We start from the raw sequence: 72,089 nt of genomic DNA, 5'->3' as shown, positions 1-72,089 counted from the left end.
TACATTGCTTCAGCTGTCAGTTCAGAAACTGGAAAAAGGCCTCTGGGTTTTTATCATGCATGAATTCAATTTCTCAGACAATGGGGAAAGCCAGACTTGCTCATTACTTCTGGAATATGTGTACCATATGATGGTTATGAAGTGTTAGGACAAACTGTGTGGGGAGGAGGGTCAGGAGAAGTGGCGAGAGGATAAAGTTTCACTGTGAGTCTGCACTGGGGCTCGGCACAATCACTCTCTTTGAACTTTCCTGAGACCAAGGACTGTGGTAGGCTAGTAGCAATTAGTGTTTCTAAAGGCCAGGAGAGAGCAGAGCTGTGTACCTCACCAGCCAATGGAGATGGCCCAGCTCAGTGGGTAGTACAGATTGCATTCTTGCCACAGGGGTAGTAGTGACAATGGTCTCACCGCACACCTTGCAGCTCCTGAAACGGGCACAAAGCCACAGGAGTAGCTGGTTAGCACGCCTCCACACCATCCCCTGTGCCTTAAATGCACAATATACCATAGCCTTTAACTGGAAAGGAAATAATTTTGGTTATAAAACAAAATTCCTAGCAGAAATCATTTCGTTTTGGGTCCAAAGCACCTTATCACAGACTTTTTGATGTGGACAGCTGGTAAGATCTTGAGTTGGGATATTTTGCTGTTTGTGCTGTTTTGTCACTGCTGTGTGGTTGTGGACAGTTAGGCGACGTCTATGAGGAAAATTGTGTGCCCAGTTTTGCAGTTAGTGTTTACTTTCAAGTCAACGAGTGACTCTCTTGAGTAAGGCTTTGCGGAGCCTTTCTAGTGAATTACGCTTCAACACAGTTCTTCTTTGAGCATTATCAGTCCAGATCCCCACTCTTGGGATGCATCTTTGCCCTGCAGCAAGGCCCAGGACCCTCCGGAAAGCTTTGACCATCAGGGGCAACGTAGACTTGTTTAATTCTCTAACTGCTGGTATTCAGAAACTGTGGTAATGAGTGCAGTTCAAGAATGAGAATGCACTGGAATATAGCAGCTTTCCTGGACAACATAGAAAGGTACTAACTGTGTTGCTGTGAGCTGGTTAAAACACACCAGCACTGAGTCCCTGCCAGTCTCATAATACAAAATATCAGGTTCCTACATAAGCAGTAGGACAGTTTTGTGAACTGGTGTATATGTAAAAGAGTTAATCTTTGTCTTCACTGGCTAAAGAAACTAGTTAGCATCTTTTTAGACCACAGTGTTTAAACATCATTCACTAGATAGGTATTAACATAGTTTCCCTAGACAAGACGCGATAAATCAATCCCCGATAGATCGATCGCTACCCGCTGATCCGGTGGGTAGTCTGGACGTACCCTCTGAGTATACTTTTCCAACAAGTTGTGCACCCACTTTATAGTAGGCTCATTTAGGTTCTATTTCTCTAGTTTATTTATGAGAAGGTCATGTGAGAGAGTATCAAAAGCCTTATTAAAGTTGAAATAGATCACATCTACTATTTCCCCTCATCCACACGGATTGTTATTCTGTTGAAGAAGGATATTAGGTTGGTATGACATGATTTGTTCTTGTCAAATGCATGTTGACTGTTACTTATCACCTTATTTTCTTCTAGGTGTTTACAAATTGGTTGTTTGATTATTTGCTCCATTATCTTTCCAGGTACTGAAGTTAAGTTCACTGGTCTGTAATTCCTGGGGTTGTCTTTAATCCCCTTTTTATAGATAGGTACTATATTTGCTCTTTTCCAGTCCTCTGGGATCTCTCCTGTCTTCCACATATTCTCAAAGGTAATCACTAATGTCTCAGAGATCTCTTCAACCCGTACTTTAAGTATTCTAGGATGTATTTCATCAGGCCCTGCCGACTTGAAGACAAGTAACTTGTCTAAGTAATTCTTAACTTATATATGTATATATTCCAGTAGGTGCATTTGTAATTTACTTCACTTTGAGGACCGTTTACATTGTCAGAGTGGTGTAAAGAGGCCTTGGAGTAAATAAGGATCTGTCCCTCCATCATTATCATGCAACATAAATCCCATGACTTAATTATTTCCCCAAGTTTGCTAATATAGTCACTCCTGGCCTAAAATAGTTTCATTCTGCCTCACACTATCAAAGCAAGCAGGGTTGTCACTTTCTGTACTTTGCACTCAGGGACAAACTCATTCCAGTGAGAGATGGAACGTTATAATTTGTGATGTCTTTGTTGTGGCACAAAATCAGCCCTGAAGATATTTCAGGACTGTTCTAATGCCTTGCCTGACATAGGACATTCATGTCCAAGGTGGGACTGTTATTTGAAATACAGTGGGACTGGTGGCCACTTTATATGATAGAGCCACCCTAAAATCTGTGGGAGTTACAGGGCTAAAGCCCAACACACTCTTTGAATATCTACCCTGAAATATCAAAATCATGCAGCTGAATTACAGACTTTACAAATAGAAGATTGTAATGGAAATGCTAAATACCCACCCACACAATTAAATATAAGGTTAAAATATTGTGACTAATTTGTATGCTACTTTGGGCCCTCTGAGTGGCTATATAGCTATTTCACACATAATATAACCTTGTAATGTGTAGATCCCAGAGACTGAGAGACTCCAGTCCTTCTCACATAGAAATCATGGCTGTATATTGATTTATTAATTGCTGCTGCCAGGACTCATGACTTTGTCTAAACCAGCAAAAGTAATATCTCGATATGCCAGTGGAATCAATGGGTTAATAACTCGGAGAAAAGATTATTAAATTTCTTTATTTAGGCAAGCAGAGGTACAAAGGCCTTTTGCAACAATCGATTCATTTGATTAAAAGGAGACAGAAAAGCTTCTGAGCCCAAGCTGGCATGAATTCTCTTCATTCTATAAAAAGTACTAGTTGTGCCACACAAAAGTTCTTTTGGAAAATACACTGGTTGGCAAAGGGACAGACTAGATGATTAACAGATTGTTTCCAGCTCCAATTTCTAGGATTCCTTTTAAGGAACCACGCAGGCCATTCCCCCCGCCCCGCCCCGATGCTTATTTAGTGGCCATATCCTGTGAAAGACTTTTTTTCTAGATTTCCTTTCTTTAGTATTGCTGATTACTATGGGGTAGAGCTAGACTATGACTTGGACCAGGGGTGGGCAAACTACAGCCTGCAGGCTGTATCAAGACCCCTCTGAGCACTGGTGGCTCTAGGTTAGTGTTGGAGGGTGTGCATGCTGTACTTGCAGTAAGAGCTCCTCCTGAACATTGTGAAAGCCAGAGCCATGCTGTGTGTTGGCAGTGGGACTGAGTGCAGAGGTGCCTCACTCCAGCAGCAGTGCCAGAGACATTGCTGCTGACACCACTACTGCTGATGTGGTGCTCCATTGCAGTCTCACTCCCACGGCGGCTCTGGGCTTTAATAGCTACAAACTGGCCGATCATGGGAAAGGGAGCAAGAAAGAGACTGAGAGTGACCACTTCCTGTTACTGACAGCTGTGCTACATGCTCTCATTAGTGCCAAAGTCGTCAGTTCCTCTTCTGGAGTAAATTCTCATAACTCCATGGAAAGCAATGGAGCTAGGACAATTTGCACCATCTGGGGCTCTGCCCCAGTATATCTGTCCAATCTATCTAATCATTTACCCCATCCTTGTCACTGTACTAGGATTGCTGGGTCTCTCATTGCCTGAGGCTGGAACCAAACTTTAGGGCTTTAGCTTTTTCAGATGTTATCTACTAAGCCCTTCATTGAAGAGCTGTTTTCCTGGAACTAATGTGAGTGTTCTGTTTTTTAATTAGACCAGCATGATCCCATCACATGGGTGGCAGGTTTGTAGAAATGTTGGAGGTGCCCAGAACCCACCCCTGCCCAAACTCCGCCCCCCGCAAAACTCCGCGTCCCACCTGCCCAAGGCTCTGGGAGGGAGTTTGGGTGGGGGAGGAGATCTGGGGGGCAGGAGGGGTGCAGGCGCTGGGAGGGAGTTTGGGGATAGGAGGGGGTGTGGAGGGAGGGGATGCAGGGGTGGGGCTGGGTTTGGGGTGGGGCTGTGGATGAGAGGTTTGGAGTGTGGGAGGGGGCTCAGGGCTATGGCAGAGGGGTGGGGTGTGGGGTGAGGGCTGTGGGTGGGGCTGGGGATGAGGGGTTCATGATGCAGGAGGGGGCTCAGAGTTGGGGCAGGCGGTTAGGGTGCAGGAGTATGAGGGCTCTGGCTGGGGCTGAGGTGTTTGGGGTGTGGGAGAAGCTCAGGGTGAGAGGAAGAGTGTGGGGGGTGAGGGCTCTGTCTGGGGCAGGGGATGAGGGGTTTGGGGTGTTGGAGAGGCTCAGGGCTAGAGCAGAGGGTTAGGGTGCGGCGGAATGAGGGCTCTGTCTGGGACGGGGATAAGGTGTTTGGGGTGTGGGAGGGGCTCAGGGCTAAGGCAGAGCATTGGGGTGCGGGGGGGGGATGAGGGCTCTGGCTGGGGCTGGAGATGAGAGGTTTGGGGTGCTGGAGGAGGCTCAGGGCTAAGGCAGAGTGTTGGAGTACAGGGGGATGAGGGATCTGGCTGGGACTGGGGATAAGGTGTTTGGGGTGCTGGAGGGGCTCAGGGCTCAGGCAGAGGGTTGAGGGTGGGGTGGGGGGGTGAAAGCTCTGACGGGGCTCTGGGGTGGGGCAGGGCTGGGGATGAGTTTGGGGTGCAGACAAGCTGCTCTGGGACAGGGGCAAGAGAGGAGGACTCCCCCCAGCCCTTTCCCTGCCAGCAGCAGCGAGCTCTGGGGGAGGAGCCCCCCTTCCCTGCCCCCCCAGCAGCACACTCACCCCCACCACTATCACTGCACGTGTTCCTAGGGCCCCTCTCAGTTCCAGGAATCTCCCTCGCCTCCCCCATGGTGGGTGCCGGGGGATGCTGTGTGCGCCTCCTCCCTGCTGTTGCCCCTGACTGTAGCCTCACTGGGCATGGGGGATGGGGCTGCCTCCTTGCCCAGCATGGGGCAGGAGTAGTGACTGTGGGCGAGGGGGGGGGGGGGAGGAGGCTGTGCTGCTGGAGGGGGTCCCGCTGGAAAAGGGAAGGGTTTGAGGTGGAAGGGCAGGCTCAGAGTTAGTCTGCCCTGGCAGTTGATATGGGGGGCACTAGGATCCTGAGGCAGCATGGAGCTGCACGGAAGAGGCAGGGACGTGCACGGGGCCAGCAAGGGGAGGCCGGGAGACACTCGGGGGAGGCACGGGGGGGAGCAGGTGGGGCCGGGAGGAAGACCCGGCCCCAAACATTGGTGGAGCTGGGCCGATGGGCTCTGAATATTGCTGGTGACCGGGCACCACATGGGTATATAACTCACCGCCCATGATCCCATGCATTTCCATGCACGTGGGTTTGTACAGATATCTTTGTTTTTTGACTTGCACCTCCTGTCACTGCATCCTCACTTTCCCTTTCAGTTTGGGCTATGATCAACCCCCCAGATTCAATGGGGAAATGACATGTCTGACCTGTTATCACATCAGCTTGCAAAGTTCCACTGTTTTTTGTTCAAAACCATAAACCGGCCCAGGTTTGCTCCATTCTGAACCTAGATAGACATGAAAGATTTGAAAGCCTCAGGGAATGTTTTGATTGGCTCAGTTCAGGTCACTTGAGCTCAAAAAGGATATTGGAGAGAAAGACATGGGTTTCAGACATGGGTGATGAGAATGATTAGAGGCATGGATAGACTTATGTAGAAAGAGACTGGAAAAGATTTAGGCCTGGTCTACACTACGATTTTAGGTCGAATTTAGCAGCGTTACCTCGATTTAAGCCTGGACCCGTCCACACAACGAAGCCCTTTTTTCGACTTAAAGGGCTCTTTAAATCGATTTCTTTACTCCACTTCTGACGAGGGGATTAGCACTGAAATCGGCCTTGCCGGGTTGAATTTGGGGTAGTGTGGATGCAATTTGACGGTATTGGCCTCCGGGAGCTATCCCAGAGTGTTCCATTGTGACCGCTCTGGACAGCGCTCTCAACTCAGATGCACTGGCCAGGTAGACAGGAAAAGGCCTGCAAACTTTTGAATTTCATTTCCTGTTTGGACAGCGTGGTGAGCTGATCAGCACAGGTGACCATGCAGAGCTCATCAGCATGATGTGCACATTGCCGGGTCAGTTTCTTGTTTTGATCCACTCCATCTATCTTTTACATCTTAGGCTGGCAGCAGACGGTGCAGTATGACTGATAGCCATCATCATCTCCTGGGTGCTCAGCAGAAGATGCTGCATTACGATTGCTAGCCATCATCATCTCCTGGCTGCTCGCCAGAAGTTGGTGCAGGACGATGGCTAGCCATCGTCATCTCCTGGGTGCTCGGCAGAAGATGGGAATGACCTGGCTGAGTCACTCCCATGTCTGCCCAGGCACCCTTGACCGACCTCACTGAGGTCCGCTAAAAGAGCACCCAGGAGTACGATGACAATGGCTATCAATCATAATGCACTGTTTGCTGCCAAAAGGCAATGAGCTGCTGCTGTGTAGCAATGCAGTCCCACATCTGGACCCAGGAGATGTACCCAGATGTACCCAGGAGATGTACGGTGACGGTGAGCTGAGCGGCTTCATGCTTGCCGTGGTATGGTGTCTGCTCAGGTAAAGCAGGAAAAAAGGTGCGAAACGATTGTCTGCCATTGCTTTCAGGGAGGGGATGGAGGGAGAGGGGGGCCTGACGACATGTACCCAGAACCACCCGCGACACTGTTTTTGCCCCATCAGGCATTGGGATCTCAACCCAGAATTCCAATGGACAGCGGAGACTGCCAAACTGTGGGATAGCTACCCACAATGCAACATTCTGGAAGTCAACGCTAGCCTCGATACTGTGGATGCAGTCCGTCAACTTAATGCACTCAGAGCATTTTGTGTGGGGACACACACAATTGACTGTATAAAAACGATTTCTAAAAAACTTACTTCTATAAATTCAACCTAATTTTGTAGTGTAGCCATACCTTTAGATTCTGTTTGAGTCCTCTGGTGTAATAGGTCTGTAGGTCTATGGAGGCTATTCCAGCCATGAGGCAGCAGAAGCCTCTTAACTGGCCCCACTGCTGTTTTTTGGCTTGAGAGAGGATCCTTGCATCTTCTGCAGAGACCCCTAGTCCCCAGCCTTTCTATCTGGCTGGGCACTCAGTAGATGCCTGACTGAGCCTGAGATGCAGTCTCATCTCTAATTTTATACACTAGGAAGGCTGCAATAGCTTTTACTTCTTCAGTCTCTTACAGGTAATCCTGTATTTAATGCATCTTGTAGTATTTTGCAGATGTCCATTAGACCTAATGGGTTCCAGTTCATCTGATTTCAACCTCACCCATTTCAAGAGGAAACTTGCATTAAGTATCAATGGTGCAATAATGGTCAACCAGTAAGATAAGGTTATTCCAAGATTCCCAGACGTACTGAAATAACACAATGTTAGATTTTTATTATATTGCAGGTTGGTTGGAACTGTCATGCTTTCATAACTTCATCTGCTACTTGAAGGGCCCAGGGTAACATGAGGGAAGGAGTTGGTAAGACAGGAATGTTCAGATTTGGTGCTCATATATTAAAGGAATGAGAATAATACTTTGCATTAACTGTGCTAGCACTTTTCATCTGAAGGTCTCAAAGCCCTTCACAGCATTAATCAATGTCAGAGCACTTGTGAGATAGGAAAGTATTATTAGTTAATTATTATAACTATTTTACAGATGGCTAAACAGAGAGTGATTTGGTCAAGGTCTCACAGTATGTTGGGAGCAGGGTTGGAATAAAACAAAGTAGCCTGATACTCCTCACATTCTCATCGGTGTACATCTCTGGTAATGCCATTGAAATTATTAGGGTTACGCCAGTGTAAAACTGGTGTAAGTAAGAGGAGAATACAGACCCAAGAGTTTTTATTCCTAGGCCATGTCTACAGACCAGAAGTCATAGGCTATGTATTTTTTCTAATTCTCCCAATTGCTCTAGCACCAGTGCGGCTCCCCCAGTGCTAGAAGCAATGGATGCCCCAGTGTAGATCAGATGCCAGTGCTTTTACAACCAGGAGCTGCTCAGAAACTGAAAAAAATCTTAAGTGTACACAGGACCCAGTTATGTCCTCCAGCTAAGAGTGACTGGGACTGATTCACCTCTGGCACCAATGTAAGTTGGGCGTGACCCCATCGACATCAATAAAGTTACACTGGTGTAAATGAGAGGAGAATGAGTCCCATTCATTCCGCCTCTAAACCCCAATCCTGCCCAGGACTTCCATTTCTGTGTGTATGCTACATTTATTAAAGCCACTTTGCATTCCAGGCACATGCAGATGCTTTTAGTATCAACTAATTGCTACCAGTTAGCAGAGTCAGTAGAGGGGAATAGGGTCATTAAACCACATATTGTTGGGCTGGCAGTTGAGGCTCTGGGACAATAAAAAAAAATGGCATTGTACTGCCACTGCTCCAATAAGAGATGACAAATGAACTCACAAAAAAGCAAACAAGAAATATTTATTCTTCCTCTAATCAGTTCATTTTTGTGGAGGAAAGTCTTTCTATCCACAGCTCATTTTAACACTCCTCAAACCCCTCCCCTTCACAGGGCCTGATCCAAAGCCCATTGAAGTACATGGAAAGATTCCCATTGACTTCACTGGCTTTGGATCAGAGCCCTAAAGTACTAGTCATGTTCAGAATATGCCCATTGCAATGGATGTTTTGGTTGCATTCTATTGTAGCAAATTACAGTATTTGGGGATCTACTGCACCTTTAACTGCCTTACCTGCAGTCTGCCCACTAATGCATGTTTTCTAGCTCTGCAAACTCCTGAACAGCTTCAGACAGCTGCCATTTTAAAAAAGAAACCAGCCTCACACAAAAAATGTTTCATCCTTTCCCCAAATATGGAATTTTCTCCCCCAAATTAAAATGGTCTCCCATCCAGGATGGGCAATATTCAGACTAGGACAGGATTAAGAGCTGACATCGTGTGACCTCGCAGAGTGAAAAATGGAAGCTTTATACATTTGGAAAATGGCTATTCCCAGTTTCCCAAAGAGACACAAAGCACCGGAAGGTCCTGAGATATCAGACTTTGAAGTCAAGACATCTTTACACAGAGAAAAGCTTTTTTGTTACTTTTGGAGGTTTTTAAATATGTTGTAGTGTCATAGAATTTAAGGCTAGAAGGGACTGTCAGATCAGCTAGTCTGACCACTACCAACACCCAGCATACTAAACTCAGCCACTGATATTAGCCTGAAGTATTACAGCACAAGGTCCCCACAATGGCAAGGAAATGATTACGTGAATCCTGGTGAGTGACCTGTACCCACACACTACAGAGGAAGGCAACCCACCCGCAAGTATCACTGCTAATCTGACCTGGTGGGAGAGGAGGTGTGATCTGTTAGCCCCTGAGCATGGGATCAAGACCCAGCCAGCCAAGCACCTGAAAGAGAGAATGCTCGGTGCCACCTCAGAGCCCTGGCCCATCTCGTCCAATGTCCCGTCTCTGGATGTGGACATCCTTGATGCTACAGAGGATGGAGATTAAAAAAAAGAAAAACAATACATTGGGGGGAGGGAGGGTGGATTCCTTCCTGACCCCTGCTGAAATCCTGAACCATGAGCTTTTAGGCACATAAGACATAAACCAGAAGTGAGTCCCAGGGCTGCTGAGACCTGCCCCATACCACTTATATGTTTCCTTTTACTCTGATCCCCTGTATAGTTAGACTCATGGTAACAAAGGAATCTGACCACAAGGGGAAGTTTACAAGAAATAGTCCCAGTAGAATTTTTAAACTGACATATAAATACAGTGGAACGGTGTGGCATTAAGATTTCACTGGCGTTCGTTTGAGATAACGTTATTTCATGGTGATAAAGCCTTCATCTTACACCACAATATTGGGCACTCCTGTATTCCAACATGTATGTAAATCAACCTCATATAGATCTAATACGAAACTGAGTTGAGGACAGTATCCTAACAACAAGCTGCAGTCTCTCCAGGACTTTTTCCTGATCGGCCATCTAGACCAGTGTTTCCCAAACTTGGGACACTTTGTGCAGGGAAAGCCCCTGGCGGGCTGGGCCGGTTTGTTTACCTGCCGCATCTGCAGGTTCGGCCGATCGTGGCTCCCACTGGCCGCGGTTCGCTGCTCCAGGCCAATGAGAGCTGCTGGAAGCAGTGGCCAGTACATTCCCTCGGCCCCGCGCCACTTCCAGCAGCTCCCATTGGCCTGGAGCAGCGAACCGCGGCCAGTGGGAGCCGCGATTTGCCGAACCTGCAGATGCGGCAGGTAAACAAACCGGCCCAGCCTGCCAGGGGCTTTCCCTGCACAAGCAGTGTCCCAAGTTTGGGAAACACTGATCTAGACAGTAGGACAGTCATCAAGCTTCCATTTAACAAAGACTAAAACAAAGCTCAGCATAACACGTGCAATAGAAGTCAAAATATGATCACAAATGACTGAGGCTGTAGCCATTTCTGAGCAGTGAATGGTGAGGTGACAGCTGTAGCCAAATACCCATTTATACTGCCTGTGTATCAGTCTTTGAGAAACAGTGAAGGGATAGCTTTAATGCTGGGAGGTCAGGAGTTACCACGTTAGTTCTACCTCCATTCCATCCTAACCCCTAGCATCAAAAAAATCCTGGAGCTCCGCCACTTCTAACAGCTGGTATTTCACTAAAGGAGCATTAGATCCTGATAGACTTAAACACTGAGACAGTGGCAGCCTAAAGATCCTGGCCCTTGGTCTGACTGATATGTGTCTGAGGGTTCCCCTGGTAGTAGAGTGCTGGGGAAGTGGCTCCAACCTCATTTGCCGATCCCTGGGATGGGGGCAAACCCAGGGAGCCAAGATGGCTGGCCAGTTCCTAGATGCTTGAATAGCCTCTTAGTGGCCATTGCCAGCTAGTGTAAGGTGCTCTAAGTAAGTTACACCCCAGCACCAAGCCAACAACCCCAGCATTGTGTGGGGGGGGGGGCAGGGGGGGGGAAGCTCAAAGCCCACCGGTGCTGGGTCAGGCACAGAAGGCATGCTTCTGAGGACCTGGCCCAGTGTTACCAAACTAACAACTCAATCTGTTCCCCATGGAAGTCAATAGCAAAATGCCCAGTGGGGCATTGACTCTCAGTGGGAGCAGGATCACGTCTGAGGCTTTTGGAGCCTGATCCAGCGCGCATTGAAACCAGTGGAACTCATTCCATCAACTTCAACAGGCTTTCCACCAGGCACTTGAACGGTAGTCTAAAGTGGGGGGAGCTACACTGCTGTAGATGAGAAAAGAATCAGGACCTTCATATATAATGCCACCAGAGCCTTCTAGACAGGCCACGTTTAACAATAGAGTTGCACCATTGTGTCTGTAGTGTTGTAGTGCCAAGTTTCCTTTCTTTTAATTTTGATACATTTTCAATGAAAATACTGGTCTACCAGATTTTTTTAAAATATGTATTGTCTCTTTGGCCTAAGTGTTAGCCTATATTTGAGGCCCTGCTGCGTTGTTCTGTTAGGACAAGACATTTATTATCCGAGTCACGTATTTCTTTGGTACAATCCTGTTTGTTTACAAAGAATGCACACAGAGTCCCGTTCCCCTGAGCAAAGTAGGAACAAACACCGACAGGCAACTTCCTTGCTCAGTGATCCCCAAGCCTGCCTTGCCAGCCAGTCCTGTGCCCCAAGGAGCTGTCCTGCTCTGCTCGCTTGCCAGCCACGCTCATACCTCTCTCTCAGGCTTTCTGACTGCTTTTGTCTCTGCTACCCACACGAACACATCTGCAAACAATCAGTGTCTCAGACCCTGCATTTGCAAGCTGCCCAGGAACACTCTCTGATTCCTCCTGAGTTATTTCTTGTGCAGGCTTTCTTAGGTGGCCCAGTGCCTTGGGCAATGGCTTCAGCTATCTTATGCCATAAACAATGGTCTCCAAACCTTTGACCTCGTGCCCCGCCTTACTCCTGTCTGCACCCCCCTGGAGCAGGGGCTGGGCTGGGCTGTGGCTGTGGCGGGAACGCAGACTGGAGTGAGGGTGCTGAGGCTAGGGCCACAGCTGCGGGCACGGGCAGGGCCAGGGATGAAGCCTCGGGCGGAGGGAGGGGGAGGCGGGCAGGAGGATGGGGCCAGGAGCGGAGCTGGGAGGTTGCTCCCTCCCTGTCCCCCATGGGGGTTGGCCCAGGCCCCAGCAACACCCCCTCCAAAATGTTTTTGAGTCCTGGAGGGGGGCAATTGGGGGACCTCTGCCATCAGAGATTCAACTGCTTCTTCCATTTGGTCTGAATGAAGGGTGGCTTGCACATCAGCTTTAATGTGATCTGTGATGGCCTATAGCTCAAAGACACATTTGAAGGCAGCCACTAACGCCTTTCAGCATAACAGCATTAGTTTCAGTCTGCTCTGGGCTGCTCAGCCCAGACATTGGGCCTTCCAGACTTTTATCCACGAAGCTGCTGCTTTTAATTTTATCTTCTTATTAAAAGAGCTAAATCAGAGAATATTTACTGTTCCCTCGCTAATTACGTTTTTTACTTCAGAAAGCAGAGTTAAAAGCACAGGTGATAAGCTACCGCAATTTGCATTTCTGCTTTTTCATATGAAAACGAAAACTCAGTTCCTGGTAGTGGAGTTGGACCAGAGTTAATGTTCCTCACACCACATTTACTCTTGTTAAACTTATTATCTATTTCAATTAAAAAGAAAAACTTAAAACTGGTAAGGACACAGGAAAAAAATCCACTATTGAATCCACTGGGATACTAGCAGTGATTTTTGCTATGGACAGTCAGTCATAACTCACAGGTTTATTGCATACTACAAACATTTGTTCCAATGCAGGCTACCAGTTCACATTCCCTTGAGTGCCGGGGGGTCCCAATTTTGCACCAACTGGACTCAATGACAAAACTCTCATTGACATTAATGATAGCAAGATCAGGCTGCAGATCAAGCAATCAACTTGTTCTTTTGCAGTTAAAAAAATGGAAAACTCATCAGAAAGTGAAATGCTTTAGCTGAATTAACAAATGTAGCAAGTTTTCTACATTCATACACCTTAAAAATATATTGCAGAATTGCTGCTGTCCTTGACTCATTCTGGAAGAGGTGAATGCAAGCGACTGACTGCCCCATCTCACATTAAGCTTCTCTGCAGGTAACGTGTCTGTAATTGTTTTAGGTGAATCTCTGGGTGAATGCTAATGTTTAATACCTTGCACTGTTTGCCTACACCCGCCTGTTAAGACATACCGTGATTCACCAATTTAACACAGAGAAACAATCCACAACCTTCTGTGTTCACATAGCCCTTTGTGAGAAAGAGGCGGTTTGGGCTACTGCCATGTTCTCATTTTTGGGGGGAAAAAAGGCAGTTAATGGCTAATAAGCATGCACAACAATATGATTGCAGTTGCATGGCAACGAAAACAGACAGCAGAGTATGAGAGCGCTGCAAAGAAACACATGAGAGTGTGAGCACACATTCGGGTACAGAGAGAGGTCTCCCTGCTGGATTAATGTGACTGCTTTGTTAATGTCTTTGATAACCAGGTGCATGTAGGAATGTAGTTTCAATGTTAGTACTAATCATTTAGGCTGGACTGTTATGCTTTTAATAAGAACAGATTTAAATTTTTTTTATTAAAGCTGATGTTAAAAAAAAATTATATAATACATAGGTTGGGAAAAAAGAGTGTCTGTACATCTGGGTATAGTGCTTAGATTATCCACAAATACAAAGTTAGGTTTTAAAAGCCATATGATACATAGAGTACACAATCAGCAATAACCCAAATTTAGGTGAATAGATTTAACAATACAGTTTAGATACTAGAATCTGAATACCCTGGTACATCACTCATGAAAAGTGGTATGGAGCTTTGGTTGTGGAAAGCAAAATATAACAATGAGTGTAGATTGTCCCTGAGTAACTGAGAATTAGGTAGGGTGTCCATTTAGAAACTGCAATTCTTGAGGAAAGTATTTGTTATTTTCCTGACTGCGCTTCTCAGCAATCCACCCCCTTTGAAAATGATGGCCTATATGCAGGTTGCGGAGTTTTTTTTTTTTTTTTAAAGTGTTTAATTTTATAACTATAGCTGTCACATAGACACTAGTGCCATCTCGTGGAGAACAAGGGCAAGAATATTGTGTGGTTGCTAGTGGGATGGGATGGAACAGCATAATTAATTGTGAATGCACAAGCTGTCATCTCACTAAATATTCAATTTCTACATTTGAGATAAGCTGCATACAGATGTGCTGCCTGCACGGACAAGGTGGGGTGCACAACCTGCTCCATGTATTAGAAAGCCATGGCCCACTCACCCGGGTGCACAGGCTGCACTGTGTAAGCTGCAAGGTGCAGTCCATGATCTGGCCTCCTCACCACTTCCTTTCGGATGACTTGCTCACAAGGGGCAAGTGGAACCTGCAAAACGCAGGAACTGCTAGTGTGCAATGCCCTTGCACAACAGTGCCAAGGATAGGGGTGGCTTCTGGGTAGGCCCCTTCTCCCATCCTGCATGGGCTGTGCAAGAGCAACTCGTCAACTGAGGGACTGATTTAGCCTGCAGAGTGTTTATTTAGTGGAGGTGATGCACAAGATGGAAAAACCCAGCTTGAATCTCTGACTAGGGGACAGATTTTGACTCCTGATGTGACCCTTATGTGTGTTCTGGCTGCATGTAGCAACCATACAGCTGGTTGTGGGGGGAATTCCCTCAGCATAAGTACAGTATAGGGCTTCTGTCAGTCACCCTCCCCCCCTCAAAGTTGCAGTGTTGGGGGCAAGGGGTTGGAGTGGAGGAGGGAGCAGGCTAGTAATGCAGAGTTCTGTAGTGACTCTGAGGCTGCTCTAACTTACGCTAGGGCTTGTTCCTGTCCCTGGAGCAGCCCAGGGTCAAGGTACAGAAGTGATGTAAAACTTTCTGGAGGCACAGTATTGGCCCGAGTTTGGAGGGCTGTAAGTTAAGTAAAAGGATAGGATTTTTTCCCCTGAAAATAGCACATTTGGTGCAGAAGTAGAAGAGAACACCACAAGGGAGCTCCAGATGCCATGTAATAATAAATAATAATAATAATACCACCTAGCTCTTACATAGCACGTTTCATGGTAGATTTCAAAGCACTTCACAAAGGTCAGTCTCATCATCCCCATTTTACAGATACTGAAGCTGAGGCACAGAGAGGAGAAATGACTTGCCCAGGGTCATGCAGCAGGCCAGTGACTGAGGCAGGAATACAACCCAGGTCTCCACGCAGTTTAAGGCTATGGCTACACTACAGCCTAAGTCGATGTAAATTATGACATTAAGAGGTATGAATTAGCCACACCCCTGAGTGACATACTTACGCTGACTTAGGCACCAGCGTGGACAGTGCTGTGTTGGTGTGAGACACCAACATGGCTACCGCCGCTCGCAGGCGCTGGAGTAATTAAGCAGACAGGAGAGCTCTTTTCCATCAGTTTAGAGCGGCTACAATAGAGAGCTTACAACAGCATCCAGGATGACACTCTTGAAAGCAGGGGATGGAGCATCCTTGAGTGACCTAGCAGGAGAGTAAGCTGAATCCACACCTGACCATGCGTCAGAGCATGTTAGTGTAAGCAGAGTCTGGATGAGGTCTCCCCTGACCTCTAGTGGTGAGCTGTGGAAAAAGACTTCAGAAGCTGATGGCGTTTGCATGGACACACCCACCCTGCTTAGGTGCTCAGCATGATGGGATTGCTTGCCCAGATGATCACTTGTGGCTGATGTTTGATCCCCGGTCTCATTATTGGGGCAGAAATAATAAAAGGTTGTTATCCTTGTTGTGTGAACCGAGGGAGGCTGGCGGAGAGGCGTGGCAAGCAGCTAGCAGGGCATCTGGCGGAGAGGTGTGACCAGCAGGGCATCTGGCAGAGAGGCGCGACTGGCTGGCAGAGAGGCATGGCAAGCGGTCAGCAGACAAGCTGGTGGAGAGGACCAGAGCAGAGCCCCACAGAGGGGTGGCAATCAGCCGTTAGAGCAACGAATGAGTGCCTGACCAGTGCAGCATGTAAAGTGCCTCCTTATCCCCCTCTCCTGCCTTCCACCCAGGATGGGAGGTGAACTCTGCGGATAAACTTCTGAACTCTGGGGCTGCACTGACCAAGCACAGCAACTGTGAGTGGGGTACAGAGAAGGGATGGGCATGTTAAAGGGACTTTTGGGTTGCTGGACTTAAGACCCTGAGTGGAAAAGGACTCTGCCCAACTTACCTGGGGATGGGTCTTTTGCTCATGGTTTGTGTTTTTGAACCCTAGTTGCCGTGTTTTCCCAAATTAATGCTGAGTTAATTCCCTACTTTTATTAAAAGTTTTTGCTACACTCAGACACTGTGCTTGCGAGAGGGGAAGTATTGCCTCTTAGAGGCACCCAAGGGGTGGTGTGTTATTGTCCCCAGTCACTGGGTGGGGGCTCAAGCCGGTTTTGTGTTGTATTGTTGAAAAGGAACCCCTAGATACTGAACCCTGCCTTGGTTGCTGCTGGCTCCACCTGGCAGAAGGGTCACATTACAAAACTTGTCTCTTCGCAAATCCTTTTTGTAATAGCTGAGTCAAGGCATTACAGCAAAGAACACATGGGATGAGACTTGGGACCAAGTTTTTAAGAGGCACAGCCCAGAATTTGCAGCTGAGGGAGGCTAAGGTGGCTTTAAGCCCTTCTTGTGCCCCGCTGATTCTGGAAGCCAGAACAGCCGCTGGCGTACGGTAATTTAGACAGACCCTCAAAGCAGTTTGTTGTTTGACTATGGCCCCAGCGCTACCCGGAATCTCTGAAGCATGTGCCACGGCCCTATCCTGACGCTCTTCTCTGGCCCATAGCCCCCCTAACACACACACCTTCTGAGGGAGATTTTGAAGGACGGCCTGTGGTGGTCTCCCTCAATCTCTGTACTGGGACTTTTCGAGCTCCTTTGCACTGTTCTGGGGCTTTTACCCAGTATACAGGGGTCAAAGAAGAGGTGAGAATCTCACCCATGGTAAGGAAAGCTGCTGAACCTGGAAGCCACTCTGAGGTGCTCTAGGTGGAGCTCAGTTACTGTATTCAGTGCTCAGATGTTAAAGTGATGGGCAACCTGAATACATTTTAGATAGATAAAAGCAAAAAACTCCTCCACAATCTCTGCTTTTTTTTTTTTCCATTTTTTATTATTTTTGTAAAGTTTTAAGATTTTTCTAAAAGGTATTAAAAATGCAACAACAGTGTGATTGTAGTACAGTTATATGCAGGTAGCTACAAAGAACATTGCTAGATAGGAGGAAAAGGAGGAAGTGATGTTTAACCAGTGAAGAACAGTTACAGGCAGCAATAAAATTAATATCTATATAAAACTAGCAGTGCAATGATACAAAAGAGGAAGCAGCTTTACATTAAAAATACAGCTTTTTAAATACAGAAATAGCACCTTTTACAAAAGAAATTGAGAAATGTAAACCTGGTAGGTAGATTCAAGTATATAAATTATACATCCCCCGACCCCCCAAACACTTGTACCAGAACATAAAGGTTTCACAAACCCTGCACAACATCGTGCACGTGCACTTTCCTCAGTGCAAATTCAAATCCTGCTTCTCCTTTGCAGTTTTGCTGATTTGTTTGACTGAACACAATGGAAGAGGAAGTGTAGACTGCCATTGCCTCGACTACCAGAAATACCCCAAATCAGGTGCAGCAGCCTAACTGCTGCAAGTTCTTCTGCAGGTAGCATGGTTTGATGGGTTATTTTACATTCCACAGTGGTCTTGCTCCTGCTCCTGTTTACCTGGGTGAGAGTCTTGTCATTGACATAAATGCAACAGTGCCAAGCCCCATAGCAACCCTTGCACTCTCTGTATATTACAAAAGCTAGGTAGGCCCGATTCTGTTCTCACCATAATTGGTCTAACTCCACTGACTGCAGTAAAGTTATGCCTGATTGACATTGGTGAAAATGAGATCAGAATCAGGCCCAGTGTTTTAATGAAAAGTCAAATGTGGAAGTAGATATTGGAAACTGAAGATTTTCTGTCCCTGTATTTTTAAGTATAGTTAGGTCAGTCATGAAACAGAACAGCCTTTCTGACAAAATGAGATGGGCTTTGCAATGATGATTTAACCGTGGAGTAAAAAGGCTTAATATTTTAAATCACTCCTCCTCCCTCCAGACTGCCATTTCACTAACATGCTGCTCACAAATAAAGGAGCAAACAGATTGTATGGAGAGTCTACACTAGTCACACAATCTGGAACAATAGCAGTCTGTTTCAAGCCTGAACAGGTACTGAGGCATAGTAGCTGAGGAAGAGTCACAGCATAAGTAGCTGTAATAAATGCTTGGCAATATTAATTTTAGCTACAGACTTCATTTCACCTTGGAAAGCAATTTATAATTGGGACTGTAAGAAAAAATGATTCAAATACAATCATGTAAACTTGGAAAACTGTAGTGTAAAAAAAAAATAAAACAAATTTTAACATTGGTAAAATTTCCCTTTCCCCTGCCTGAAAATTTCTGTTGTCATTCTCCTGTCAAGTTGTTGTTTTTTTGTTTTTTAAAAAGAGGGATTAAAATACTCCCTCCTTATAAGGCTGTTATTGGTCTACTTCTAACATAAGGCCACTGTACTCCCACTTCCAGCTCCAATAAAATTCATTCTTAAATTCCATATTGTAAGGACACATTTCATTATAACCCCCCCACCACACACACACACAAAAACCATCCTTCACTCCCAAGACTAGAGAAGTAGCACACTAGACTCTGTCTGCTCTCAAGAGAGCAATGCCAGTAAACACACAACATTCTCACTACATGAAAGAAGAGCTGATGTGGCTACCCATATTTTTGATAAAAATTCAAAACATGATAGTATTAAAAAAGATTGAAAAAATACAATTGTAGATTAAGTTTGTGGAAACATCTCAAATCAGTACTAACCATTACATTATTTCCACTGTTTGAAGACTCTGAATGCTAAGTGTGACATATCCCTTTCTTTATTCTTACCTTCCCTCCAAGAATAAAGATAACTACCTCCGTCTCTTCTCAAATTCATGACTCCCACTCATTGATATCCTCTTTCTACAATTTAGCCACGTAAATGCCTAAATACAAAGCCTCCCATTTTTCACGTGTATTCAAATATGCCATTCATGGGGAACCATCCTTGTTCTTTATCTCTAGCCATATTAAAACATAGTTGGATAACTATTATTTCTAATGAGAATTACCAAAAACCCCTACTGTCATTGGTGAACAGTTATGCACACAAGTATTCCCTTTGGAAACTGGATCTATTCTTGTGATTAACTGCTCATCAGTGTAATCTGGCCTTAGAGAGAGATTCTAGACCAACATTTCAGAGGTTCACTATTCCCAAAATTAATTTGTCAGATTGTGTTATTTAGGAACCAGTTTCTGGACTATTTGTCAATTAACTTGTACTTTTTGCCCAGTAAAAAGACAAGACAAGGACTAATACAGTTCATTAACACAACTACCAAAAAAAGTTAAGATTCACAGTTATTTTGGTCTTAATATTTTTCATATGTATACATTCATCCATACTGTAAGTTTATCAGGCTTTTGTAAAACAAGTGCAGGGAAAACTGTACAACAACCAATCAATATTCAAGTAGTCATACCCTGAGAAAATCTGTTATTTTGAAGCTGCAAACATTTTGCACTAAATCCCATTCCAATGTACAAAATAAATAAGAGGCTGCATTGCTGAGGCAGAACTTGACAGATTGGAACGCAGCAAGCAGCTGCTTCTACAACTGCAGGAGGTTATCGTTTTTTTACCACAGATTTATTCAGGGTAAGTAGAGGACATGTAAAAAACACTCACCCTAGATAAGTGCTAGACAGCTCATTTAAAAAACAAACAAACAAACAAAACAAAAACCCACCACCCAAACAAACAAGCTCCATGAGACTCCAGTAAGTCTGTTTGCATTTCCTCACAGCAATGATATTTTTCAAATTAAAACTACAAATGCAATTTGATGCTCACATTGTTGCACCGTACACAAAGTTTGAATCCTAACTAGTATTACATGAGGAATTAATGAAGATATTTCAGTGATAGGGATGATTCATGAAAGAGAAAGTTAAAGAACTAGCGGGCAAATACACAACGGGGAAGTGTGCCAATAGGGATGACATTTTAACAGGCTCCTCTTGTTAGACGATAGCTTTTTCTTTTGTAACAATTATGAAGTCATATTACAATATGACCACACCTTTGCAATGAGCTGGATTAGTCACTGCCACTACTTGAGATTTCTAGTCTTCTCTGAACAGAACTGGCATTTCTGGTCTGGTTGCCTTCATTTTTCTTCCATGCAATAGGATCTCCAAGGCTGCCGGGAGTTTTGAAAAATGCCTCGTGATGTGTAGGACGAATGCTCTTCGGAGTAAGTGGGGCTGCTGACGGCTAGTTATAAAAATGAAACAAAGCAACTCAGAAATGTCTTATCCAAAAGTGAGAACACACAATTTGTTAGACATACGGATAGTTTTCAAACCAGGTGTCTAAAATTAGGCTCCTAAATCCATATTTACACAACTGAAAAATCAGACAAATTCAGTTTAAAGTGCTTCCCTACCTCACCGTCAGGTGCCCAATATGGATTTTAGGTGCCTAGTGTTAGACATCCGGTTTGAAAACTTTAGCGAGAACTTTATAACACAAACCTATCACTCTTTTTAGTGGTTATATGGTGACTGATCTTTAAATTCTCTGCTACAACATTTTTCATAAGTTCACAAAGATCCAAAAATACAACTTATTTTAATGGCTCATCCATTCCCCAGTAGTGAAATAGTAATTTTAAACAAGTAAGACTAAAGCAAAAACAAGCACAGTGGATATGAGAAGTAGGTAGTGATGCACTATAAGTAGGGCTCCGTGTCTGTCATGGAGGTTGCGGAAGTCAAGCAGCTGGCTTTGGAGCCAGTGTTCACGTGGCCCCAGGGACAGGCACACCTGCCACGGCTGGAGTGACCCTAGGGCCAGCCGCATTAGCCGCTGCTTGGGCGGCCCTGGGCAGCTGGCCCCAGGGACCACCTGAGCAGCGGTCCCTGGGCGGCTGGAGCAGCCGCTGCTCAGCAGCCCCCAGCAGTTGGTGCCCCTGACCTCGGGGTGCTCTCGCCCTCCCAGCAATGGCCCCTAGCTCCTCCCCCAGTAGCGCCCCCCCCCCCCCGATTTAGTTAGGGGTATTTATAGTTCATTTATTGCTTATTGCCCATAACCTGTCCATGACTTATTAAAAATACCTGTGACTAAATCGTAGCCTTAACTATAATGAATGCAGTTTGATCTCATTTATAGTACGAAACACAGCCAATTTCCTCTCCATTCTGAATTTGTATTTGTGATTTCTTTACCCAAGAAAAAACACAAACACTGTGCTAATTTTTTAAAAAATTAAGATCCTTTTTCTCTATACATTGTATACAATATTTTTGCTCAGCACTCTAATCTGACACTACCACTAGGAGGCTGTATTATTTAGTGATTACAGTAAAAGATTGGGGGTGGAGCCTGGAGGATTTATACTTCATACAACTTTTCAGACAGAGGCTCAGTCTGAGTTAAAACTGAGAATCCTCCTGCGCCACACTGCCCCGGCCCTATTTATTTACTTTACACACTACAGATTTTTAGTGGTAGTGCCTATCTGTAAGGCTATAAAAAAAAATTGCTGGCTGCAATTTTATTGCAGAAAGCACAGCTGTTAATACGTACTGCACATTTTTATAGTTACCACAAATATGAGTGACCCAAATTAACGTGAACTTGTAAACTAGGTTGCAATGTCACTCACAGACGTCATGGCGGAGGTGGTGACCTGGCCAAATTTGAGTGAATGGTGTTGTAACCTGACATGTGGTTGCAACACCATTCATATTTTCCCTGGCTGCCTCATTGTCATGCTTACCTTTGAGAGCCAAGCAGGATGCATACCATCTCTTCTGTGCTGCTGCCCTGCTTTGGAAGGTAGGCTGCATGCATAACAAAGTGTGGCTGCACCAACCCTTCCTGCCCTCCCCAAGACTGCCCCACAAGTTTCTTACAGCCTTACCAATCAGAGCACTGAGGAAAAGCACAGACTCTGGTTTCCGAGAAAGAGTAATAATTCAATATATGGTGGTAGCAAACTTGTAGATACACATATCTGTTTAACGTTACACTTCAGCCTGTCAGGGCTTTTTAAAAAATATTTAACGGCAATGGTAGTCACTGCACCAGAGTTTGTTATCCTCTCTCTCTGAGACAGGCTGACAAACACACACTCTGAAGCTGAGTAAATAACTCCAAAACCAATTCACTTTCATTCAGTCTCAGGCACTTGACCCCAAGTTTGCACTTTTGTATAGCCTCCCTTTAATTAATCCCTCACCTGTTGGAGTTTCAGAAGGGTGACTGGGGGCCCCGTACAAACTGGGGATTCCAGTTTAACTGTGTTGCAAGATCTTCCAAGCACAGGGCTCAAATGTACAGCAGAAGGAGCTGGTTGCTGTGGATCCACTGAAGGTATTTTAGAGGTCTTTGGAGTAACCATTGCTGTGGTGCCAATAAAGACAGGTGTTGTTGATGTTAGGCCAGGCATGCTGAAATTCGTGGACGCAGTATTTGGAAAAGAGCCAGCAGGAGCAGAAGAAAGTGGATTGGTGATTGCTGGAGAACAGATAAGAGGGAAGGGTGCCAAGGCTGTAGATGGCACTACCACACAGGGAACACTAAGAGATGGTAACTGGCTTGCAGACAGACCAACAGCACCAGGGATTTGGTTTGCAGAAAACAGGAAGTTAAAACCACTTAATCCTAAACCAAAAAGAGAGAGAAGATTAAGGAATTAATGCAGTTTGCTAATTGACATTAACCATACTAAACAGTTATTCAGTAAAAGGGAGAAGCAGAAAGTGAAGTTGTTTAGGAAAAAGCAAAACACGAAGGTAACAAACTACATGACTGAGAAAGCTGCTCAATCTCTCTACATTTGTTATACCCCCACCTTTCCTCTCATCTTCCTTTTATATTTTTCTCTTTAGATTGCAAGCATCTGTAATGCACCAAGCACCATTTGCTATTGTATAATTAAGAAAATAACCATAAGCTGCACTCTGTATACACAAGCTTAGCACTTGTTTCCAGACTAATAGAAATAATTTGCTGAACTACTTAAAAACCAACAACAACAAAAGAAAACTTATACACAACTTTAAAGTAGGGCTGTCAATTAATTGCAGTTAACTCAAGCGATTAACTCAAAATAAACTAACTCAATTACAAAAATTAGCCATTTTAATAGCATTGTTAAACAATAATAGAATACCAATTTATTATAAATATTTTTGGATGTTTTTCTGTTTTCAAATATATTCATTTCAATTACAGCACAGAATACAAAGTGTACAGTGCTCACTTTATATTATTTTTATTACAAATATTTACACTAATAAAGATAAACAAAAGAAACAGTATTTTTCAATTCACCTCATACCAGTTCTATAGTGCCATATCTTTATTGTGAAAGTGCAACTTACAAATGTAGATTTGTTTTTGTTACTTAACTGCATTCAAAAATAAAACGTAAAAACTTTAGGGTCTGCAAGTCCCCTCAGTCCTACTTCTTGTTCAGCCAATCGCTCAGACAAACAAGTTTGTTTACATTTATGGGGTGCTACCTGTAATTCCCCACCTTGTAAGACACTTTCACGATAAAAAAATTGCACTACAGTACTTGTATGAGGTGAATTGAAATATACTATTTCTTTTGTTTATCATTTTTACAGTGCAAATATTTGTAATAAAAATATAAAGTGAGCACTGAACACTTTGTATGCTGTGTGGTAACTGAAATCAATGCATTTGAAAATGTAGAAAATATCCAAAAATATTTAAATAAATGGTATTCTATTATTGTTTAACAGTATTATAAAACTGCGATTGTGATTTTTAAAAAAATCTCGAGATTAATTTTTGTAATTGTTTGACAGCCCTACTTTAAAAGAAATAAATTTATAAAAATCCATTTGTTAAGGGCCCAATTAAACTAACTGCAGTCAGTGGAAAGACTTTCATTGTCTTCAATAGGATCTGAATTGGCCCGCAATTTATCGGATCTTCTGAACACCTGGATCAATATTTCAAAGTAAGGCCCCCAGCCTGTAAGTTGCTCCACACAGGTGAACCCCTGCATCCATGTGGAGCTCTAGTGTCTTTGACTCAGTGTCACAATGAGACCAAATTCCAAGGGAACAACCTCTCCATTCCACAGCAGCTTACTCTGTTGCTATAAAATCCTCTTCCCTACACCCCACTCAGGTGCCTGGAAAGGGGAAAGCTTGTAACTGTCTTTAGGAGAGCAACTCAACTCCCTGGACCTCAGCTGCTGCAGTGTTCTCCAGGCTGCTTAACTTACTAGCCTACTCTTCTAGTTCTCCACACTCTTGGCTACAAGCCAGACTTCAGCTCTGGCTCCCTGCTGCCTAGCTCCATGGACCAAAGCATACATTGTAATGCAAGTAACTACCCCTTGTGCCACCTGCAAACTGATCCTGGCAGGGCAGGGAGCCAGAAAACAAGAATTCACATGCCTGGCAACAGCAATAGGACAAAATTCTCCAGCAGCAGTGCTGAAGTGCATGACATCCTGGAAAAATAGATTCCATGACTGTGGAATCCACAAAGCCCTGCTTGAGACGAGTGAGGCAGTTCACACCTGCTAGAGCTATTTTTTCAGGCTTATGAAGACACCATGTCTACAGTACAAGCGCTACAGTGGTATAGCTGCAGCTACATTGCTGTAGTGTAGACACTACAGCGACAAAAGCTTTTCTGTCACTATCATAAATCCACCCGCTACAGAGGTGGTAGCTAGGTTGACCTAGCTGTGTCTGCAGTGGGGGTTAGGTTGCCCTAACTACATCACACAGGGAAAGTTTTCACAGCCCTGAGCAATGTAGCTGGGTCAACCTAAGTTTTAGGTGTAGGCCAGACATACATTCTCCTTTTCAAGGTTCCCTCCACAATCATAAGGGCTAAAACAAAACAAAAGGCAATTTAGGTTCCAAAGAACAGGACTATTGTGATGGGTAACGTGTGTTACTATGGGAATACAGGAAGCCCTGGTTATTCACTGTAATCCATATACAGGTACCTAAATAAAAGTGGGCTGGTTTTGAGAGTTGCTGAGTAGAAGCAGCTCCCATTGACTTCAGTGGGATTTGTGGGTGATCAGGCTTTCTGAAATTCAGGTCACTTATTTAGGTGCCCGAATGTGGATTTAAGAACCTCACTTAAGATGCCTAAATGTTCAAATTTAGGCCTCATCATTTAGTCATAATGTATCCCTGTGTATCTATAGTCCTTACCTGCTGCTGGCTGCACATAGAGATACTGTGGAAAGAAGGGCTGTTTGGTATTTTCTTGAGAGATGTGCTCTTTTCCCTGTGAGGGATCTTCAAGGTCTCTGTTCTGAGATTGCTTTTCCTGATCCTGAGAATCTAAAGGTTTAGTTGTATCCTCTTCTCCAGCCTCGTCAGCAGCAGCAGGAGTTCCTAAGTCAAGATGAAAAGCTCCTAGATGCACATTAGAGGCACAGTTGCTTCCCCGGGGATATTCTACATCAGGTGGCTCAAAAGGTTTCTGAGCAAAAAAGAGAATTAGGAGGAAGAGTCCAAATTAAAAAATAGTATATGAGCTACCATCTCTTGCATGCCTTCCTTGACTGAAGAGTGAAATTCACCCTGGTGCAGAGGGCCAGCACAAGGCCTATGCACCACTGAAGTCATGGTTTGAGGGGTGCACAGGCCATCTGCACAGGGCTGAATTTCACCTTAAATGCTTAGACCTATTAAATAGATATAGTTCTCTTGCAAAAATATCCCTGGAGAGGGCTTTTTTTTTTTTTTTTTAATTTGAAGGAAAAACTCAACAAGGATTGTAGATCCCTTGTAGATGCTCCAGACAACGCAGATACAAACACTGACGTGGGGCAAGGACATGCCCCCTACTTCAGCACCTGGAGTGGACTCTGGATGTGATCCTCCTCCCTTTGCAGAAAGTGGCTCATTGGCCTCCAAGGCCACATCCTCTCCCCACCCACTCATCCTGCTGAGAGGAGAAGTTGGACTAGGAGGACAGAGTAGGAGGCGAGACAAGGAAGAGGGGAAGATGCAGATCACCTCTCTTGTGGCCATGTAGAATGAGCCATGCTGCCAGGGTGAACCCTGCTGGGACAAGAGCTGGTGTGGAGGAACAATGTCTCCTGTGGAACTGCCATATTTGGAGGCAGCTCCAGTGACAGGACAATGTGGAGAGGAATCCTCACAGATTTCTTCCCCTCTCGCAGGTTTTTCAGTGCTAGGGACTGATCTGTACCTCATTGTGAGGCAGGCATTTTTCACCAGAGGCACAGCACACCTCTTCCAATTAATGCTTCACCAAATGTATTTCTCCCCCCAGATTATACTTGTGCGAGGAGGTGGCATTTTTCTCTCTAAATAGGTATCTGCAGTGAATGTTCATCTGCAGAAAAGACTATTTCAAGTAATGTAAGTATCTTTCCCCTGCTCTCAGCCTTAGCAACAAAGCTGGGTATAAATTAAATGCGTGTCCCTACCTTGGGTAGCACCAATGAGAGGGGGACATCACTCTGCTCCATAATCTTCCTTTTAGCAGCTGGCTCTATGGTGGCTGCAGGCGTGGAGAGAGACGCACACTTCTGGGAACTACGCTTGTGACAGTTAACAGCAAATACAGCAGCTTGTGGCTTTAAGGGTGAGGCCTGCCCCTCAGGGCTTCTGTTGCACTTTTCTTCTGTAGTTAGAAGGTTCTCCCTGGACAGACTTTCCTGAGGACTGCCACACAGCATGACGAGAGATGCAGAGGGGAGGTAAACAAAAGGCTGGTTGGGGAGCAGAGCAGTTTTCCCATTCTCTGTTTTGGAGGCTGCCAAAATGGGAGTCTGCAAAACTTGGCCATTCATACCATTTGGCAGAGAGAGGTGTGACATGTCTGAGTGAGCAACAGGAAACACTGGGTGAGGCAAGGGGTTAAAACAAAAATCAGAGTCCCCAGAATCCGGAAGAACAGAGAAAGGAGAGATTATAGCTGGGTTCCTTGATGAATTTAAGATTGTTTCAGTGGCACAAATTTTACTCCTAAAAGGTGTAAGGAAAAGAGGAAAAAAAAATGTTTAGTCCAGAATGACATCCCCATAAACTGCCCTTAAAATAAAACAGTGAGAATCTCTGGGGTTGTGTGTGGAGACCACCTGACAGAGTGCAGTAATTATCAAACAATGTATCAGTCACTTACATATCACGTCAAACCACAGAGAAGCTGACTCTCAGATTCTTTGGCTGTACTACCGTTCAGTTCTTTCAGTAAGCGCTAGCAGGGAGATACAACATGTGCCCACACATTAAGGGATCCATGCTATTCTCACCTACGTTAGCAGAGGATGTTTGGAATTTGGCAATGGAGCAGAACAGCTCTGCAGCATGTTTACCCCTTTCCTCCACAGAAGGGTCTCCGTGGGGTTTAACCACCACCCTTTTAGATGGAGAAAACAGTTGCTCTCATTAGCATATTCTGGCTCCAAATTAATGAGTAAAGTCAGTATTAACTTGCGTGGAGAGTTGGTTAAAACCCTAAAAGATTCATCCTTTTGTTAGAAATATTTTGTTTCATTTTAGTGGGAAGAATCCTACTTTCCCCCTTTTTCCATTGGAGAAAATGAGAAAAAAATTTTTAAAAGGGGAGTTGAAGAATTATTTCTTCACAATTGCAAGATGGAAATTCTATTTTTTGCTTCAAAATTTTTATTGAAACATTTTTTGTCAAAAATTTCAACCAACTCAGGTTGCACTTCCACAAGTCCAAACGCCCCGTAAAGGTTCTGGATTCAGCAGCCAGTGTGTGATGGGCTACTTTTAAGACCCATGCTGCCATAGGGCTGGGAACCAGCTCAGAGATACTGGGGCCCAAAGTCACAGTAGAAGTTAGGTGGCTAAATACCTCTGTGACTCTGGGCCTGGGGCTGCCAGTGGATGACTCAGGCCTATTGGTAGCCCATCTGAGAGTGGTTAAGGGAACTGAACTCTGACAAAAGAATGAGGAATGAGTACAAATTCAGTTTTCTTGCCCCATTGGCGTGGAAAAAGCTCATGGTTAAGGCTATGATTTAGTCACAGTCTGTGACCTGTCCATGACTTATATTATAAATCTTGGTGGTGGTGGCACTCCAGGGCCAGCCCACCAGCTACCGGGGGCCACTGAGCAGTGGCTGCTCCGGCCACACCTGGGACCGTTGCTACGGGGGGGGGAGCCACTGCTCAAGGAGGGGGGGCACTGCTTGATGGGGGAGGAGGGGCAACAGCAACAGCTGCCGGGGGCCACTGAGCAGCGTCTGCTCCGGCCGCCCCCAGCACCGCTGCTCAGGCGGTCCCCGGGGCCAGCCACACTGGCTGCTGCTTGGGTAGTCCCCAGGGCCAGATGCCCGGGGCTGCCCGAGCAATGGCTGTTGCGGTTGGCTGCAGGGCCACCTGAGCGGCTGGCCCTGGGGTCAGCCACACTGGCTGCTGCAGAAGCCACAGATTTCACGGAAAGTCACAGAATCTGTGACTTCTGCAATCTCCGTGAGACACGGAGCCATACTCATGGTAGGGGAGCTTGTAGCCCTAAGCTTCCAATAAATATATTGTGTTTTGAAATTTTCATACACCAGGGAATTTATACATATATAGTCCATTAATTGTATAGGGGATTTAGGCACATCTTCCTAGACTGCTTTGAAAAATCTCAATAGCTGTTTTATTTCTCTGTTAAAATGTGATGCATGTTGGTGTGGATCTTTTACATGCACATGAGAGCCAATTTCTATCCTCTAATGGAAGTCACTGGAAATTATAGATTTCCATCCCAAGTACAGAATTTGACCTTAAATTAAAATTCACAGGGCAGGGAACTGAGCAGATTGCAAGTTAAGACCCAACTTACTTTGTATCCTTTTCCATCTTCTGTCTGCAGACAGCTGCTAGATTTATCATTTTGGAGCAGTATTCATCTGAACCGACAATGCAAGCTGAAAGAACAATGGGACACTGAATTAATTACATAGATTTACTAAGCACATTTTCATATTGGTAATACAAAGAGTGGAATGCAGTTTTTCTACCAAGGGATGTTTTTATAACATTCACTATTCAGTTTGAGCAGTACCTCCGAAGAGCTGAGCACCCTCAATTCCAAGCAAGAAGCACTCTACACCGTGCAGGCTTCAGACAATTGACAGGGAATTCTGTAATTGCTTTATAACTTTACAATTCTGAAGTGTGAAAGTGCTATAAACTGGATTGTTACAGTAAACTCCATCTTACCAGGAACCAGACAATAAAAATCTGTTCTCTTTCTATTTAAAGAATCTTAATCTGTCTGTGCCAAATTTCAACAGAAGAAATAGCACCATACTTCCAGTGTGTAGAGAACAGAAAATTTACTGAAAAATAAGAGCACTGCTTCAAGGCTGAAAGTGACTGCTAGTGGCAGACACAATGGGTTAGGAAAGAGCAACAATTCTTGGTAGTTACCTTGCCTCTCCCTATGCGGGCTGTTGGGTTCAGAGCTGACCTTCCTTTTGATCCCTTCAGAAGGCTGAACAGTGTTAAATGAAGCATGCCGTGCGAACCTCTGTTTTCCGTTAGCACAGGTTTGATGTTGGGCACACGCCCCTCTTTTCAGATCTGGTAAAGCAGCAGATGTTGGAACATCAGTTTTCGGATTATCTAAAGGAATTGGTTTTTGTAAAGTTATCACCTGAAGGACACCTGTTGTCATGGTAGCTTCTGCCACGTCGTGGAGCTTTGCTACGGACACAGCAGAAGAAAACCCCTTTAAACCCTACACTATTCTAACACCACAAAACTATGTCAGAGCTAGTGGACAAGATAAGGTCCCCCCTACCCACTCCAGTACTGTATATAGCTCAAGATCCTGGGCTACACCTAAGCTCTACTAGGAACAGCTGTGGGGAGAAAAATGGGAAGGTGGGGCAAAGTATCATTAACATTAACCCTTACTTCTCCTTTATCCTAGGATTGGCCAGCCCTCAAATAAAGCAGCATAAGGGCTCTACTTTGGGAGCCAAGGATCGCCAGGATGTAGGCACACCATGGCCATGCCTTTTATCTCCTGAAACAAAACTCCCCGTGTCAGGGGACAAGAGGCAGAGGAGCAGCTCTGCACCACCAGGGTGATTCCCCATGTAGGGTGAATAGTCAGCTGCCTGTTCAGGGCAGATTTATTGACCCTTTGCAGCACAAAAGAGGCCACTGCATGGGCCAGAATGTGTCCCTAAGGAACGGATTTTCCATTGCCTTGCACCTTAAACTAGTGTTGCATGAAGAAAAGAAAACAAAGAAACAAACAAAAAAAAAGTACCCATAAATATCTCCAATCTCTCCCCTTTCCCTTACATTCTGGCAGCGATTTTAAAAAGGCTGCTTAGATAGATGACCTACATTAGGAAATTTGGACACTACACGTTTATGGGAACAGAAGGTAATGAATTCTGACTCACTCTTCAACTAGAAAACAACCATGTAAAATTTGGGAAAGAGCAGAGTGATTTAAAAAAATTGATTTAAATAAAAAAAAATATAATTTAAATAACAAAATCCAATTTAAATAAAAAATTGTAAGTTTTTCTTTTTTAAAATAAACCAGTTTAAAAAGAAATCTGATAGTAATACAAAATATGTTAAGGCCTAAACTTATAATCTCTTAAATAAAAAATAAAATATGCTGAATCCATGAGCCTCTAACACACAACAATGAAAGGCTGCTTTTCTATATAAAGAAATAACTTGTTTTTCCCTGATTAACTTCTGAGGTCTGGCTTTATAAATTTGTCACACTGGGTCATGTACCGTATTAAGGGCTTATTTTGTGTAATAAAAATAAATGTTATATGCGGTTGTGTGTTTAATTAAATTCCAGTTACCATCATAATGCAGCTTGACACAAATCATGAGTACAAAGTTAATTATGTAGTAAATAATATCTAATTCACCATTTTCTAACATACTAAAAATGTCTAATTAAGAATCTGACAATATTAAGCTATATAATTGCTTATATAAATGTATATAGTTATTGTGTACCCTCCTAGGTAGGGGAAAAAAAAAGTTCAAACTTGAATGTAAAGGTTCTATTTAGTGGTAAATCAACATATTTTAATGGTTATATTAACCAGTGAGAATGTACCTTTCTTTAGAAAATAGCTGAAGTACAAATGGAAGAGTTATTAAAATTGATGATTGAAATCACTAAGTGGAAAGCCTCAGTGTAAATCAATCCACCTTGGAAGAAAGTTCCAGAAAAATGCACAAACAACCGCCAAACAACACAAATTACCACTATTTCCACTGAATTCCACAGGCCCAATCCATTTGAAGGCTGGTTTGCGACCCCTTTCTTCTGTGACATGCACTTTCTTTATGAGCCCTAAGCTGGTCAGAACGTTGGCGATATCATACAATCTTCGTACCTTTGCTGAAAGGTAAACAAAAGTGTAAAGAGTATACTGTAAATATGCCTGTACAACAGTGGTCCCCAAACTGTGGGGCACCCCCGCCAGGGGGGCCTGGAGGAATTTTTTTTTGGGAGGGACGAGTGGGGCCCAAGTCAGCCCCCACGGGAGGCAGGGAGGGAACATCACCCAGCCCCACTATGTCCTCAGCCACAGCTCCGGCCCCCAACTCCCAGGCTCCTCTCCCGGCTATGGCTTCCAGCCCCAGCCCTAGGGTGACCAGATGTCCTGATTTTATAGGGACAGTCCCGATTTTTGGGTCTTTTTCTTAAATAGGCTCCTATTCCCCCCCCCCGCACCCCCTGTCCTGATTTTTCACACTTGCAGTCTGGTCACCCTACCCAGCCCCCTCCATGGCTCCACTCTCGGCCACAGCTCCGTTCCTGGCCATGGCATCTGGCCCCCAGCTCCCGGGCGGAGAGGTTCGATTATGGGTAAGGAGGGGTCACAACAGAAAAAGTTTGGGGACCACTGCTGTACAAGCTAATGAATTTCTGCCATAATGCCACAGTAACTTTTGGGAATAGGTTAAAAGGAAGTACATCAGTTTATGCACAAGTCACTTTGGAAAAGCATCCTCTTCCTTCTGTCCAATGGATGCATTCCCCAGCAAGAGCAGAATTGCTTGATAAAAATATTTCATCCCATCCTGAAGGCAGCAGCATAGGCGAAAACTCATATCAATCCATTTTTTGTTTTTATAATCCCTACAACTCCAATGAATTGAATGATGATGTAGCTGGATGACAACACTCATAAAATACAAGTTGTGCAGCTGAAGGCTTCTTCCGCCCCCCCCAGTATATCTGAATATTTAGGGCAGGGGTATTTATGATTAAAGTTTTATATGTTTAGTTAAAAAACCCTTAATCACAGGTGATTCTATCCATGCTGTCTGAGATTGAAAAAAATCTCAGATATCAATCTGAATGTGCCTCCATTTTCCCTGCTGACTGGATGGTTAATCCATTTCTTAACCGTGATACTCACTTTTAAACTTGCTGTGATCTGCTGCATCCTGGCTTTCTTCTATCAGTATTTTTGCTGCTATGTCAAGAGTGACTATCTTGGTTTTGGAGACAAGGAACAGCATGACAAACTTTTGGCTCATAATCCGTAATGACTTGTCCTTTCTGCTGTTTGCAGCTGCTGCGTTACAAACAAAATGAGAGTCTTTTAGCATGTCATCTATCAGAGACAAAAAGCATTAAGAAGGTTTCTCACGCAAAACAAGGGTAAAGTGTTTCCTTGTTGGAAAACACAAATCTTTTTATAGGTAGCAAATAATTATGTAAGGCAGATGGACAACAGCATTTTAGTCATCTTCAAAAAGGTAATAAAAATTAAAGTGTAAAAAATTGGTTTTAAATGTTACGGAGTCTGGACCTGATTCCCTGCTTCATTACGGTATAACTGTTGAGTGCCATGGAGTTTATATCAACATTTGACCAGTGTAACAGAGTGGAAGTTCTGGCCCTCTGTTATAGGTGAGAACAAAGTATTTACCAGTCAGAAGAGGAGAGGGGGAAAGAGAGAAACAAAATGTTTGACAAAGTCCTTCACAAAAGGCTGTTATGGAAACTAGAGAGACAAGGTGGGTGAGGTAATATCTTTTATTGGACTAACTTCTGTTGATAAGAGAAACAAGCTTTCAAAGAACTCTTTTTCAGGTCTTGGAAACTTACTCAGAGTGTCACGGCTACATACAAGGTGGAACAGATTGTTTAGCATAACTAGTTAATACATGTTTCAAGGGACCTGTCATGGACAGGCCACTGAGTGAGAGGGGAAAGACTGGAATTGCTGCCATCTGTGCTGTACCTGCACTGTGAATAAAAAGAGGAGCCTTATCTCTAAAGTGGTGAATTCAGCACCTTTCACAAGCAATATTGTGCATTTTACATTTAAAAAAATAAATAAATTAAATAAGAAAAAAGCCACACTGTATGTTGAACACTACGACTGCATCTGTACACATCAACCATTAGTCAGCTTACCAGAGGGGCAATCTGCCTCCGAAAAGTCAAGTAACTGTCTGTCTTGGGAATCCGGAAAGGTCTCCTTTTTACAGTCTCCAAATTTATACTCAAGGTCCTGCTCTTTATGCTGGATGTAAGCCATCTGTTCTTCGTACTTCTGGAGCTCTCCTATTTCCTGAAGGTTTTTTAGAGTTTGACTCAGGCTGTGTCGTCCGTGCCAACAGTACTGATTCTTGGCCACACGGCTAACAAGATGCAACGATTCCAGAACATTCACTATGTCATAGATGCGCCTACGCTCAACTCCTGTTTTAAGGAAGAAAGATACTTAAAAGCATCCCCATTTTTAAACATGCTTCTACTCTCGCCTCCTTTTTGTATAATCGTGCACCGAACAAGATCTACTCACAGCAAGTTCCTCTTTTATCATTTCCCTGGGTAAGTCACAGAGTTTGCTCCTACTGAAATCAATGGGAGTATAGCCACCGGGCCTGATTTTCCATTGCCTTGCACTTGTGTAGTACTGTGTAAATTACAGGCACCGTCAAATATGTCAACATGTAAAGCAATGGAGAACAGGTCCTATAATCTTCAGTGGGAGCAAGAGCTGGATTTTAATCTCTGACCACATCTACACAAAGGAAAAATTTTCAAAAATTCCCCATAGGTACCAACTCTGGTTCAGCTCTACTAGTGTTAGCAGTGTTTGGAGCTTGAACACAACCAGGCCAATGCCTGCAGCCACCATTTTAAACAGTTATCTAACCCCACTAAGAACTGGTCTAAATGATAAGTGCTGGCAACTGCTGTCTGCTTAGGGCTCACAGTATTGCTACCAGAAGTGGAGCGGAACAAGCACTAGTAATGGTGAGAAGTTTTGAAAGATTTCCCTAATGTTTACCCATAAAATATAGATAATAATGTGGGTACTGGGACTTTCCAATTTGTTAGTGTTTTAAAGTGCATGGAGATATTTTGAGTGAAATGTGCTACTAAAGTACTGAGTGCTCTACATACGTAGACATATTTTACACAACTAGTTCCTTTGAGCACCGGCACCATAAACCCTCTCCTGCATAATTCGCTGCATAGAACTCCAGTGCTTGCCAGCATACTGGTGTTATGTTGATGGCACATTGTCAAGATATTTGTACAATTATTCCCAGCCCCACATTGCCCCCAAACACAGGCACTGGATCCCAAAAACAAATAAGATCAAGATATATATTTTTAGCAAAGTGAGAAAAAATTGTCACGCTCCCTCCCATCCCAGTTCTCAGTATTCTGCCAATAGGCCAAGAAGCTGTTCAGAAGAAACAAGATTAAGTTGCTAGAATCAGTGAGAATCTATGCACTCTGTAATGTATTGAGATAATTTTAGTCTCCATCTGCAGTCTGATCCTGCACTTCTTAACATTCCTTTAACATTCCTATGGACTTCAGTGGGAATTTTAGGTGAACAAGGAATGCAGGATCAGATCCCTCACAATAAGATTTATTTAGTAGGAGAGTTGCAGTGATATTAGCTGAAGAATTTGTAGATAAACAGGAAGGGAGGGAACAGACAGACATCTAAGCTAAAACCTATAGGCTTGACTCATACACTTCTATCACAGGGAGAGACTGTACCCCAGGCACTTTAACCCTGGGATCGGGAAGATGGTGTTTGCATCTCTGTCTTCTCTCATGGGTGCAGCCAGAGAAGTGTAGTTTTAATCTGTGTCCACAGAACTATTGGGAACCCTATTAATGAAGGCTGCCCAGGTACCATAGGCCCTGAGCAGAGCCTGGGAAGCACTGTGTACTGCTGTGACTCGTAAATGGATTTTTCATAGCTAGGAGCTGTGTGAATACAGCCTTATCTATTGATGGCAAAATCTACATTGAAGCCATTATTTGCTACGCAAAGATCAGCAGTGGTATAGGAAATGAAAACCAAAGGGGAAAACCAACCACTATTTTAAATAAGACACAAACTCTACTAGTACATTTAAACAAACTCCTTTGTTTTAAGTCACCAACGAAATATTCCTCAAAAGGAAAAAAACCCAAGTAATTTCATTTCCAGTTAGCAATGGAGGACTACATGTGTTCAGCTTCATGAGGGCAGAGCACTGGGATTTCATATTAAATGGGGATAACTCTAATATTTAAAACAATTCATTTAAAAAAATTCTTTAAAGATGATTACCATAGAAATCAGTCCTTATCTATTATTTATTCTTTTCTGCATTCTATTCTGTTTCGCTAAGTACTTTAGGAGCTGTCTCACCAGAGCCACACAGGGAGGAAATCCCATCTCTGTTCCCTCTCCATCCTCCTTCCCAAAATATAAAAAACTGCATTGAATTTTCTGCAAGTTCTTGTCTAATTTGCTATCTTTCCTATGAAATAAATCTGAATTATTTTTCTCAGATGCAATACTTAGCAAAATAAGACTCAGCCTGAATAAATGCAATCTCTATTATCTATAGTCTCTCTGGGTCCCTTTGTATTATTTTTTTGTCCTGGATGAGGTTCACAACAGCTCCCAATTAAGTCTAACTTGTAAGTTTAGTTAACATGCAGTTTACTTCTTGCAGATAACCAAAGAGGATGTTAAAGACAACCAAAGCTAACATTGGTCCCTGAACCACACCACTAGATACCTCCACCCAGTTCAACACATTGCAAAAAGGGGAATGATAAATGGCAGTCTTTCTGCCAGTTTTCAATGTGCAAGACATTGTTCACATCCAAGACAATTTGTCTATTTAGATTCTGGAAGCTACTGTATTGGATGATTTATTGAAATCAAGATATAAAACCTACTGATTTCCCTCATCCACCAATTTGTAGTTCTAGCCAAAAATTCGCCACAGTTCTTTTGTATGATTTGTTCTTTATAAACCCCTCTGCTTATTTCTCAGACTTCAATTAGCAGGAAAATAAAAATCTAGGCATACATATTTAGCAGCAGGATTAGTTCACCATGAGAGCACTCAGACTGATTTGCAACTTTTTTTTTTAAATGATAGGGTTATATAATATAGTGATAGAGATCTTCTTAAGTATTGAGTACCTGCAGCTCTTGCTAAATTTAACTAGAAGGGCGCACCCAGCACCGCCCCAAAAAAAATAAAGTTAAAAAAGAATAAAAAAATCAAACCTTAAATGTATTCTGCGAATAGGTCAGTTCTTTTAAATGGGATCTATTTTACTTTAAGTGCCTTTATGTGGTAGACATATCTTAAAAGACTAAAGTTGTCCAGTTCTTGCAGCATTTATTTCAGGCATACATACCAAGACTAGAAGCCACTTCATCCAAAGAAATGGTAGATTTTTCTGCTGACAAAGGGTAACTTGGGTAGCGAGCTAGAAACTTTTGGCATAAGAGTCCTAAGCTCTTCTGTTTTCTGCTGGGTCTCTGCTTTTCAAATTCATCCACTGTGCCATCATCTACCATATCATACTGTTGAAAAATAAATGTTATTCCTTTATTGTAGAGCTTCAACAGGCATGACAATAGCAAAATAGGGAACATTTCAGATTCTAACATTCAAGCTCAGACTACTGTTACAAAAGATAAAATACACATGCCCAAGGGCCTTCATACAGGCTTAGAAAGTGATCATCTCTCTAAGCACCTGGGTCACATGTTTTGACTCATGAACTTGTTTTATCTAAAATCCAGACACAGTGGTGATCATTATGAAAGCATTTACAAGGACATCCCATGATGGCCAGGTGTTGGAGGACACAAAAGGTGTAACTATGTTCCCACCACCAATAGATAAGACCCTATTTGGAAGTAACATTCCCTTCTGAGACTATAAAAAGGAGAATTTCTGCAAACACCTTGGAGTGTCACTGACCAGAGATGTTTACCAACCACCAGAGGGCTCCTGAAAAACCTCTGCACAGAAATTTCACCATCCTTCTTTTTGTGGGTATATCGCTTTAAGAGCTCAGAGGCATGTGACCCTAGTTCTGGGGGGATAAAATTCAGCTGCCTCAGCATTTTGGGCTTTTTAACATTTTGGCAGGCTGTTAACTGAATAAAAATCCTATGGAAAAGAATGAGTAGGCCCTTGTAGTATTCCTGAAAGCTGGAGACCTCAGGTATATATAAGAAAGTATGTTTGTTACAATAACCCCTAAACAATGAACTGACTGTAATTTTTATTTGGACTAGTAATTCTGAAGTATTGATTCTCTTGTTGGAGTGAAGTTGTGTATGTCAATTGCCTGTGAACTTTTTTACTCTTAAGACTTTCATTATCTTAACTACCTCTTACTGCAGCATGAGTAACGAATCCCCTTGCAACATATTATGCTTGGGAATAAATGACCTTGGTTTTTAAATGGTTTGAAAACTGCAGTTTTCATCTTATGTTTTTGTAATCTATACAAGATTTCATTCATGAGGGTAAATTTAACAAAAGCTGAAATATGGTAGTTCAGAAGTTCAAAATACTTCAAGCAGTCATGTGCACAATAGCTGAATTAAACTCTATTTTAAACAAACTTTACTGCACTATTTAGTCTAACTACTTTTTAAAATGCGTAATAATAATATTTATATGGCTTTTCAGCAGTAGCTCTCAAAGTGCTTTATAAATAAGGCCCTACCAAATTCAGGGTCCATACTGGTCTATTTCATGGCCAGAGGGTTTTAAAATTGGTCAATTTCATGATTTCAGATATTTACATCTGAAATTTTTACTGTGGTGTAACTGTGGCGGTCCTGACCCAAAATGGGACTTTGGAGGGTTGCAAAGCTGTTATGGGGGTGGGGGGGCATCCCAAGATTACCACCCTCACTTCTGTGTTGCCTAGGCAGCAGCCTCTGAGCTTCCTGCAGTTAGAGGAGGTTCTGGGAGGTGGTGGTGGGTAGGATCTCCCCCATGCTGCTAGGAGTGCCTCAGCTGTGGCTCCTAGGTGCTAGTCCTGGGCCAGACAGACAGATTAAGGCAGGGGCCCCTGGACAATTTGGGGGCCTCCTGGAAAAATGGGTGCCCCAGCCCCAGGGTGGAAACCCTGACTGGGTCACATTGAGCCCCAGCAGGCGTCCGGGGGGAAGAAGCCTCGAGTCCTGACTGCCCTGAGCTCTCCCAGGCTACCACCAGCAGGGGAGATCAGATTTCATGGGGAAAGACTGATTTCACAGCCTGTGACATGTTTTTTTATAGCTGTGAAATTGGTAGGGCCCTATTTATAAATATGGGCAACATTATTATCCCCATTTTACAGATGGGTAGACTGAGGCACAGAGGTGAAGTGATTTGCCCAGATCACCCAGCAGGCAATGGCAGAGCTTAGAATAGAACCTAAGACTCCTCAGTCCCAGTCCAGTGTTCTGTCTACTAGGCCACACTGCTTCACCAAACCTAGCAATTATTTCAGTTATCCTTTCGGAGAAGGAAACAACTAAAATTTAATGTAGCATATTTCTGTACATGCTGCTTGTTGAAAGCTAAGTTATGAGTGATCTTTCAAATAACTTTGTTAGTCTGCTTGCCCCAGCTCTGTCTTTTCCCCCCCCCATCAGTGTTCAAACAGGTTCAGTGCCATACTTGATCCTAAAGAATTATGTGAGCCTTTATGCCTATAAAATAGCCTTTTCTTAGAATGAGGGCCTAGTGACTAGATTCTAGTTTCATGTTGCTGATGTTGCAACCACTGGCAAAAGGGGCATCTTATGAGCAATAACTTGAAATGGGAAGCTAGGGGTTCCTGGAGAAAGAGAAACAAAATGAGAGGAGGATAAAAGCTGTTGGATAAAAGCTAAAATTGCTCTCCTCCTGCTCCAAGATGCTTAGAGGGTTTTTTGTTTTGGTTTAAAAAAAAAAATAAACAAGAAGGATGGGGAGCAGAATCCCCTAGCAAAAAAACCCAACAATACTGAATATAAAATCCTGTTTACGCAGGAAACCATTCAGGTGTAATTTTTGACTACCCTCATCCTGACTGTTAGATGTTTAGCTGTGTTTTGCTGAATGAGGTATAAATATGGTTTGCCAATCCAGTGTGGCTAAGGTATACAGCTTCTAAAGCCCCAATTATAAAATGCCCAAGACTTGGTTAGCCTGTCTTTAAAACAGTTGTACAGTAGCCAAATGAGCTGTTATGCTGAATCTGTTTAACTGACTTGGCAGTTTTCCCCTCATTGTGGCTAGGCCTTAGTTTGAAAATGATATAATTAGCGAGGGAGGGGAAGTAACCATATCCAGTCTGAGTATCTGAAGAAATACTTAGACAGTAAGCTTTTAAGATGGTGATCTTTGTCTGAAATGGCTTGCACATTGGTGTTGCTATATAAATGGTCATCTTTGTGGATGCTTTCAAATAGTGCTGCTCTCTATTCCTTGTAAAGGTGAGTGGCAGAAAGACTGAGGAAATCGTTTAAAAAAAAAAAAAACTAAGTAATAAAATGTAAACTAACTAGTCAGCCTGCAGCAAGTAGAGGGCATTGTGTGTCAGTTATGTCCAAGCTTACTAGGTCAAGTCTCTTACCTGTACAGAATCAGGAAAAGCATCATTCTGCTCACTGTTCTCAATTGGTCTAAAGAGCTCTTTCTTCTTTTCCCTGTCCCTCATGTCAGGGCTAGCAGCACTAATAAGCATCTTCAGGTTAGCTGTGGGGGTCCATGGATCTGCCAGAGGTCTATCGACAAGCTTAACAGGTGTAATTGGATTTCTTTCTGGGGTGCAGCCCTTTTGCTTTGATAAATCAATTGGTTCGTTTTTCATGGGAGTCTTTGGGGTCATTCTGGACTGATCAAATATGTTTTCCTATTAAAAAGAGGATTGTTTAGGGTTGAAGAGAAGCAACACAATCCACCAGTCAATGCCATTGTTCGTATGAAGGTAAAGAGTGCCATCATGCTCTGACAGTCCCAAGGTTATATTTAGCACAGCTCTTATTAGCGTCAGATGCAGCAAAGTGTATACCATACATCAGTGTACAATGCAGATAAGATGCCACCATGAATTGCTTAAGATGAAGTCAATCAGTCAAACCTGTTGTCTGTCAGACTTCTCTGTTCTGCCTTTTCATATAAGCCAACTGTGCCACAATTGTAAACCTCCTGGTCCAAATTATGAACCCAGTTTATCCCCTGGAGCCATGTCTTCCGGCTGAATTTGGACTGAAGCTTAAATAGTTCACTAGTTACACTGCACTTAGAAAAAAACATAGCATTCTATTATGGAATCTCCATAACGGAAAGCCCTTTTTGGGGATTTCACTCTACTCAGCCCAGATGGAACACTTCCCTAATGGAAGAAAGTTGCTAAAGTATCTGCTGCTCAAAACAATGAAAATATATAAAGAAGTGTTAACTATAATCAAGCAAGCTGCTGGGAAGGAGAAATCTACATATGACTTGTTCTCAAAGTAAGGTAAGAGCAAGAATTCCCTCCTTGCCCCCAGCTACATGATCTGATGCTCATTTTTCCTTTAGGTTCTTATACAGGAATGAGGCTATGACTACCCTTTTGTCCATTCCCACTACCACAAAAGTTGTGTTACAGAGCAACTTTCAACTAACTTAGATAGACTGACTCAAGTAGGCATCAATGTCATTCCTTAATTAGCGGGAAAAGCAGCTTTTGAGCAACAGGTACTTCCCCCACTCCACTAGTTGAACAGGTTTCTCACCCTGCACTAACAGGATGAAGAGCATGAGAAAAATATGACAATATTACTTGGGTTTCCTTTGCTGCAACAGAGTATTATCAGTGCGCAACAGATCAAACACAGTTAACCTAAAGTCAATGGATCTAATCTGTTTACTGAACCTGCCAGCTACCACTGGATTTTTCTTTGTTACTGTTCTGATCACTGATTCTGGACTGACCAGTACCTAGAGAAAGCCAGTGGTACTAAAGCCCTACCAAAACTTTTCTAGCCCTGAGAGACCACAAGACATCAGACATTAAATCATTCTGATTACCATTTAATAACTTCTCTCCAATGCTTTACATGGATTAAAAATGGCACTTGCTGGCTTTCAAATTCTAAGACTCAGTTTTTCAATCTAGCAGTTTGAAATACTGGTTGCAGATATCTCAGATGAAGTGAGAGGTAAGAGATGAAGAAAGTAAAATGATAACCAGAAAATAATATCAGATTTCACAACTTGCTGTTCTTAGAAGCCAAGCCTTTAAGTCTCCTTAAACTATAAGGACTAGAAATGAGACCCTGAAACAGTTACTGGTCCCTCAGTCAAGCAGTGTTCTTGGTGTTTGTCCTGAACCGATCATAAATTCCTGCACCTCTGACTAGTGGTGGTTTAAAATCTTTGCAAAATGAATTTTAAAAAAACATAACCAAGTATACACAATAGAACTTTTGGGATAGATATTATTACAATAGTAGTCTCATTTTCATTGTTGGTGCTATAAGGCATTAAGTTTACAGAAAAGTGTACAAGATGGAATAGCTATCTAAAAGGCATAAGTTTTTATATGAATTTCAGCTAAAACTATTGCTCTGTTCAATTCTTAGTGGCTCGAGAATTATAGCTAATTGATAAGGAGACACCATGGAATTTTGTTTAAACTACTGCACTAGTTTAGTCAATTTAATTGGAATGCAGAAACTGGATTTTAAAGTTAAAAAATTAGCCAGATGTTACTGCTCCTAATAGAAAGCCTTCCATAGTTTGCCATCTGGGGAGGAGGACAGACATCCAAAGACTAGGAAAAGGCACTGTGCTCTGAATGTTCAGAATGATTATATAAAATATTATAATGCCCAATTGGATTATCCTCAAGAATGTAAAGAAAGATATTTTTATTTCAGATGAGTGTTGTGATTTAATACACTGCCAAAAAGGGTTCAAGGTAAGGGCCATGGTGCTTCCTGGTATACATGTTCAGTATAGTTAATTCACGTAATATATTCTTGCAATTTCAAATGTGGCAAGGATTCAACACTTAATCTAAAATGGGAAAAAATCCCACCTTTATATAAAGCTGTTTTTCATTATGCTTGGTGCTAATGTAGTTATAACAAAAGCAGATACCTAGAACTAGCAATCCAGTTACTTGAAAGTTATCCCACTGAGCTCCCATTAATTCACCCAGATGTACAAACATTACACTGAGCAGCGATAAGTAATGGCTGAAGCTGTAAATGGGTTCAAAACATGTACCTACTACCTACCCTTGAAATCTTTATCCTCCTCACTGACTCACCTGTCCCAGTTTATCTTTTTCCCAGTCCCATATGGTCCTTGGGAGGTCTTTAGATCCCAAATTTTCTATTAACCATATGGATTCATAGTATGTGTAAAGAGGTGAAAAGGAGATTCTGGGGTGCCTCTTCTTCCAAGGAGAGAAGGTAGGTTGAAAGCACAAAGGGAATGTAAAATAGGTAGACACAATTTTGGTTATGTAGACAGGAATAAAAAAAAAATCTTTAGAGGAATAGGAAATGGGTAAGTCTCACAGTGCTGGGTGTGTTATTAATGTATTGGTTCATAAGAAGACTGTAGCATATAGCTATTATTCATTTTTATGTGGAGGTGGAAAATCTTTATTTGGGTAGACCCTCACTAAATTGCACCAACTGCGGATCCACTGAAGATTTCTGAATTTTGCATGTTAGCAAGTAAAATGAAGTGGTTATACTGAGGCATTATTCCTGTTTTAATTTATTTTGACAACTGTAGCATAGTTTTATTCTTGTTTTACTGGAGTATCCTTTGTAAAATTAAGTCTCAGTAGTAGGAGACCTTACTACAGTGTCAGTTATTAAATCTCTGTTGAAACATGCGAAGTCTGCTAGCTTTGTGCATATAATATAATCCATCAGGAGTAGAGTGCCAAGGTGAAGTGGTCACATTGATGCAGTGTCTTAGCTGACAATCTGTTTAAAGGCTAGCTAGAGCCATGATTCTGCTGTCCGTCAGTCTGGATTGGCAAACAACAATACTGCCAATCCTGAAAGCTTTTTTTAAACATGCAGCCCTGTAAGATTTTAACCTTAATGCACACAACTAGTTCCTAGTGCACTTATGTGTATTCTGTGCTCTATAATAAGACAGCAGGAAGCTTACAGAAATGCCCTGGGGAGGGGATATTTAAATGATGTGCTCCTGACTAAATGGGAAGCACATCTTCAGACGCATCTGCCTCATTACTCACCTTAGACCTGTTTCAAAACTATTTTGGCTGGGTCTAACCCTGCCTCATCTAAGCCTATGCTTTCTGCATCCTTTCACAACCATATGTGACTGTGTCTCAGTGTGCTCCATACACAGTTACCCAATATGGCTTCATACATAGGATTTTCTGTAATCCTTTCCCCAGATGGCAGAGGTATTGTTAATGTCCCCTTTAATTAATCCTGACTAAACTCTTGACTACTTCCTTGAAAGGGGAAGGGGGTGGAGGGGAAATGGGCCTTTCATTAAAGTTTAAAAGTCAAGATGTCTCCTATTTCCCACCCCAAAATTATCAACTTGAATGTTGGCTGGGGCAACTGAGCTGGGAAGGAAGGAAACTAAAATGGCAGAGAGTGGGAAGAATATTACAATGTTATATTTGAGTCTTGGTGTTTAAGAGGGCAAACTTACTACTTTTGGCCTTATCTCAAAGGTCAGTGGGAACTAGACATAAATAGTCCTGTAAAGAATAGTTTTGTATTCTTAAATAGCCACACACCAGTAGGTTATATTCATCTCTAACAAGTACTAGTACATTTCTGTAATGTGCTAAAACCATTTTCAGAACCTACTACAGTCCATTCACCTGGGGGGGAAAAATAGCAAAGGTAGTTCAAGGTACAATAGATTTTGCAACAAAATTCAAAGTCCTGGGGTGTTGGTGTTGCAGTATTGGCCATAAATCTTACTAAAAACTGCTGTTAAGTGTTATCTATGTCCATTTACTCACCTTTTGTGCATTTTCCGCATCTTCAGCTGCCAGATCGATTCTTGTGTGTCTTGGGCTGATCAAGTCTTTTAGTGTTAAGCAACTTACCTCCATCTGTAAGTTATAAAGTTGCACAGGTTAAGTTTGATATTACTTCATTAAAAAACAAACCCCACCCCGATTTCCAGAGGCTAATCTATAGTTTCCCTCCCATCCCCAAAAGGTGACCTTGGCAGCCTGCAGCTGCCCTCCTGTGACCGTCACAAACTCTCAGCGTTAGCCCTGGGGAATCAGCCTTTCCGTCAGAAAATCAACCCCGTGGGACACGGCTGCAGTGGGTGGGGAAGGAAGGCGGCTGAGCGAGCTACCCCAGCTCGGTGGGAGCCGGCGGCGACTGAGTCAGCAGCGCTCAGGGTCTCCTGCGGGGCAGTTAGTTTTGGCGCAAAGAACCTGGAGGAATCGCGGCTTTGAATGAATGGGACAGAAGAGCGGCCGGCCAGCCCGCCCCCGGCGGGGGGAGCTCGCTGCCCCGGTGCAGCGGGCGGGAGGAAGCGGGGCTGCCCGGCTGCCCCTGGCACTGAACCCCCAAGTCCTCAGGCATGAGAGATGGGGAGGCTCGTACCTGCTGATGCAGTTGGAGGCTCAATTCGGAGTAGCCCCCCCTCCGCTCCCCAAGTGCGGCGGCCTGGAGCGACAGCGGGAGTGCGGGGCAAGCCCCCAGACGTGGCTGGGGCTGTAATGGGGGGCCGAGCCCCCTCCCCCGCGGCTCGTCAGCGCTTACCTCGGGGATCCAGCCCTTCCCGGCTCTCGCTCGCGGCCTTCCGCGCAGCAGCGCCACGCACTCCGGAGCAGCCGGGAGGCGGGGGGTGCATGGGGGGCAGCGACGGGAGAGGAGAGCGCCCTGTGCCCAGCCGCTGCCGCCCCCCCCAACGTGCCGGCGCCGCTGCTGCTGCCCGGAGATGCCACTCGGCGCTAAAGCTTCTATTCTGGCGCCCTGAGACACACTTTTACAATCCGGCCAATCAGCGGCGGCCGGCCGGGGCGCTCCCGCGGCGGGCCCCGCCAATCAGCGGCGCCGCCCGGCAGTCGGAGAGTTGGCGCTAGAGTCGGCGCGTTCTCTCTCCGGCGGCGGTCGCTTTTCGCTCCCTTCCCCGCCGCCTCCTCCTCGCGCCTCCCCCGCCCACCTTGGTACCTGGGATGCTGCGGCGGCGCGGCGCAGAGGGCTGGGCAGTGGGGGGCGGCGGCCCTTTGTTAGGCAGGAATGGGCCGCTCGAGCGCTGCTAGTGGGAGCCCAGGCGGGGAACAGATGGAGCCGCCGCGGAGATCACGGGGGTGGGGGGCGCGGAGCCACTTCGCTTTCCCCTGCCCAGCTGCCTGCTGTGGAGGATTGTTCAGCCGCTTCCCCGGCCACTGGAATTCAAGTCACTAGGGACGCGCTCCCTGCTGCCATCCGCCTCACCCGTCGGGGCACCTCCGCATTTCTGAGCTGGGAGGCCGTTCAAATCCGCCTGCTTTCCGAAACAGAACCGGACCTTCACTGTTAGGAATTGATCTTATCAAAAGTTTGCTGTACAACTGTATAGCGGAGTTTGAAAAGATCAGGCTTGCAGATGAGACAAAGCTGGTGGGAGAGTTGCAAACACTTTGGAGGATAGAGCTAAAAGTCAGAGGTATCTTGCTAAATTGGAGAACTGGGCTATAGACGACAAAATGAAATTCAACATGTAAGGTGCTAGGGAAGAAAAACCAAATGCACAAATACAGAATGGGGGATAACTGGCTTGGCAGCAGGGCAGCTGAGAAGGATCTGGGAGTTGAGGTGGATCACAGCCTCAACATGAGTTAGCAATGCCAGGCTGTTGCGCAAAAAAAAAAAAGCAAACGCAAATTTGGTTACATTAACAGAGGCATCGTGTGCAAGTCACGGGAGGTGACACAGTACTGCTCTACTCAGTGCTGGTTAGGCCTTGGCTGGAGAACTGTGTCCAGTTTTTGTCACCCATGTATAGAAAGGATGTAGAGAAACTAGAAAGGCTCTAGAAGTGAGCAGCAAAGCTGATCGAAGGGATGGAATGCAAGCCATACAAGTGAAGGCTGAAGGAACTGGATATGTTTAGTTGGGAGAAAGAGGCGATTAAGGGGGTGGGGCGACAGGATAGGATACTTGAAAGGCTGCCATAAAAAGATGGAGAAAAGTTGTTTTGTCCTGCAGCAGAGAACAAGCCAGGAGGCAATGGGTTCAAACTACAGCATAGCAGATTTAGATTAAATCAGTGGAAAAACTTAACTGTAAGAACATTAGGACAATGGAACAAACTGGCTGGGAAAGTCATAGAAGCTCCTTCACCCGAGGTTTTCAAAAGGAGGCTGAATAGCCGTCTGTATTGGATGGTTTAGTCACAACAGATCCTGCATCTTGGCAGGGGGCTAACTTGGGTCCCTTCTAACCTTATGATTCTAAGAGCACAGTGTGGGGGTTGGGAGGGGTTCTGGTGGACCCAAAGCTGCCTGGATTCAAATGCCCCGCAAACTTGGAGGGGATGTGGATCAGGATCCAGATTGTATTGCGGCCTCCAGTCTCTAAAAACAGGCCAGGTTACTGCATGTGATAACTGTGTGTTTATGAACAGGATCAATGTTAGCTGACTGACATAGTCATAGAACCATAGGGTTAGAAGAGACCGCAAGAATCATCCAGTCTAACCCTCATGCAGTCTAGTTAGAAGATACACATGAGTGAAGAGGGGAATCTACAACACAGTACTTAAAACTTTAAACATGAGGTAATTCCTCACAATCTCACCCAGTCTGTTTGAAAGGTTAAATGCTAAAATAAGCATATGCTTCTATGAAGGCAAAGGTCTTGACACAAATTCTTCATAGAATTCCCTCTGGAGTGATTCCTGCCACCCCCATTCAAGAGACACAGAAGTAAATGTCCAATTGTCCTCTCAAAGACCAGAAGAATTATTTGCCCTGGAAAAATTCACCCTAACAAGTTATTGCACTTTGCATGTGATTGTTCCCAGAGCACAACTTCAGACAGTCAGTATGCCTCCATGAATGGTTCAGAGTGTACTATGAGCATTGAAAGAAACTGGGATAACAGCAAATTTTAACCAGTGGCTATATATAGTAAGCACAGATGAGAACTCTGTCTCTAACATCAGTAGAAGGCAAGGGCAGTATATTGCCCAAAATTCAGTCTGATGGCACTCCAAATGCATAAAGATAAACTAGGGAGAGCCGCAGCAACTAATGATAGGTGGTTCCTATTTTTCTAGAGTGTGGAGGCTCAATGTCAACTACAAGTTCAAAGGGGATGGGAAAATGACAAAGTACTGTAATTGATGTCTGCTGTACAGTTGTACAGTAAACTTTAAAATGTTCAATCCAAACTTCTTCTAAACTTGAGATCATTTAGAGCATTCATGAAGAAGTCTCCAGCATGCAAGTTTGTTAGTGATTTTTGTTTTCTATGTTTAGTTTGTATGTAAGATAATTAGCCTTTTGCTTCCTTAGCTACAAGCATACTGATGCACTTGTCCTGTGGTTCTTGTTTGTTTGGGTTTTTTTGGTTCTTTTCCAGAAGGATTCCCTTCTTGGGTTACTTGTGACTCTTTTGTGGGAGTTCTCGCATCTGATTAAAATCACTAATTCTGATAAATAACTTGTAAAATATTAATTTTTGTCGTTACATGGCATTTGTTGTTCAAAAGTGAGCTTTGAATTTAACTTTATTTCACAAGTCTAATCACTAGGAAACAGGATTATGAATGCTATTGAATTGTACAGATGATACCTTAATTTACTTATTCTTATCAAGAATGGTACCCTGCTCTATTCTATTCTACTTTCAAGGTTATTTACTGAGAAAGTTCCCAGGTCACTATAGTTTGTTGAACTGAATGAAACACAAACTCCTTTCTTTCTTTAAAAAGACCGTAGAATTCTTTAATTGCTCTTTGTGTGCCTTATGGGAAAATGAATGCTAATTTGTGATTCACAACCTAAGGTTGTGTCATTCAAATGTATAAATTATTATTAATTCTGCATTCATATCAGCAATTACATACTTTAAAAAGAAAAACTTTATTCTACCCAATAGGTAAACTAATACAGCTCCGAGCCACTGTCTATGCAGTGACTCATAGAGCATACCCAACTGAAAGAACTCAGTCAGGTCAAACAAGAATGTTGCACTACACTTTACTATAATCAGATACTGGTTCTGACAGACTGTTGGGGAAAAGCAAGCTCAAGATCTGAGGACCCTTTGCAGTGAGCTGCACTCCCCTATAAGTAGGGCACTACCAAGTTCAGGGTCCATTTTGGTCAATTTCATAGTCATAGGATTTTTAAATAGTAAATTTCATGATTTCAGATATTTAAATCTGAAATTTCATTGTGTTGTAATTGTAGGGGTCCTGACCCAAAAAGGAGGTGTGTGTGTCACAAGGTTGTGTGCATGGAGGTGTCACAAGGTTATTGTAGAGGGGGTTGCAGTACTATTACCCTTACTTCTGTGCTGCTCTGGGACACTGCCTTCAGAGCTGGGGGCCTGGCCAACAGCCACCTCTCTCTGGCTGCTCAGCTCAGAAGGCAGTGCAGAAGTAAGGGTGACAAAACCGTGATCCCCTAAAATAACCTTGCACCCCCCCTGCAAATCCCTTTTGGACCAGGTCCCCCAGTTTGAGAAATGATGGTCGCCCCTGTGAAATCTGTATTGTATAGGGTAAAAGCACACAAGACCAGATTTCACGGGGAAAGACCAGATTTCATGGTCTGTGACGTGTTTTTCTTAGCTATGAATTTTGTAGGACCCTACCTATAAGGCTGATAAAAATGAGTGTGCTATTTAACAAACCCATTATTTATCCTGATATAGTAAACTTTCACCTTGATTGATATCTTCTCTGTTCTTAAACTATAGATTTTATTGATCAATCATAAACAGCTGCACATTAATTACTAATCTGGCAAAAGTCTGTGAATTTACTGAGAGTAATGACATAATTGGCGTGTAACTGCATTGGCTATAGTTCCAGAACAATGACCTTCTGGTTGCTTAAGGGCTTGTTGATGTTTACGGGCTTGATGCAGGAATGGCTTGGTGAAATTCTATGCCCTATGTTGTTCTGGAGGTCACATTAGAAGATCATAATGGTCCTTTCTGGCCTTAAAATCTATAAGTGATTAAACAGAGGCATCGGCATGTATAGACTGGTGTGAGACCAGGGAGTTGGAGCCAGATAGGCTACACTGTGTGTATCATTTAAAATGCTACTCTGTTTTCTAACATCTTCAGTGGAACCAGGGCCTTTAATAGACACTTGGGTCATTGTCTCTTCTTGCTCTAAGTTAAAGATGTCTCTGAATATAAATTGCTTAATATTAAAGCTCACTGGGAATATTTTTTGGAGGGCTAATTCAAATCAGAGTTGGTACCATCACTTATTTTTATTTAACATTTTACACTCATACTAACCGTGGCAACTGAACTTCATGCATTGGACACGTACAATGCTGCTGACTAACCCTTAGATGAAAGCTCTTGTACTGGTAGTAGGATAGAATATCAAGATTTCTGTAGTGCTCCACAAATACAGGCTAGAGAACTCCTCTGTGTCTTCCTTGATTCACAAAAAGCATTTTAAAAAATAATCTCAAGAATGCTTTCTGATGGATAACATCTAGTGCAAGTAAACAGTTTTATTTAGTCTGACTACTCTTAAATGTGTTCTGGTAAGCTAAGGAAAACTCTGTAGTGAAGATGCCGTGATTCAGAAAATGAGGTACGTGAGCCAATATCCGCTGACAAAGGCTCTCTGGACTGGATTTTTATGAACCATTAGCCAGTGTGGAATTGGACCCAAAGAATGGAACCTACTTTCAGGGTAAAATTCAGCCCCTTGTGGGTGGTCAGTGAAAGGCCCTCTGTCACAGAAGCCCTACATTGGGAAGAGGTGCAGTCAAAGTAGCCACAATCTGCAATCCTCTGTTCTATGGAGGTGGTCTCCATAGGCCTTGGATAGGCTGGTGCATGCTGTGGGGAGCATGGGTGAGTGTTATGTGTATGTTGGCTGTAGAGGGAGGAAGAACAGTGGCATGGCCTTTGATATGCAATTATGTGTTTCAATTACTGGGAATGGTAGTGCTTATGGAGGAACAATGACTGCTATTCCAGTCCCATAAAAGTGTCCATTTAGTTTGGATGGATTCCCTAACCTAAGCAGGACAGATTGGTGGCAGCAGTATCGTGTAGTAACTCTCTCTTCTGGTATACAGAAATTAAAAATCTCAAAACAAGCCAGTTTCCAAGATCAGAAGGCCACAAGTAATTTTCAAGTTGTAGTAAATTTGCTTCTAAGTTTGTTCACCTTTTAGAAAAGGTTTGTATTGGCTAATATGCACTATTGTAGTAATTTCTTAAACTAATTACTTGGGATAGTTATTACTTTCAGTAACGTAATAACTCAGATCATCTCCAGGAAGTCATGTTTTGCACTATTGCTTAACATGTAAATTAACAAGAACAAGGACTGGGTGAAACATTTCCTTTTCTAGATATTCCATCTTACTGTTCTCGAGAAGAGATTAACTATTGTATCTGTGAACATGCATATCAAAAAATGCTTCTCCTAATTATTTACATTGACATACATTGTACATATTATGTATGGCGACTATTCCAGTACCTCACACAGGATAGGCTTATAAAAGTCAAATGCTAAATTTAAGCAACACTGACTCATTTCTGACTCCTCCACTGTATTGAGTCTCACGTAAAGATGCAACATTCTGTAAGATTATTTAAATTTCTTGGTGACTGGAGAGCACATGTAACTTTTCTATTTTTATGGTGTAACCTATATTGCATTCGCTCTTTAGAGCCGTGCCATGTAGATTATTGAAAAATAAAACCGAAATATGTTAAAATTGAATTGCATTAAATTCTTTCCTGTTGCAGACCCTGAAAATATATTCTCTTTTATGCAGGATAGGGCTAACTATGCCAGTGCTATACAATATATAGGTAGCACAATACAAATGCTGTACTCTGGCAGAGGCGACAGAAAACATTCTGTTGCAAGTGAAATACTTAAATACACAATTTTATATTAATTTATTAATATTTCTGTAGAGCCTTCCATCTGAAGAGTACAAATAACTTTGTAAACATTAACACATTTAAACCTCATAAGATTATTTTGAGGGAGGTAAGCATTATTGTTTTTGTTAAAGATTGAAACTGAGATGTAGATCAAGTGACTTGCCAGGATACACAGGAAGTCTTTGGCTGAAATAGAACTCTAATATCCAGAATCAGTCTTGCACTTCATCATGCGACTCTTCGAACTTGCTGCTTTCACAGGGTCTTGAGTCTTTAACAATGACAGTCTTACACTCAAGTGTTGTCATTCATTTGTGTTAATGTATTAACAAAATAAACATGTCTAAGCTCTCTGAATAAAAATCTCTTCCCTCTGATTCAGATTTCACTTGCTTGGTATCAGTCATAAACCGACTGTACTAGTTCTTCATCTGGTTATGGACTTTCATGAATAAGGGAGGGACAAAGACTCAATAATCTAATATAAAGTAAATCAAAATGATTATATTATGGCAGCTAAAGGTCTCAATCAGGACTGAAGCCTTATTGTACTGGATGCTGTAGAAACATGGAGACAGGCTCTGCCCGAGACAGCTTACAATCCAAAAAAAATGTTGGGAAACCTTTCAGATCTCCTTTTATACATCATAAAGACACAGGGGAACACAATCCCCCACTTCCATACAGGTTTCTGTTACGGAAAAGAGACACTTATTTTAATTTATTTCTTTTGTTTCATATTGCATTAGATCCAGAGGTGAAAGTAAGCTGGTACTGTACCTGCAGGGGCAGCTTCCCCAGGTGGGCAATTTAAAAGGGCCCTGGGCTCTCGGCAGCAGCCAGAGCCCCTGGCCCTTTAAATCACCGTCAGAGCCCCATAGATGAAGCCCTGGGGTAGTGGCGGCAGCTGGGAGCCCTGGGACTCCGGCAGCAATTTAAAGGGCCTGGGACTCCCAGCAGCCACTACCGCAGCCAGAGCCCTGGGTCCTTTAAATCACTGCCAGAGTCCCGGCCACTGCCGCAACTACAGCTACCATGGGGCTTCAGCGGTGATTTAAAGGTCCTGGGGCTCCCGGCCCCCACTACTGCAACCGGAGCTCCAGGCCCTTTAAATTGCTGCCAGAGCCCCAAGGTAGTGGTGGCGGCCAGGAGCCCCAGGCCCTTTAAATTGCCACCGGAGCCCCAGGGCTTCCGGCTGCTACCGCTACCATGGGGCTCCGGCAGGGATTTAAATGACCCGGCCGTGGCTACCAAAGCTGGAGCCCCAGGGTAGCGGCAGGCCCGCCTGGGGTGGGGAGAAGTGGGGCAATTTGCCCTGGGTCCCGCGAGCCATGGCCCGGCAACGGTCTGGGTCTTCGGCGGCATTTCAGCAGCGGGGGGCCCTTCAGTGCTGCCGAAGATGCGGAGCGAGTGAAGGGCCCCTTGCCGCCAAAGACCCGGACCCCCCCTGAGTGAGTACAAGCGCCATAGCTCCCCAGCTTTGCCCCAGGCCCCCTGAATCCTCTGGGAGGCCCTGGGTAGTGGCAGTGATTTAAAGGGCCCAGGGATTTAAAAGCACTGTCCCTTCCTCCTGAGGGACCCCTCCTCCCCAGCCTGCTTAGGACCCCGGCCCTGTGTACCAGTAAGTCCCTTAAGTTACTTTCACCCCTGATTAGATCTCTAGATTCCAATAACAGTTGGTACCCCATTATACTAATTGCTGCTGAGACATATCATAAGATCATCTCTGTCCCAAAGGCATACAGTCTCCGCTGCTTTAACTTTAATTCAAGGGTTGTAAGTTTGCATACTCAACTTTGAAACTCCAGTAAAAAAGAAATGCATAAAAAATGCATACATTCCTGTATAACATTAATAGTTTAACTTTAAATGTAGTGAACATTTTGTACTACAAATATTCAAAACTGCTCTTTGTTGCTTAAGTGCTACATTTTCATTGTGCAAAATGGCCTGGAGGCTAGTTCTCTCTATGGCCCAGCCACTTGGAAAGTTCAGCTTTTTAAATTGTGGGTCCAGGGGGAAAAAGAAAAAATTTACAGCGGAGTATTTTCCCCCCACATTTTCAATCCTTTGAGACCAAGTGTAGAAAACTTCAGCTGAAAAGGAGAATTTTTTTCTGAAAGTTAGAAGCATAAGAAGAGGTTATACTGGAAGTCCCGATGTAACGCTAATGACAGCATGTGCTATCAAGAGAAATCGATAAGGATCACACAACAAAATAGTTATAGTGAAACCATCTAACTCTTCAATTACCACAAATATCATTCTATTTGAGGAATACAATCAAGATAAATCCAGGCAAGAATGAAAACAGAGCTACGGGTACTTACCCCTCAGTTTTGTACCACCTTTGTCTCTGGCCCATTTCTATTTCGCTCTGACAAGGAATACCACTCACTGTAGTTTTGCCATTCTGCCCCCATTCTTGGAAAAGTTCCTAGATATTCAGGCCAGAAGTCATTGGATCATAGTCTGACCTCCTATATTATACAGGCATTATATTTCACTCTATTACCCCTGTATTGAGTCCAGCAATTTATGCTTTCATTGAATGCAACTTTCAGACAGGCATTCAGTCTTGATTTGAAGATGGCAAGAGAGAATTCACCACTTTCCTTGGTGGTTTGTTCCAATGGTTAATCACCCTCCCTGTGAAAAAGTTGTGCCTTATTTCTAATTTGAATTGGTCTGGCTTCAGCTTTCAGCCATTGGATCGTGTTACATCTTAATTCTAGTAGAGGAAGAGCCTTTTGGTACCAGGTATTTTCTCCCTGTGAAGGTACTTATTACCCTAATTAAGTAACTTCTCAGAGCTGGTCTACACTACAGCTTAAGTTGATGTTATTCATGATGCTAAGTGGTGTGAAAAAACCACACTCCTGAATAACATAAGTTATAGTGACTTAAGCACTGACCAGACTGATGCTTCTGCCTCTTGTGGAGGTGTAGTAATTATGCTGATGTGCTACAGTGGTGCAGCCACTGGGGCAGTTGCACCGATGTTGCACCATAATGAAGACTTGCCCTCAGTCTCTTTTGATAGCTAAAGAGATAGAGCTCTTTAAGTCTCTCACTGTGTAAGGCATTTTCTCCAGCCCTCACATCATTTTTGTGGCTCTTTCTTGCACCATCACCAATTTGCAACACCAGTTTCTAAAAACACAGACACCAGAACTGTACAAGATGTTCCATTGTCAGTCTCACCAGTGCCATATACAGAGGTAAAATCACCTCCCTACTCCCCTGTAGAGGTAGAGTGGGAAATGATTTTACCATCCTAGAAAATTTTGAGATTTCAAAAAATTGGGGTGAAAATACAATCTTAAATTTTCACAAACTGAAAATTTTGGGTTGGATCAATGGAAACATTTTGTTTTGATTTTGATCTTTTCAATCTCAAAATAAATTTTACTCTGTCCTGTCATCATCATTATTAACCACTCCACCAATCTTTGCCATCTGAAAATTTTATCAGCAATGATTTTATATTTACTTACAGAACATCCACTGTGTCCCAAAACACCAGGTGCCCACCTCTTGTTTGAAATCTGTCCCCAAAACTCACTGCTTCCACAAATTAGCCCACACCAATAGAACTGGCACTGCCCACCCATTTATTTAAAATACAATGGTTAAAGCAGTTCCAAGATCTCCTGTGCTTTTTCTTTTTGTCTTTTTAGGCTTTGATCCTGCAGTCCAATCTACGTGGGCACACTACTATACCTACTTGAAGGCCTATTGCAGGATTACTGTAAGCTCTTAAAGGGAGGAGTACTGATTAGTTCTGTATTGTGTACAGGGACAAAGCACAACAAAATGACTTGAATAAGTTCTCCATCTGCAAAAATGTCACAGTAGAATCCATTTTACCTGTAGGATTCTGGTAGCTCTGATGTTTTATGAATTCCATTTTCTAGAACAAGTATGTTATGGTTATGCTGCACATGAAAGTATATTTTTGTCAGTCCTACCTTGAATTAAAAGGTCTACAACCAGCTATCTGAACTTAACACTCTCTGCTCCCCACTAAATTTGAGGTACCTGGATAAAAATGGACCTATATCCAAAAAACAATTGCAATTAGCCTTTTAAACAAAGCTGTTAAGCAATGGTATTGAAAGAGCAATACGTTATACATTTCCTTTGTGAAGAGCAGTTCCCTTCTTTGGGCCCAAACCTGAAAAAGGGAGGTGTTCGGCACATTGCAAGATCAGACCCTTAATTTGTTTGTTTTAGTGAGATTTAAGAACAGAAATATTCAAAACACAAGACCTGGTGGTAGAAATGGGGGACTTTAGCAACCACCAAGATGTCTGTTGGAAAAGTAATACAGCAAAACACAATATCCCACACATTTTTGGAATGCACTGGGGACAACTTTTTGTTTCAGAAGTGAAGGAAGTAACTGGGGAACAGCCATTTTAGACTTTTTTTATTCTAACAGAGAAGAGGAATTGGTAGTGAATCTGAAGGTGGAAGGCAATTTAGGTGAAAGTGATGATGCAGTGACAGATGTCATTATTCTAAAGAAGGGAAGGAGTGAGAGCAGCAGAATAAGGACACAACGGACTTCAAAAAAGCAGACTTTAGCAAATTCAAAGAACTGGTAGTAAAGTCCCATAACTCCTATGTCTACACTACAGAAGCTCTCCTGCCAACACAAGTTATGCCGCTCGTGGAAGTGGGATTTTTTTCTGCCGACAGGACAGCTCTCTCTCTCCCTGTGGCATTGAGCATCTTCACCACGTGCACTGCAGCAGTGCAGCCGTACTGGTTCAGCCGTGTCACTGCAGCGCTGTATGTATACACATGGCCTTAGATAGAGGATACTTCAAATATTGAGTGTATGTTCTCATTCATTTTAATTCTGAGAGAATAAATCATAGCAGGTGTATGCTCACCCAGTTGTGTCTGAGCTTAGAGGCATTACATAGTTATGCTGAAAGATACTGGTGACTGCTTGGATCATGAACCTCTTTGAGATTGGGTGTGAGTGCACCCTTCACTTAAGACAGTGGTAAGAAACACTTGAAGGGCCATACCTAAAACAGTTATGTCTATGCAGCAGCTGGGAGGTGAGAGTCCCAGCAGAGGTAGACAGACTTGTGCTAGTTCAGGTCAAGCTAGCTCATTAAATATAGTAGTGTGGATATTGCTGCAAGGTCTAGCTGCTTGAGTCCAAGCCCACCCAACTCCTTGGGTCTGAGCTCAGACAGCTAGCCTGAGCCACAACATCTATACTGCTATTTTTAGCATGCTAGCTCAGCTTGAGCTTGCACAAGTCTGTCTACCTTTGCTGGGAATCACATGTCCCAGCTGCTGTGTAGACAAAACCATAGTGTCTCTGCCCAGAAACTAGCACCCACATGGCAGTAGGTATTGGTCTGACTGGGCGATAGGGAAGCTGGGGGTCAAATGAAGGCAGAACAGAGGAACTGAGGCCTGGTCTACACAACATGGTTAGGTTGATGCAAGGCAGTTTTCCATCAACCTAGCTATGGATGTATCTACAGTTAAATTTCACTTCTGCTGATGTAACTGCCCTGCTATGCTGACTTAATAATGCCACCTCCCTGAGGGGCACAGAGTCAAAATCGATGTAGCTTGATCAACAGAATGTCAGTGTAGACACTGCATTACTTACTTTGACTTACCGGCCTCCAGGAGCTGTCTCATAACACCACACACTGATTGCTCTGGTCACTGTTGTAAACTCTGCTGCCCAGGATCCAAGTAGACAGAAAGCCATCCCTCCCCTTTAAATCCACGCACATACTCATGGCTGTGAGCTATCCCCGCCCCCTTAATTTCCCCAACACCCCTTCTCCCCAAGGGCTATGCTCACCATAGCTGGTGCTGTGACTGACACTGTGCTGTATCAATCCCAAGGAGAAGTGAGAATGTAGAGCTCACAGCTTTCTGGGATCAAGGAGAGTGAGTTCAGTGTCCTAAGTTTTGATTTCTGTCATGATTGAATACACTGACAATGGTACCTCTGAGTGTTGTATCTGCAGCTACTGGTGTTGTGGTCTTGAGAGTCCCTCCTTCCACCTCCATGGAATGTCTGAGCCATATAAGGAGGAGAAAGAAGTAGACTTGGGATGTGTGATGAAGGGGGACTGTTCTTAATGTTTCCTCTGAATACTGTGTGGGTGCCTCAGTTTCCCCCATGCATTTCTTAAGTCTCCAGCATGCATAAATGGCTGACACTCTGTCTCCTGGCAACACATGGCCGGGGCTCTTCCCCCCACAGCAAGGGGATGGCTAAAGGTGAACAAAGGAATCAGGTGACCTCCTGGCCTGGGAAAGAGACAAAGGCCAGAAAGGAGGGGCTGGAGGGGGACGGGGAAGTGAGGGCAGATGGGGTTGTCTGGCTCACTGGGCCCCAGAATGGACCTGGCTGCGGGGTCCCGTTCTCTGTACCTACAAGTTCTGTTTTAGACCGTGTTCCTGTCATCTAATAAACCTCTGTTTAACTGCCTGGCTAAGAGTCTGCTCCAAGGGAGAGGAGGCTCCCAAAGTCTTGACTGGCTTTGTGGGGAGCAGTTCCAGAGCATCGCCTGGGGACTCCGTGACAGGATGACATATCCCAGAAGATGCTGCAAGCCTGTGCTGCATCAGAGAATGAGACCAAAGCCTGGAGGATAACCCTTGCAGACAGCATGGAGAAGGAAAGAGTGGAGAAGTCTGGGAGTCCAAGCAGGAAAAGGAGAGGGAGATGTACCAGGACACAATGGGGCTTCTCATGCAGCAAAGAGAAATGCCGTGGACTCTGGTAGATCTGCAGGTTCAAGAATCCCATGTTTGCTTCCCTCTGCAGCCAATAGCCTCAATGTCAGGGCGTCCCTACACCCCCTCTTAACATTCCATGTTGCATCAGGAGTCATTGCCCTCCCACCACTCCACACCAGGGGCCATTAATGACAATCACAGCTGTACACACACTGACCAGTGAAAGACACGGTGTGTGTGTGTGTGTGTACCTGAAATGGGAATGACCATTCTTTCCCCTCCATTAGTTCTGTTCCCTTAACTTATTAAGTTTTATTAAATTCTAAATGTTTGTTTGCTGGGTTACAGAATAAAATTCTATTTTTTTGGAACATAATTCATCTTTATTCGTTCACAATATATGCTGACTGGTACTAAGGAGACCTGACACACATCTATTTCATGTTGTCACAGAACCCATAACCTCATTCACAACAATATTAATAGGTGCATTGGCAATGTTATATTCCTACACACACAGCACTCACTGCAAGGCTCATACTAGGCTGCAAAAGAGCAAGGCCAGATAGAGCACACTGCAGCAACACACACTACTCTGGCTCACTATTAAAATGGTCTTTCAAAGCCTTCCAGACCTGCATAGCTCAGCATTGAGCTCTTCTTATCGCCCTTGTATGTGGGTGTTCAAATTCAGCAGACAGCCACTCCACCTCTGCCCTCCACAATTTTTTCTCCCTTTCCTTCACAGATATTATGCAGGACCCAGCAGGCAGCTACAACTATTGGGATATTTTTTTCCACTGAGGTCCCGTCCAGTCTCATGAGTAGACAACACCAGTAGGGTTGCCAACTGTCCCAGTTTGCTGGGAGTCACCTGGAATCAGGCCCTATCTCCCAGACGCTACTGAAGCCAAACTGGGAAATTTTAGCTGCTAAAAGTCTGACAGCACAGCAGGGCTATGGCAGGCTCCCTGCCTGCCCTCGCCCTGTGCCAATCCTGGAAGTGGCTGGTGTCCCTGAGGCCCCTGGGGGTGGAGGTAGGGGGCTCTGTGTGCTGCCATCACCCTAAGCACTGCCTCCACAGCTCCCATTGCTGGGAACTGCAGCCAATGGGAGCTGAGGGGGCAGTGCTTGTGGGCACAGGCAGCGTCTGGAGCCCCCTGGCCCTTCCCTCCCACAGGGACATGCTGGGCAGCTGCTTCTGAGAGTGGTGCGGGGCCAGGGCAGGCAGAGAGCCTGCCTTAGGCCTGCTGTGCCACTGACAGGGAGATGCCTGCACCCCTTCCTGTGCCCCAACTCCCTGCCCCAGCCCTGATCCCCCTCCTACACCCAAACTCCTTCTCACAGCCTGCATCCCACACCCGCTCCTGCCCCCCACAATTCCCTACCTTAGCCCAGAGACCCCTCCTGCACCCCAATTCCCATCCCTGAGCCCCCTCCAGCACCTGACTCCCTCCCAGAGCTTGCACCCTGCACCCCCACCACCTGCCCAGGCTCAGCCCGGAGCCCCTTCCCACACTCCAAACCCATTGGCCGCAGCCCTTCCCACACCCCAACCCCCTGCCCCAGCCTGGTGAAAGTGAGGGAGATTGAGTGATGGAGGGAGGGGGAATGGAGTGAGCTGGGTGGGGTCTCAGAGAAGGGGCAGGGCAGGGCAGGGCAAGAATGTTTGGGTTACAGTTGGTAACCCTAAATACCAATGAGCCTTTAAACAACCAAAGACACATTCAACTGTCATTCTGCACCTAGTGAGCCTGTAGTTGGAGCACTTCTTGGTGCTACTGAGGTGGCCAGTGAATAGCTTCATGAGCCATGGGAACCAGGGATAGGCTCACTTTCCCAGGATCACTATTGGCATTTCAATATTTCCAGTGCTAATCTGCCAGTGTGGGAAGGAAGTCCCTGCTTGCAGCTTTCTTACCAGTGCTGTGTTCTTAAAGATGTGCACATCATGCACCTTCCCTGACGAGCCCATGCTGATGTTGGTGATCCAGCAGTGCTTTCATTACCATAGAAAAGTTGCCAATGAGTACATCAACAGAAAGGGCTCTGTGGCCTGATGTGGGCTGTGTGTGCCATCGATCACCCCACCACAGTTCAGGAAGCCAATTGTTTCAAAACCATCCACTATGTCCTGCACATTGGCCAGAATCACAGTCCCGCAGCAGGAGGTGATTAATGGGCTGACATCACAACAGCCCCTTCAGTGGATTTCCCAGCTCCAAACTGATTCACAACTGACCAGTAGCAATTTGGTGTTGCAAGTTTCCACAGTGTCAGCATGACTCATTCTGGTGTCATTGGAGGGCAGGGGGCAAGTTTGGTACACAGATCCAGGAATGTGGCATTGCACATCAAAGAGTTCTGCAGTCACCGCTCATCATCCCAAACCTGCATTCTGATGCAATCCCAGCAATCAGTGATTGTTTCTCAGGCCCAGAATTGGTGTTCTACCATCTGCAGTTCATGTTCCCTGCAGCTCCTCTTACGGCTCTGCAAATATTGCAGGATCAGGCACCCTATGCTCGTAATGTTCATGACCATAGTGCAGAGCTGTGCAGGATCCATGCTTCTGTCAGAGATGGTGGACAGCAAGAAGGGACACATGGGTTTGTGGATTTTTGAAAAGAGGCATGAAATATGTGGTGCAAGATGAAATTATTGGATGGAAAACACTGCGCCATGCGACTTGTTTTGGCCCCACTCAGCATTGCAAAAAAGTTTTCCAAAACACCCTGTGTTGGACAGTGGTGAGTTGCACAGTTCAGTGCACTGCACATTGATACAAGCAATCTTGATGAGTATGTGCACTGCCAACACAAAGAGTGTAGCATGCACATGTACAAGCGATGTAATAACTGCAACAGCTGTATGCTGACATAACTTAGGTCAGCATACCTAAGTTTTGTAGTGTAGACATGGCCTGAAAACAGACAAGAATAGAGATAAAGGTAGAGGCAAAAAACAAGAAAGCCAGGCAGCAGCCTGTAAATAGGGGTGGCCCTGGAAAAAGCTCTAGAGCTTTTTGGTCTGATGTGGGCTACAGAAGCTTGGGGCTGAAAGCTAAGAAACTGTTCCTTTTGTTGTTGGTTCTGCCTGTGTTCAGGGAAACAGGACTTTGTCCATCCCCTGTAAATAAACAGGACTGCATCAAAGAAAATATACTATCCATTTCCACTTTCAACTAGAACATCCCCATGGCCCTAAACTTCGATTAGCCATTCAGGTTGAAAAGGGGCAACCAATATTTACATCTTAGGAAATAAAACTCCCTGGTATAATCATAATGCCCAAATGTTTTGAAAGGCGGATACACTTGCCTAACATTGTCTGTCTTTTAGATGCAACTCAGCAGCCCTTAAGGGCAGTATAACACTTCACTCAGATGTTCAGAGATGCCAAAAGAGGATATAGTAAAAAGAATATAAAATAATTCCTGACAGTTTATTGTACCTTATGGAGCAAAAATTTGCAAGTTATGCTAAATGTTAATGGAGTAAAACATGTAAGCATGATACAGTGCAGTGAGTTTCATGAAGAACATCCCTGTGAAGTATTTACACCTATTTTACAGATAGTTTAACTGAGACACAAAGAAGCTAAGTGACATGCCCAGAATCTGTTGGTGACAGCAATAGGAATAGGCAACCGGAGTCTTGTCTGTTCTAACCATTGGACTCTTTATTTCAGGAAAAGAGTAAAGACCCTTCCCTCAATAATTGCTGCTGGAGGATTTACATCTGGGTCAGTTGTCCAGTAGAGGTGATTATTGAGTTCCTCCTTGCTGAAGCTGGTGAGACCAGTACCATGTTCCATTATATTTCTCAAAAAATGGATGGTTTAGAAAGCCATTAAAAATAATTTTAGACATATTACTTGATAAAAGTATTGGTTTTAATTTCACCTGCTGGACTTAACTCTGCTTCAGATAAGACCTTTTTCCATCAGCAATTTCATCCAACCCTAGAGTACTCTCTGATTGGGGGAGAAAAGCAGAAATGGAAATCACTTAGCTTGGTCTAAACCAAGGCTTGCAGTTTACTCTGCCATTTATACAGGCACTTAAATTTACTTACATTTTTCATAATGAACATATAGCCAGATGCAGCATAAATCATGGGAGTACAGCTTCAGCTGAATTTGCAACAACCCAGAATCATTAGGGGTCACCCCATCACTGTTGCTATGACCATCTCAATCAGATTTTAATTTTTTAAAAAGTAAAATGTAAAAAGGAAGGGCTTGTATTTTTGGAATCATGATAGAGAATCTTATCCATTATTACCATTGGCATGGCAGCTATAAACTCATAATTATGCTGCAAAAGTGTGCTATTTTCCTACAGCCCTCTAGATTGTGTGAATGAGATGCAGGGTGTGCTATCAGATGCTTCCGCTACTTTGGGGAATTCAGTCTTGGCATGAAATTAATCTCTTACAGCTGCTTTGGTAGAGCAGGTGAAAAGTGAAAATAATTATCAAAGCTCCATGGCTGCTGATAATTGTATGAAACCTCTGAATATGCCTGTGCTATAGGTCTCTAGCATAGCTTGTAATTCACTGAACTGAGAGTGTTTAAAATAAAGAGCAGGACCATTTTCTTTGTGAATGGCTGCAAAGGCCAGCTAGTCAATCACACAGCTTTAAAAAGTCCATCATATTCTCAGTGCAAGCTTTGAATGAATTGCTTATTCAACATGCTCGAAGTCCTCACATGCACAACCTGGGCTACCCAGAGTATGTAATGAAGCTCAGTATGTTGGCCTTCTTCCTAGCCTGAATTAAAAATAAAACAACCTGATTTTGCTAGTAATGCATATATGATCATTTTAAAATGCTGCCTGTAACCTGGCAAATTACAACTGAATTTAATACATTTAATTTTTAACTGAGGTTGGTATGGTTAAGAATGACTTCATTTCCTCTTCCTTGCTTTTTATGAAGACTATGGTCTATCTTTAACTCTTCCCACTCTCAAAGTAGTTGTACAGAGCAGTTGTTAATAACAGGTCAACACTTTAATTTATTTTTTTTTAAAAATCATATACAGACAAGCAAGAACAAAACTATTTCTGTTTCAGGAGTCAGATTTGTGTACCCTCAAGTTTCACCTCATTTAAAAACTACTTTACCTCAGACATAAAAATACAAATGTCACAGCACATTATTACTGAAAAATTGTTTACTTTCTCATTTCTACCATATTATAAATAAATAGCATATAAATATTGGACTTACATTTCAGTGTATAGTATACAGAGCAGTATAAAGTTATTGTCTGTATGAAATTTTAGATTGTACTGACTTTGCTAATGCTTTTTATGTAACCTGTTGTAAAAACTAGGAAAATATCTAGATGAGTTGACATACCTATGGTTGAGAACCACTCATCTAGGACAGGGATTCCTCAGATGGGGTGTGTGAGAAGCAATACACTGTAACAATGTGATTTGTCCCCTTTAAGAAGGCAGGGAGCCTGGGACCAGCCAATCTCTGTTCCTTGAAATAGCCCCTTTAAGGAAGTAAGCATTCAAAGGAGCAGCAAACTAGCTGGGTAATGGGGCTAGGTGTTACTCAGATAGCTTCCTTCTTAACATGATAAAACCCAGCTGCAAGGTGACTGTTGTAAGAAAAGAAGGTAGAGATCCTAGAGAGGAGAATTACAGGGAAGTATTGAGTCAGGAGAGAGCTCTCTGGAATAGGCACCAGAATCTGAAGAGAGTGGGGGCTGTAAAAGCCTGCCTGAGACATAGCACATCCCCAAGAAGGAGGGCTGAGGGAGGCCCTGAACCAAGGCATTGAAGTGTGAGTGTCTAAGGATTAAGGTTGTCATGAACTGGAATATGGATGGTCAGGCTTACTGCTTTCAGCTGGGGTGGTCAGGCCTAGGGGTTGGAGCTGGAATCAGGACTGGAGCACAGCTGGGAACAAGGCTAGCACAAGAGAGATCATAACTGTGGACATGTGTATTGAACAGCAAGTTGAATATCTAGCTATTAAGCAGCCAGGTGGAGTTGTCAAGCAAGCGGCATGCCTTACTGTAGCTCAGCTGTACTTCTAGACTGCCTTTAAAGTGGGCAGGGGCAGCTATGAGCCCTCATTCCTGACAAAGGGAGGCTCTGGGGAATGAGGCTGGTACCTAGATAGAGTGCACTGTGGAAGCCTACTCAAATTGTGGCACAGCCCCAGGGAAGGAAGTTGGAAAAGGGATCCTACAGGAAGGAGTTGAATTAAAGAGCCAGAGTAGGAGGAGTCCTGAGTGAAGGACTCTAGAAAACCTAGGGGCTGCAATGATACTGGCAGAGCGCCCTGGTTCAGAGGGAATGGGGAATGTGAAGCCTTGGAACAAGGGTGAGTTGGAACTGATGCTACCTAGTGCCCAGGTAAAGCTGCCCCCCACCCTTTCCAGATAAGACTTTCCCCTCATCAACCCAACCCCATTGAGATACACCATCTGAGCCCCTCTGTACTCCAGCCAGAACCCCTACTTTCAGTGTAACCTTATTAGTGCAGGTGGAAAATGGTTTTCCCATCTTGTGAAACTTTTCCTGATCTCAAATATTCAGTTTTGTCCTGGTGTGAAACCTGAGACCTTTTGAAGACACACACAGAGGTGGGATTTGCACTGGTTTTGCAATTCCATCTTGAACCTGAGAGACCTTTCTGGACCAAAGTTTCAGTGAAACAGATATGTTCCCATTAAACATTTGTTTTGAAAAATCAGCATTTTCTCACCAAAATATTCTTCACTAATTTTAACCTCACACTCCTAATCCTCCTGTGCAGACACCCCCAGACAAACTTTCTTATCTTCTAATTTCCTTCAAGCAGATCTCCACCAGCCAAATTCAAAACTTGTTTTGCAATGAATCCAGTCTTTACGCCTGTTAAGGCCAAAAATACATGTGCACACAAAGGAAAAATTTGCAAGTGGTATTTCATGCATATTTAAAAAAAAAAAGATTGTAGCTTAATGATATAGGGACATCAAAGATGTAAGCAAATGACAATAACAAAAATTCTAACTTAACAGGTACACTCAAGTCTTGTGTGCACTGAGGATTACCCGGTTTTACCGATAGAAATTTGCACTAGTGCAAATTTCTGCTAACAGAGACAAAGAAAGCTGCAGTTTATGGGAATTCAGCTGGTGCTCCTCACTCCTTTTCTTACCTTCACTTGAGGTTTGCATTGGTACATCTACCCTGAATGCTGACCTGCCTCTCTCTTCCCCCTCAATGGCAGTGGTCTTGTTATCTACACTAGCTATTAGCCCCAAATGTCTCTGTATGCACCCAATGTTTTTCCCTTGTGGGATCTTTGTTGATAACTAGAGCTGAATGAATAATAGATTCTCTTGCCGCCTCCCCCTGCCCCCCCACTCCCTGCCCCGGCTAGGGTGGTGGCCAAACTCCAGACATTGTTTGTTTTGAACTGCAACTGAATTTTTTTTTCAGGTTTTTCCTCATCAAATCAGACAACAGGAAAAAAATCTTGTTTGGGTTGAACAAAACATTTTCAGTGTTGACTTAAATCATTTTAGTAAATTTGCCAAAAATGCATTTCTATTAGCTTAAAAAATGCCACCTAGCTCTATTGACAGTTCCTTTCACTGGGGAGGAGGAACTCTGCTTTAGAGGTAAAGAGATTTGTTGCATCTCACATGCGTAGGTAGGTAGATCACTGTTTATGCAGTGCTTTGAAAATTGTAAAGCACAATAAGTGCAAATATATACACAGAAAAAATGCACTGAGCCATATCAATCATGGATGTGTTGAATTGAAGTGTTCAAGATCGTGTATGTAGTGTCAAATTTTGAGTAGAATTTGACTTGATTCATGAATGTGCTAATATATGAAATGGCTGTCTGTCAGCAGATATTGATTCTGGAAAGCAACTAGTGCTAGAAAATTTGACAGGATAAAATTTAAATGTGTGTCTGTCACTCACTGCTTGTTGGTCCTTATAGACTTTTTTTAAACAAGTATGGTATTCGTCCATGTTGGCATCTCAAATGACAAACCATGATGCTATAGTTCAGAAATGATACATGCATGAGATGTGGAAGAGAAAGTATAGTTAGTAACCTTCTGTATTCTAAGTAATTTCAACAAGAGCACAGTAATAGCTTCAGCTGACAGGAATAACTCCTATCTCCTCAAAGAAAGAACATTGCCTCCATAATGAAATTCATGGAGTCCAAGAAGGCAGAAGGTAAGTAACAGCAGAATGGAAGATGGGCAGAACTAAGGGTGAGATCCACAAATGGACTTAGCCACCTAACTGCCACTTTAGGTACCTAATGCCAACATTTGGCACCGCTGGGTCTTCAAACTCTCTGCTCAGCTGCTGCATAACCCTATGCCTAAATTCCCTAGGCACCTGAGGTTCTACCAGTAAAGGCCCCAAGCACCTAAGTTTCCACTGGTGGGCATATGCAAAACCACCTAAACCCTGATACTGCCAAGATGCTTGGTGTCCTTGCTTGCACCTAAGCCCCAGCAGGATTCACAAACTAGAAGTTTCCTTGGGCCTGATCCAGAGTACATAACTCATATTTTAATATCCGTAGTCTTATTTTTCTAATGCAATGGATGTGCCATGTGAAGGATGACAGGCTTCGTGCATCATCTAGAACAAAGATTTGTGCCCTGAAACCATTCTGCTGTTCATGTCCCTTCAACCACATAGTTTTATTGAAAAGAGTATCTCTTACTTTTTATGAAGAAGCAGGTAAAAAAAATTTGAGTAGAGTAGTTGTAGAGAGATGTTTCTAGACTGTCTAGTCAGAATAAAATGAGTATTATCAAATTGTATGAGAAATTGGACTTGGTTTAAAAATTATTTAATAACCACAGATGTAAAGTCTTCAAAGATATGTTTTTTTGGGTAATTCTTTTGTTTTATAAGAAATGAAGTGGGAGAATCCAAGGGATCTGGAGTAATTTTTTAATGTAAAGTGTAACTATCATGGGTTGGGGAACTAGGGTTATTGGTATGAAGGAGGCCCGGCAACCATATTCTGGAATGACCTCCTTTCATTTTATAGCCAATATAATGTAGTGACAACACAAAGAAGGAAAACTTTCTCTCCCCTTCTGCCCTGAAAACAGCTGCATAAGCCTGGTGCTTTGAATTTTGAAACATTACAGTTGTCTTGAATCCCACTCAGTAAGTCGGATAGCAGTCAGAGTGGCTGAGAAGTCCTGTCACTCAGCAGCATGAACACCCCCCTTAGATCATCTCTCCCAAACTGATGCTAGAGAGGAAATTCCTCCTGGTCTTAATGGGTATGTCTACACTGTGTTGTAAACCCAGATCTGTGGGACCAGGGCTTGTGGACTTGGTGATGTCAAGCCTGCACTTGAGCATCCAAACTGCATTGTAAACCTGGGTTTACAGTTGCTGGATTTGGGTCTCTCAGCCATGCTAGCACATGCATACTGCACTACTCAGACCTTCTGATTCAGGTTTGCAGCCTGACCAGAGTCTACGCTGCAAAATGGCAGGGCTTGGCCCCAAATTACTGCAGAACTTGGACTCTGACCCAATCCCCTGGCAGGGTTCTAGGAGCTTGGTCCTCAGTGCTTGCTAACCTGAGTCAGACTGATTTGTGTGGCTGGAAGATAGCCTCAGGTTTGAACCCTAGCCCAAGTGTACAGTGTTGTTGAACCCAGGTTCTTCACTTGCACTCATTTTGCTCTGAAGGACATGCTTCTCAAACTGACTGGCTTCATCTCCAATCACAAAATTGGGACTAATAGCTTTTCACCAGTCTTTACAGCATATGTGGCAATGTAGACAGGACTCAGGTACTCTTACAATTGTGTGTCTAACTAGGGCAGTGTTTCTCAAACTGGGGTCGCCAATTGTGTAGGGAAAGCCCCTGGCGGGCCGGTTTGTTTACCTGCCCTGTCCACAGGTCCGGCCAATCGTGGCTCCCACTGGCCGCGGTTCACTGGGCCAATGGGAGCTGCTGAAAGCGGTGCGGGCCGAGGGATGTACTGGCTGCCATTTCCAGCAGCTCCCATTGGCCTGCAGCAGCAAACCACGGCCTGTGGGAGCCGCGATCGGCCTGACCTGTGGACGGGGCAGGTAAACAAACTGGCCCAGCCCGCCAGGGGCTTTCCCTACACAAGTGGCGACCCCAGTTTGAGAAACACTGAACTAGGGTGACCAGATAGCAAGTGTGGAAAATCGGGACAGGGGTGGGGGGCAATTGGCACCTATATAAGAAAAAGCCCTGATATTTGGGGCTGTCCCTGTAAAATCTGGACATCTGGTCACCCAATATCTAACCCTACTTTGGGTGGTGGTAGACCATCTAGGCGAATCTAGACTAGAACTTTCACCACGGCAGCTCCACTGGTGGTAGTGCTAGCAGTGAATTAAAGGTCTGAGTTTTCCTGATGTATACAAGACCATCCTCTAACCTCTCTGTTATGGTGCAGCTATTATGCATAGGCCTGAATTTCCTCCTTCAGCAAGCAGCTTTTAGCTGCCACTTGTCTTTATTAAGAGAAATCTTTATTGCCATTGTAGTGGAGATCTTGGCATATACAAGGGCTTTATAATTCCAGATGAGATTGGATCAGATCCTTGCCTCCTTATGAAGCTTCTTGCACTGCACAGACAATACAAAGCAGCCCTCTAGTGTAACTGGGGGATTCCCATGAAGGGAATAGCTGGATGGTGTAAGGCTGATATACTTGCCCCTTATCCACTGCTCTCCGCTGCATGTCAGGACAAGATAAGCCATGGTAAATGTGGAAGGGGACAGGGCTAGCAGACTTTGTGCTTTTGTGATTCTTTGGCTGACAGTGGTAGGCATTGTGTAGACGTAGGTGCCGACTCTGTGAGTGCTCTGGGGCTGGAGCACTCATGGGGAAAAACTAGTGGGTGCTCTGCACCCACCAGCAGCCAAGCTTCCCTGCCCCACCTCCTCTGCTGCTTCCTCTCCCCACGTGTGCCACGTCCCAGCTCCTCCACCTACCTCCCAGCACTTCCTGCCAGGCTGCCACCAAACAGCTGTTTGGCGGCATAGCAAGCTCTGGGAGGGAGGGGGAGGACCGGGAACATGGTGCACTCAGGGGAGGAAATGGGAAGAGGCGGGGCCAGGGTGGGGAAGGAGTCAGAATAGGGGCAGCGAGTGGGAGGAGTTGGGATGGGGACTTTGGGGAAGGGATTGGAATGGGGTTGAGGCAGGGGTGGGGCCGGGGGCACAGAGGGGATGAGCATCCACTGGTGGGAGCTGAAGTCGTCGCCTATGTATGTAGACAGATTTTTTTTTTAAAAGCCCCCCAAATGAACTCCACATGATGATTGCTGAAGTATGGTGAAATTTGGCAGTGCCTTTTATTTTTACTTTGATGCTAGTATGTGTCTCTTGTGACAGTTGTGGGTTTTAGAAATTACTGGGTGAAAATCTATGGCCTGTTTTATGCGAGAGGTCAGATTAGATGATCATAATGGTCTCTTCTTGCTGGCCTCTGAATCTATGAAATATTCAGTCATCTGTCTCATTCACGCTCAACATTGTAGTTGGAAGGCTAAAGTATGCAATTGCTCACTTCGTTAAAAAGGGGAATTGTGTGTGTGTGTCTGTGTCTCATGGACTCTTGTGTTCTCCTGTTAATTGTTAGCTGCCTCCCAACTTATAAATTAATGCAGCACTTTAAGCAATTCTCTAACTTAAATTTAGACAAGGTAAATAATATTACACCATTTATTGGACCAACAAATAATTATATGCATATATTTTCAAGCCAAAAAATCTCTCTCTAAAGTGTTGGCAGTTTTATTGCCTATAAAAAATTCCAATCAATCAGAGTGCTAATAGAATAGGTTCTCCAGATTCCCTGGATAGTTATTTAAACACAAACAAATGTAATCATTTTAGTCAGGTATGTCGAAAAGCACTTATTAATGGTAGCTGCAATGAAATTCACATCTTGCCAATGCATTAAAAGGCTACAGCAAAGACTTCACTTTTTGTAAGGAACCAATGCACTTTGATTTTAATTATCCCAACAACAAAAGAACACCAAATAAACGGGAAGTCATAAGCATCAGGCCTGACAGCTTTCAAATGAGAATGTAATGTGACTATTTACCGAGGAGTGGAGTGACCATTGTGTTCACTCCATCTTTTGTTATGTTAATGTATTATCTAGTTAACTGCAGTAGCTTGAGAGTGCCATTGTACAATAAGGGCTGGTCTACACTGGTGGGGGATCAATCTAAGATATGCAACTTCAGCTAAGCTATTAGTGTAGCTGAAGTTGAAGTATCTTAGTTCGACTTACCTGGCCATCCTCACAGTGGCAAGTCGACTGCCGCAGCTCCCCCATCGACTCCGCTTACTCCTCCTGCCGAGGTGGAGTACGGGTGTCGATTCGGGGATCAATTTATCTCGTCTAGACGAGATGCGATAAATCGATCCCAGATAGATCGATTACTACCCGCCAATCCAGCGGGTAGTGTAGACGTGGCCTAAGGTTTGAAAACAAATTCTCTATATAAACCATAGGGAAGCAATGTGGGCAAATGGACAGAGCACTAGACTGGGACTCAGGAGCCCTGGGCTTTCCTGGCCATTGGCTCGCTGTGTGATGCTGGACAAGTCACTTCCCCTCTCTGTGAGAGTTTCCCCATCTGTAAAACAGGGATAATGACACTGAAATCTATTGTAAAGTGCTTTGAGATCTGCTGATCAAAACAGCTAGGTATTATTACTTTTATTTTTGTATACAATGCCCTATTTTTGCTACATGTCCTTGTAGACATAGGCCTTGGCTACACTGGCGCTTTACAGCGCTGCAACTTTCTCACTCAGGGGTGTGAAAAAACACCCCCTGAGCACAGCAAGTTACAGCGCTGCAAAGCGCCAGTGTAAACACTGCCCCAGCGCTGGGAGCGCGGCTTCCAGCGCTGTAAACTAATCCCCACGGGGAGGTGGAGTACCTGCTGCGCTGGGAGAGCTCTCTCCCAGTGCTGGCGCCACGACCACACTCGCACTTCAAAGCGCTGCCGCGGGAGCGCTCCCATGGCAGCGCTGTATGGCTGCAAGTGTAGCCACACCCATAGCCTGAAATCTACACTTGGATCTGGGCCTGTGATTTCCAGTTCAAGCAGACATACTCGCACTAGCTCTCATCAAGCTAGCATCCTAAACCTAGTAGTGTAATTGCGGTAGCATAGGCAGCAACAAGTGGCTGCATGGACTAGCTGCCCCAAGCAAGTACCAGGGCCGCCCAGAGGGGGGGGCAAAGGGGGCAATTTGCCCCGGGCCCCGGGCTCCGCAGGGGCCCCCAAGAGAAGAGCGGAGGCTCCTGCCTCCGCCCCTCTCCTGGAGCCTCAGCGCATCAAGCGCCGAGTCTGCGGCCGAGCCCCTGAGCCCCGCCCCGATCCGAGCCGCGTGGTGAGGGGGCGGGGCTGGGAGCTCCAACGGGGCCTGAGCCCCGCCCCGCTCAGAGCGGCATGGGGAGGGGGCGGGGCAGCTGCCTCCACTCGGCGTGGAGCTCCCAGCCCGCCTCACCACGCGGCTCTGAGCAGGACGGAGCTCAGGCCCGCCGAGACGCACTCGGGTAAGAGGCGGGGAAGCGGGACCGCGCGCCGCAGCGCAGCCCGGTCTTCGGCGGCGGGGGGCCCCTTCTGTTCGAAGGCCCAGAAGGGGCCCCAGCCCGCCAAGACCGGGCTGCGCCGGGCGCGGTCCCGCCGGCGGTAATTCGGCGGCGGGGGGCTCCCGCCGCGGGTCTTCGGGGCACTTTGGCGGTGGGTCCCGGAACGGACGGGCCCCCCCGCCGCCGAAGACCCCGGGCCCCCAGAATCCTCTGGGCGGCCCTG

At 44.1% G+C, this 72,089-nt stretch overlaps 1 protein-coding gene across 4 annotated transcripts; it reads right to left on the bottom strand.

Moving 5' to 3' along the window:
- Positions 1–18,491: 18,491 nt before the first annotated feature.
- E2F7 (E2F transcription factor 7) lies at positions 18,492–63,634 on the bottom strand. 4 transcript variants are annotated; one of them, XM_039497874.1, is made up of 13 exons: positions 63,614–63,634; positions 44,420–44,512; positions 40,031–40,309; positions 36,818–36,986; positions 33,554–33,841; positions 32,547–32,705; positions 31,382–31,519; positions 29,557–29,751; positions 28,967–29,051; positions 26,586–27,126; positions 25,336–25,609; positions 22,359–22,783; positions 18,492–20,389 (listed from the first exon to the last, which is right to left on the bottom strand). In XM_039497874.1, exons 2-13 carry the CDS (start codon positions 44,510–44,512, stop codon positions 20,213–20,215), a joined length of 2,823 nt encoding a protein of 940 aa, XP_039353808.1. In that variant the 5' UTR covers positions 63,614–63,634; the 3' UTR covers positions 18,492–20,212. The 4 variants fall into 4 exon arrangements, with proteins under 4 accessions (XP_039353808.1, XP_039353824.1, XP_039353817.1 ...); XM_039497890.1 differs by lacking the exon at positions 63,614–63,634 and adding an exon at positions 45,180–45,365 and having other exon boundaries at positions 29,557–29,709; XM_039497883.1 differs by lacking the exon at positions 63,614–63,634 and adding an exon at positions 45,180–45,365 and having other exon boundaries at positions 32,547–32,702.
- Positions 63,635–72,089: the final 8,455 nt, after the last annotated feature.

Source organism: Mauremys reevesii, linkage group 1, assembly GCF_016161935.1.
Source record: "Mauremys reevesii isolate NIE-2019 linkage group 1, ASM1616193v1, whole genome shotgun sequence".
Taxonomy (NCBI): domain Eukaryota; kingdom Metazoa; phylum Chordata; order Testudines; family Geoemydidae; genus Mauremys; species Mauremys reevesii.
This window is presented reverse-complemented; position numbering and strand designations above follow the sequence as displayed.

Excerpts from the sequence above, each read along its gene's own strand:
- E2F7 (XM_039497874.1), bottom strand. The coding sequence starts at position 44,512 with ATGGAGGTAAGTTGCTTAACACTAAAAGACTTGATCAGCCCAAGACAC. Across the intron at positions 40,310-44,419 it reads ATGCGGAAAATGCACAAAAG|GAAAACATATTTGATCAGTC; the intron begins GTGAGTAAATGG and ends TCTTTTTAATAG. Across the intron at positions 22,784-25,335 it reads CTATGTGCAGCCAGCAGCAG|GATTAAGTGGTTTTAACTTC; the intron begins GTAAGGACTATA and ends TTTTTGGTTTAG.